We start from the raw sequence: 71,761 nt of genomic DNA on the forward strand, positions 1-71,761 counted from the left end.
AGAACCCATGAGCAGTTTATCTGCCAGCTTAGAGAACCAGCTGGAAGCTTTCTTGGATGGCACTTTACCCTCAGCCAACGAAATTACTCCACTACAAAGCAGCAGTGATGACAGGGAGCCCTTCTCTCTGATCGAGGACCTCCAGAACGATCTGCTGAGTCACTCGAGCGTGCTGGACCACTCACACTCCCCCATGGAGACTTCCGAGGCCCAGTTTGCTGCCAGCACCCCATGTCTGTCACTTGACCTTTCGGACTCAAACTTGGACAACATGGAGTGGCTGGACATTACCATGCCTAACGCATCAGGACTCACTCCCCTCAGCACGCCCGCTCCCAGCATGTTCTCCGCTGACTTTCTAGATCCACAGGACCTGCCCTTGCCGTGGGACTAACATCACAGATTGTCCTTCGAGTCCATGACGTTTAAGAAGATGAAGATCATTCTCAAAGGTCAGGTTTTAGAGACAGATCCATAGTTGCATTGTTGCAATTACAATATGTTGTCACGGGAAGAAGGGATAGATGGTCACAGCCTGGAAACCGAGTGTGAAAACATTTCACTGCACTGAGCAGTGAATTTCTACAACTTAACATAGCACAGGGCCTTCTGAAAAATCACTGGTCAAAGAAGACTCACCTGTTTCTCCAGACTTTGGCAAGGAATGAATAAAGACAGAAGAGTGACGTGTGCAGGAGCGTGACACGAGGATGCTCTGGTCATCAACTGAACTACACTTACGCCTCTGCGGTCACCTTAAGACCCCACCTACAAGGCAGACAGCTCCACTCCCTACGAGAGGGCCCGTGGCGGGAGGTGAGCGGCCCCTGCATGCGGTCTGTCCTAGAACAGGCCGGAGCCGGGCCCCGGGCAGCAGAGGCCGTGGAGGGCGCCCGCCCGTTCCCAGACAGCTTGCAGCTGCAGACTTCTGCCTCCGTTCGGAAACCAACATCGTTTTCCTGTGTCGTAGTTTGTGATTTGGGGAATCTTACCGTAGCTTCCCACATTTAAATTGAAGTGGAAGATCTTTCACTGTCACCTGATGTCTCCAAAATACTGTCCTTTTAAACCATCCACTGTACAAAGTCCACGTATACTGATAACACTGAAAATTCTATTAGCGACCCTCGGGGTTGATTAGATGGATTTTAATGTGTATATTAGACATTTGTATGTACACTCTGACATTGTGGTATGTACAGCCTACATTGGGGTAAGGAATTGGGTATCCAGTGGTCCTACTTGTTTTAGTAACTCAACTATTTCTAGAGTACTTGAGCCATGTGTATTTCCATATTTAAAGAAATGCCGACTGATTTCAGGTAACCAGACCCATCTCAAAGAACCAAGGAAGGCTTTAGTGTAAAATACCCTTCTGAGCTGTTGAGTTGCAAAGAGAGGGCAGAGGAGAAGTGTGCCAGGAGCCCCGAATGTTCCTTGCAGGGGCTCCGGGTGAGAATCTCAGCGGGCTGGCTGCCGGGCCCCAGCTCTGGCCGCCTCTTCTCAGCCGTTTTCCCAGACGGTCATTTTTCAGGCTTGTAACTGGATGATATACCCGAGCTCTCACTAGATTAGCAAGCCGAAGATAGAAAAACTGGAGGTTTTACTAGTCGTTTTATATAGAAAAGAAGTTATCACACATTTGCTGAGTAGTTTAAGAATTTTTTAAAATGCCAACTATCACAGGACTTCCAAAATTATTTCAGGCTAGTCATTTAAGGATATGACAAAATGTAAATAACTGAAAGGAAAAAAAAAAAAAACCTAAATCTACCAAAAAAGTGTGAAGGTGTTTGTTAAATAATATTATCACGCTCTACACCTCACTTCGTGTAAACCCGAGGGTCAGGTTGCTTTCTCTGGGTCCTTAGATGGTGATATTCCCACAGTGACATGAAAGAGCCAACCTGACCCATTATTCGGAAAGAATTTGGGCATCACTGCTGGGTTTGCGCTTTGCCTAAGAGCTGATCTTACTTCATATCTTTATCTTGGTTTGTAGATTTTACTCCATGTAAGGAAAGTTTGTTTTTCCAGTATTCAGCCGCCCAGAACACTGGAGCCCTCTGTTAACTGGCATTTCCCAACTTGAAAGACTTTGAAAGGGCTCAGGGCAGAAGCGGTTATGCTCAGTGTGGTCTGAGGGAGTAGTTTAAACGTTTAGAAACTGGTTATCCCACGCCTGGAATCCAGTAACCTGGTTCAGCACAACGCCGCCATGTGAGCCAGGCCAAGAGAGTGTGTCACCCCAGCTGGGACGGGCGACCCCAGTCCGTCCCTTCCAGAAGGGCCTGTCTCCGGGGACAGGGCTGTCTACTTGGGCAGGTACTGTCTGAGGGTGGTCTTGGCCGTGGGTTTTTGTCTGGGGCTTACCTCCTCCACACGTGGACTCGTAGGAGGCAAGTGACCAGCTAGCGCTGTTGACTCTCATGGACTTTGTATTTCCACCAGCCTGAGTTACGCACCGAGATGCTTTCCTCGCCCTCGGCTCTCCCGTTGCTTTTTCAAAACAAGGTCTGAAACGTGCCACAGGAAGGGTGCTGTCCAAAAATACACACTTGAGTGCAGAGAATGCCAGCCCACTAGCCTGCTTGCTTTTGACTAGGAATTGCTGAAGTACCCACTTCACACATGGGTTCAAACCCTTACATACAGGGCTTCCTCGAAAGGGAGGGCAAGGAGCCTCCCGACCCGAACTCCACCAGCCCCCCACTCGCACCATTCCGCCGCGCCCTCCCGTCCTGGCTCGGGCGACAGCCTGCATGGCAGGGAGGCCGCCGTCCGGGGTCCCAGCTCCGTGTTCGAGGTTAGCGTGAGGACGCAGACGTGTGCAGCAGGTGACGTGACCAAAGACGACGCTGTCATCGAGGCCCCTCTGACCTGACTCGCTGTACGCAGGGTAAGCGGCGGGAAAGGCGTGCCCCACAGAGGACTATCTTTATCGTCACAGCCATAAAGCACAGGGCAAGCCGGCCGGGATGCGTGCGTGTAGCGTAGACGTGGGAGTGTGGTCCGCCGTCTTGCAGAACATCATATTGCCAAGGAAAGAACCAGCTCCTGGACGTGCGCCCTCCCGTCCAGTCTGACTTCCCTGAATATTCCCGAGACACCGCGCATCGAGCTTGCCTCTCTAGGGTATGCAAGTACCAGCTCGTGTGCCCCGGGGCAGGATGCACGGAAAGCCCAGAGCTTCTCCGGGCTTTGCGAGTCCAGGGGCCTGGGGTCACCTTGGAGATTTCAGCAGCGCACGTCCAGGGAGGCCCCTCCGGCGTGTTGCTGGGGGTTCGCGTGCTAGCGTTCTTCCTGAGTTGTGCAATCTACTGTACAGTACTGGCCACATATTTGTACATAGATATATTCTCAACTCGTGGGATTTCTTGCTCAGATACTCTGTGTTTTATAGGACTATTTTTGTAATGCTAGAGAGATCTTATTTAAGTTTCCTTTTTAAAAACTGCCCGGTTCTGTGATCCATGTAACTGACACTTTAGGAAGTGCGATTTCGGAAGGCAGTCTGGTGCAGCTCCCAGTGATGTGTTGGCAGCGTGTCACCCATTTGGTCACCACAGTGGACTCAGGCTTCCTCTGCCCTCCCCCCCCCCCAGATCATTCCAGGCCACCTCGCTTTCTTTGGCGCCCGTTCAGAATTCCCAGGCTGAAACCAGCCATGCAGCTGTCCCCACAAGTGATGGGACAGTCCCTCTCCCGTCCCCAGACAGGCTCCTGCCGGTGGTCACTTTAGAGAGGGACGGCCCGTTTCTCCGGATCCACACAGAACCCTCCCTGTTGGGTCACCCCTCTCCGCACACATGCATCCTCCTGACCCCTGGCAACAGAGCAGACTACCGAACTGTCCACTGCCCTGGAGGCCACGGAATTAGCCCAGGTGATCCAAGCGCGTTAACTGGAAGGGCAGCTCCGTCGAGGAGCACAGCTTCCGAGGGCAGGTCTGTGTGTTTGGAGAGCATCCTAACTGCGCTTCGGCTCACCTAAGTGGCTGTAGTCCCCACTGGAAAATAACAAGACGCGGCCATTCTTTGCCCTGTCTCCAACCCTGCCGATGCGCGGGTCTGTCCGGGCCACCTTTTCCATTTGTGAAGTGACTGCCTGCAGGACCACAAGGAGGCCCCCGTGTGCTCCCCGTTCACCCCTCCTCGCACTATCCGAGGAGTACGTGCGTCCCCGCAGAGGCTTTCTAAGCCGCGATCTCGGATTCAAGGCCCGGGCGCCACCCAGCTGCCCGTGTTTACAAAAGAGCGCTTCCCCCTCTGCACTAACACATAGCTCTGTGAATTGTGACCAGGAACTGTCACCGTTCGGTGACAGCAGGATGGCAATCTCAGACCAGAGGTGCCGTCTGGAATCTAAACAGGTCATTGGCGATAATCAGTACAGCTAGTCATGTTCAACAGAGCTTTGTGCCAACTACTAAGAGAAAGCTTTAACCAAGTTCATAGAATCACCGAGACTCATAACAATTACCTCTCGACATTCTGCTGTAAGGAAACTTGCTGACTGGGGACGAGGAGGGAGCATTTAGGAGAGGGTTTAGTATCTACCAAAAGTACTTAACCTCAAGTAACCAAGAGTAATGCAAACTTGCTTTAAAGGAACCAAAGGCATTGCCAAGTATTTGCCAAAAGGAGGCACTTTTTATTTAAAATTTGAGACTAACGAGATCTCAACAGTCAGTCCCAAAAAGGTATTATCCATTTAAGGTTATAATTTTCACAAAGATGTAGATACTTCTCTGTTGTTTTCATGTAAAATAGTATAGATTTGTTTTGTTGGTTTAAGAATAATACATATTTAGTAGTAATACAGAGTTTCTTCCTAAGTGCAGATTAGTTTCCTTTTCTCTTGCTTGCAATAGAAACACAGAGTGATAGGTGTTTCTCTTCTTATTTTCATGGTCACATTATGTCTTAGCATCTCACTTTATGAAAACAAGGAGAAAGATACCAACCTACAGAGCCCCGCTTACTAAAGCACTAGCTTAATAAACAAAAAAATTATGGCAATCGGGGGGTCCATTCATGTATTGCCTTTATGTTGTTTTTTAAAAGAAAACCATGATGCCTTTGTATTTGCTGTTTGCACCCCTGAAATCAATTCCGTATCATGTCTGAATGCCATACATTTTGCACATGTACTGTACATAGTAACGCATACTGTATTTTTATATGTGTGCACAGTTACCATCAGATCTTTTGTACATAGTGGCAGTATTGTAGCCGGTCGGGAAACGTTTGATATCTCAGCAATTTTGCATTTTTGTGTCTCAAATAAAAAACATTTTGATGTACTACCGGTCCTTGCTATGCGGAGGGCGGACCACACCCTATGGGTCGGGCGAGCCCCAGCAGAGCTGGGCACGGGCACGGGCTTCGCAGGGGCCCCCACCTTCAGAACACCCCTCACAGCACCTGGCCACAGACAAAACCGAGGCGAACTCTGCAGCTCACACGTCGAGGGGACCTCCCTCCCCCAAGCCCAGGAACGCGGGGTACAAAATAGAAGCCGGGACTGGCTGAGCTTGAACGTGACAACATTGACACCAAAGTCATGTTCCTTCTCCTACAAGCGTAAGGAAGCACTGCAGGGAAGGAAGGCCTGATAAAGCATGGAGAGCACGTCCACGCACGGGGGAAACGCGCACACTTTGGTAGCAGTAAAGCCACCAACAAAATTCCCCAAAGACCCAGAGAGTCCTTCAACGTAACCAAGTTTCAGAAAGCTACAGGAGGTGTTTTTATCGACCATACAAAACTGGTCTTTAGAATTGGGTATTCTTTTCCTAAAATGGCATTTAATTTTCAATTTAGAAGCCCACGGCTAAGATAAAGTTTTGAGGAAAACAGCATGATACTTGCCTCCTTGCTCTGGTGAAATAAAATGGCCATGAGTACACCGGACGGGCAACCGGGCCTTGCACCTCGCTGACCGTGTCACCCGCAGAGAGGGAGAAAACAGAGATCACGGGTTACCTAACTACTACAACATGGTCGTTAGCTGCGACATGAGGGACCAAGACAGCAGCCTCAACAGATCAGTAGGTCCATGATGTTCCCAAGGGCCTAAAACATTTGGCACCTCACACGTTACCAGCCAGTGTCCCCGCCCGGGGGAGAGAAAATGCTGTCAGAGGGAGCAAGGAAGGTGCCCGGCCTTGGAGGAGAGGCCGCGGGACAGAGCAGGGGGCTCTAGGGAAGGTGGGCGGTAGACATGGCGTGCGCGTGGAAAGTACGTTCCAGGCAGAGAGAACAGCCTGGGCAAAGAGGCCAGAGATAACGAGCGATTGGGGCTCAGGCCCTGCCGTACGCCCGGCCACAGGCTAGATGCTGGGGTTGGGCTGTGGGACCCCCTCCACGCAGAAAGTCGGAGAAACCAGGTCTGCACAGGTAGGGGCGAGCCGGGCATTCAAGGATACCAGGCCCGGAGGGACCTCAGCTTCTCTCGATCATTCTGTTAACGTTTGGGTAACACAGAGCCTTGGAGAGCTTTCCCGATACTGGACACAGTCATCATTCAGCATCTTCATAACCCCTGACAGCACATTCGCTCTAGAATCAAGGTGAATATCACATCACCTGTAAATGCAGACACACCCACACGCTCAGCGACGGAGGGAAATGAACGGGAGCCAATCCGCACTGCAGTCAAACACCAGCACGGAGCCAAGACCGTCTTCAAGACGGATCGGAACCACATGTCCCCAGCCATTTAATGCGGCCCCACAATCCTCTCGAAGGTTTCTCATCCCCTCGTGACCCTTCCCTCCCCGCTCCTATCACAAATAGCTTAGCTTCTGATAAGTCTAATAGCTATTCATTTGAACCTGCTTTAACTTTCCGAAAGAACTTTCATCTTGATATATCCTGCCTGTCTTCTCTGTTAATGTTTATGGCAAGTTACTAAAATTAAACCCATAGTGTGTCATTAGACAAAAAACAAAGATGCTCAACGTTCGGAAGGCCCTCTTGTTGGACAGGACTGTGTCACAGATCATCCCGGGGTGGGGGGGCAGTTACCCCAGCGGACTCACCCCTAGGCCCACGTACAGGAGACTCAAAAGCATCTAAAACCCACAGGATACAAATGCTGGTGTGGTCCTGTCCAACGTTGACAGGGAACTGATGCTGGGGGGGGGGGCCTGTATTCAGGTTCATAGTTAAGAATGTCAAGTGCTAGGGGCACCTGGGTGGCTCAGTCAGTTAAGCGACTGCCTTCGGCTCAGGTCATGATCCTGGAGTCCCGGGATCAAGTCCCGCATCGGGCTCCCTGCTCGGCGGGGAGTCTGCTTCTCCCTCTGACCCTCCCCACTCTCATGTGCTCTCTCTCATTCTCTCTCTCGCAAATAAATAAAATCTTTAAAAAAAAAAAAAAAGTGTCAAGTGCTTCCCATCAGAGACTCCAGTGTCGGCCTTGGAGAGCTTTCGCCGGGCCTCATCTCCCACAGCTGGATGGCCCTCAAGTCCACACTCAGCAGAGTGGCAAACGAAGCTGGGCACCCATGAAGTTCCCACGACCAAGGGTACAGGTACACTGGTTTTGTTACGGCACTTCTTTAAGCACTAGAAAAGGTCTGCAAAGCCGTTCAGACAAGTAGCTTTATGTTCCCTACTTAAATTATGTCATGTCAAACAACATGGAAGGTTGACCAGGACATCACATTCACTAGAGATACAGAAGCCACAGCGGGGACCAAAAAAAAAAGGTGCTACAACAAAAGCTACTTACCCCTCTCCCCACACCCTCAGGACACAGCGCCGGCGAATGGGAAGGCAGCCGGGGACGGAGACATAGTCAGTGCTGCTAGACCCCAGACCCTGCGCCAAACACTTCACACAACCTCAGTGAACCACAAGTCTATGAGCTAAGAACTGCTATTACCCCCATTCTATAGATGTGGCAACTGAGGACAGAGAAGGAAATGATTTGCCTGAAATTACAAAGGAAGCAGAGCCTGGATGTGAGACCACGCTTCCGATACCCCAGAACCCAGACCCTTTCTGCAGACTCAGTGCGTACAACACTTCCTCTCCGTTCCGATAGGTTACAAATTCAACCGGTCACGGCTGACTTCATTTACATTAGTCATGAGGTTCACCCCCAAGTGGGTGTCTCTCAAGTCTCAATCTCACACATTTTTACCAAGTAGCTACTCCTAGGAATGGTGTGTGGCATTCAGGGGAGGGCTTTGACTGGGTTAGGCAGCCACAACCAGGATTACAAGACCAGGATGTCATAAATGAGCCCCCCCTGGCCAGGCCACACACATGAGTGACTCACAACCAAACTCTGCCTATCAAGGCTGGGACTTCTGTAGCCCCTTGAGCACATCCAGAAGCCTAAGAGACAGAACAGGGACGCCTGGGTGGCTCAGCCAGTTAAGCATCTGCCTTCGGCTCGGGTCATGATCCCAGGGTCCTGGGATCGAGTCCCGCATCGGGCTCCTTGCTCAGCGGGGAGCCTGCTTCTCCTTCTCCCTCTGCCCCTCCCCCTGCTTGTGCTCTCTATCTCTCTGTCAAATAAATAAATAAAATCTTTTAAAAAAAGGAGTTACAGAACAATTTTACAACACCTAATAAAGTTGAAGATACAAACTCTGTGACTCTGCTTTTTTGGTATCCATCCCCGAGAAGCGCCCTTGCCCCCAGACCGTCACGTGCCAGAGTGAACATTAACGCATCCAGAGCAAACAAGAGAAACAACCGTACGCCTTTCAATCTGACAACTTTTAAACACAGCCATTTTCATAAATGCACTAAATCAAAAAATCAAATGTGTCAACATAAAAGAATCTCCAAACAAAAGGCTTCGGGAAAGAAAGTGCAGGAAGAAGCAGAGGTAACCCAAGTCACATTTGTTTAAAAATAAAAAAGAGGGGCACCTGGGTGACTCAGTCGTTAAGCATCTGCCTTCAGCTCTGGTCATGATCCCGGGGGTCCTGGGATCAGGCCCCGCATCAGGCTCCCTGCTCTGTAGGAAGCCTGCTTCTCCCTCTCCCACTCCCCCTGCTTGTGTTCCCTCTCTCACTGCGTCTCTCTCTGTCAAATAAATATCTAAAATAAAATAAAATAAAAATAGAAAAGAGTTATAAGGGAATAGTATAAACAACTGTATGCCAAAAATTCACTTAGATGAAACAGACAAATCCCTAGAAAGACACAACTACTGAAAACTGACTCAAGAAGAAATCATAAATACGAATAGACCTACAACAAGTAAAGAAAATGAATTAATTTTTAGAAACTGCCAACAAGATGGCTTCACTGGTGAATTCTACCAAAAATTCAAAGAAGAATTAATACCAATTTTTCACAAACTCTTTGAAAAATGAGAGCACTTCCCAACTCATTCTATTAGGTATGACCCTGACACCAACACCAGATAAAGACATGACAAGAAAACAAAATAGACCAGTACTGGTTAGGAATATACATACAAACATCATAAACAAAAGACTAGCAAACCAAATACAGCAACAAATAAAAAGTATTATACTTTAAAATATTTTCACATTCTCAAGGGCTTTGAATGACACATTGGACCAGATGGACTTAACAGATATATTCAGAACATTCCACCCTAAAGCAACAGAATACACATTCTTCTCGAGTGCACATGGAACATTCTCCAGAATAGATCACATCCTGGGTTACACATCAGGTCTCAACCGGTACCAAAAGATTGGGATCATTTCCTGCATATTTTCGGACCACAATGCTTTGAAACTGGAACTCAATCACAAGAGGAAAGTGGGAAAGAACTCAAATACATGGAGGCTAAAGAGCATCCTCCTAAAGAATGAATGGGTCAACCAGGAAATTAGAGAAGAATTTAAAAAATTCATGGGAACAAATGAAAATGAAAACACAACTGTTCAAAACCTTTGGGATGCAGCAAAGGCGGTCCTATGAAGGAAGTATATAGCAATACGAGCCTTTCTCAAGAAACAAGAAGAGTCTCAAATACACAACCTAACCTTACACCTACAGGAGGTGGAGAAAGAACAGCAAATAAAGCCTAAATCCAGCAGGGGAAGAGAAAGAATAAAGATCAGAGCAGAAATCAATGCAAAAGAAACCAAAAGCACAGCAGAACAGATCAACGAAACTAGGAGCTGGTTCTTTGAAAGAATTAATAAGATTGATAAACCCCTGGCCAGACTTTTCAAAAAGAAAAGAGAAATGACCCAAATCAACAAAATCATGAATGAAAGAGGACAGATCACAACCAACACCAAAGAAATACCAACAATTATAAGAACATATTATGAGCAACTCTATGCCAACAAATTAGATAACCTGGAAGAAATGGAAGCATTCCTAGAGATGTATCAACTACCAAAACTGAAACAGGAAGAAGTAAAAAACCTGAACAGACCCATAACCAGCAAGGAAATTGAAGCAGTAATAAAAAAATCTCCCAAAAAACAAGAGCCCAGGGCCAGATGGCTTCCCAGGGGAATTCTACCAAACATTTAAGGATGAATTAATACCTATTCTTCTGAAGCTGTTTCAAAAACTAGAAACGGAAGCAAAACTTGCAAACTTTTTCTATGAGACCAGCATTACCTTGATCCCGAAACCAGACAAAGACCCCACCAAAAAGAATTACAGACCAGTATCCCTGATGGACATGGATGCCAAAATTCTCACCAAAATATTAGCCAATAGGATCCAACAGTACATTAAAAGGATCATTTACCATGACCAAGTGGGACTTATTCCTGGGCTGCAAGAGTGGTTATATCCACAAATCAATCAATGTGATACACTATGTAAATAAAAGAAAGGACAAGAACCATATGATCCTCTCAATAGATGCAAAAATAGCATTTGACAAAGTTTTTGAGTAAAACTCTTCACGGTGTAGGGATATACAGAACATACCTCAATATCATAAAAGCCATATACAAAAAGCCCACAGAGAGTATCATTCTCAATGGGGAAAAACTGAGAGCTTCTCCCTAAGGTCAGGAACACGGCAGGGATGTCCATTATCACCACTGCTATTCAACATAGTATTAGAAGTCCTAGCCACAGCAATCAGACAGCAAAAAGAAATAAAAGGCATCCAAATCAGCAAAGAAGAAGTCAGTCTCACTCTTGGCCGATGACATGATACTCTATGTGGAAAACCCAAAAGACCCCACCCCAAAATTGCTAGAATTCATACAGGCATTCAGCAACGTGGCAGGATATAAAATCAGTGCACAGAAATCAGGTGCATTTCTATACACTAACAATGAAACAGAAGAAAGAGAAATGGCGGAGTTAATCCCATTTACAACTACACCCAAAAACCATAAGATACCTAGGAATAAATCTAACCAAAGAGGCAAAGGATCTGTACTCAGAAAACTAGAGAACACTCATGAAAGAAATTGAGGAAGACACAAAGAAATGGAAAAACATTCTATGCTCATGGGCTGGAAGAACAAATACTGTTAAAATGTCTATGCTACCTAAAGCTATCTATACATTCAATACAATCCCTATCAAAACACCATCCACTTTTTTCAAAGAAATGGAACAAATAACCCTAAAATTTGTATGGCTCCAAATAGCCAGAGGAATGTTGAAAAAGAAAAGCAAAGCTGGCGGCATCACAATTCCGGACTTCCAGCTCTATGACAAAGCTGTCATCATCAAGACAGTATGGTACTGGCACAAAAACAGACACATAGATCAATGGAACAGAATAGAGAGCCCAGAAATGGACCCTCAACTCTATGGTCAACTAATCTTCGACAAGCAAGAAAGAATGTCCAGTGGAAAAAAGACAGTCTCTTCAACAAATGGTGTTGGGAAAATTGGACAGCCACATGCAGAAGAATGAAACTGGACCATTTCCTTACACCACACACAAAAATAGACTCAAATGGTTGAAAGACCTCAATGTGAGACAGGAATCCATCAAAATCCTAAAAGAGAACACAGGTGGCAACCTCTTCGACCTCAGCCACAGGAACTTCTTCCTAGAAACATCGCCAAAGGCAAGGGAAGCAAGGGCAAAAATGAACTACTGGGACTTCATCAAGATAAAAAGCTTTTGCACAACAAAAGAAACAGTCAACAAAACCAAAAGACAACCGACAGAATGGGAGAAGATATTTGCAAATGACATATCAGATAAAGGGCTAGTATCCCAAATCTATAAAGAACTTCTTAAACTCAACACCCAAAGAACAAATGATCCAATCAAGAAATGGGCAAAAGACATGAACAGACATTTTTCCAAAGAAGACATCCAAATGGCCAACAGACACATGAAAAAGTGCTCAACGTCGTTCGGCATCAGGGAAATCCAAATCAAAACCTCAATGAGATATCACTTCACACCAGTCAGAATGGCTAAAATTAACAAGTCAGGAAATGACAGATGTTGGTGAGGATGCAGAGAAAGGGGAACCCTCCTACACTGTTGGTGGGAATGCAAGCTGGTGCAGCCACTCTGGAAAACAGTATGGAGGTTCCTCAAAAAGTTGAAAATAGAGCTACCATACAATCCAGCAATTGCACTACTGGGTTTTTACCCCAAAGATACAAATGTAGGGATCCGAAGGGGTACGTGCACCCCGATGTTTATAGCAGCAATGTCCACAATAGCCAAACTGTTGAAAGAGCCAAGATGTCCATCAAAAGATGAATGGATAAAGAAGATGTGGTGTGTATATATATATATACATACACACATACATACACACATACATACATACACACACACACACACACAATGGAATATTATGCAGCCATCAAAAGGAATGAGATCTTGCCATTTGCAACGACTGGCAAATTCCATTTGGATGGAACTGGAGGGTATTATGCTGAGTGAAATAAGTCAATCAGAGAAAGACATGTATCATATGACCTCACTGATATGAGGAATTCTTAATCTCAGGAAACAAACTGAGGGTTGCTGGAGTGGGGGGTGGGGTGGGAGGGATGGGGTGACTGGGTGATAGACACTGGGGAGGGTATGTGCTCTGGTGAGCGCTGTGAATTGTGCAAGACAGTTGAATCACAGACCTGTACCTCTGAAACAAATAATACATTATATGTTAAGGAAAAAAAAAAAAAGAAGAAAATAGCAGGAGGGGAAGAATGAAGGGAGGGAATCAGAGGGGGAGACAAATCATGAGAGACGATGGACTCTGAAAAACAAACTGAGGGTTCTAGAGGGGAGGGGGGTGGGAGGATGGGTTAGCCTGGTGATGGGTATTAAAGAGGGCACGTTCTGCATGGAGCACTGGGTGTTATGCACAAACAATGAATCATGGAACACTACATCAAAAACTAGTGATGTAATGTATGGTGATTAGCATAACAATAAAAATTTTTAAAAAGAAGGGTCTCAAATCAATGGCTTCAGTGTCCATCTTAAAAAAAAGCTAGAAAAATAGGGGCGCCTGGGTGGCTCAGTCGTTAAGTGTCTGCCTTCGGCTCAGGTCATGATCCCGGGGTCCTGGGATCGAGCCCTTCATCGGGCTCCCTACTTGGCGGGAAGCCTGCTTCTCCCTCTCCCACTCCCCCTGCTTGTGTTCCCTCTCTCGCTGTCTCTCTCTGTCAAATAAATAAATAAAATCTTTAAAAAAAAAAAAAAGCTAGAAAAATAAAAGCAAATTAAACCTAAATTATGGGGCACCTGGATGGCTCAGTCGCTTAAGCATCTGCCTTCAGCTCAGGTCATGATCCTGGGGTCCTGGGATCGAGTCCCACATTGGGCTCCCTGCTCAGCAGGGAGTCTGCTTCTCCCTCTCCCTCTGCCCCTCCCCCCACTTGTGCACATGCACGCTTTCTCTCAAATAAATAAAATCTTTTAAAAAAAACTGAATTAAGTAGAAGAAAGTAAATAATAAAGGTCAGAACAGAAATAAATGAAATAGAAACACAGGACAGCAATAGGGAAAAAAAGAAAATCAATGGAAGTAAAGCTGGTCCTTGTGGAAGATCAATAAAATTGATAAACTTCTACCAGACAAATTAAGAAAAATGAAAAGAAGGACACAAATTACCAATATCAGGAAGGGGGGTGGTAACATCACAACAGACTCTGTAAATATGAAGTGGGTAATAAGGCACTGTTATGAAAAACTTCACATCAGTAATTCAACAACTTAGATGCAACAATTTCCTTAAAAGATGCTAACTACAAAAGCTCACTTAAGAAGAAATAGATAACCTGATTAGCCCTGTATCTATGAAAGAAATCAAATTAATAGGGAAAAACCTTTTCACAAGGAAAACCACAGACCCAGATGGCTTTCCTGGCTACCCATCATTTAAGGAAGAAATAATACTAGTTCCATGCAAACTTTTCTAGAAAATTGAAAAGGAGGGAATACTTCCTTTACTATAAGAATACTCCCACATTCTTTGTGTCAGTATTACCCTGATACCAAAGCTAGAAAAAGGCATGACTACAAAAGTCAGTTACTGACCAGTATCCTTTGTGAATGTGCAAAATTTGTAAACAAATTTTCAGAAAATTGGATGCAACAATATATAAAAAGCATAATACATTATGAGATAAGTGGAGTTTATCCGAGGAATGTGGGGGATGGTTTAACATTTGAAAAAAAAAAACAATGGGGGCGCCTGGGTGGCTCAGTTGGTTAAGCGACTGCCTTCGGCTCGGGTCATGATCCTGGAGTCCCTGGATCGAGTCCCGCATCGGGCTCCCTGCTCGGCGGGGAGTCTGCTTCTCCCTCTGACCCTCCCCCCTCTCATGTGCTCTCTCTCATTCTCAAATAAATAAATAAAATCTTTAAAAAAAAAAAAAAGAAAAGAAAAGAAAAAAAAAAAACAATGTAATTCAGCATATTAAAAAAAAAAAATTGAAACCATGATCATCTCAATAGACAGAAGAAAACATGTAATGAAATCTGGCGTTCATTCCTGATTTTTTTTTTTTAAATCCCTCAACAAAGTAGCAATAGAGGAAACTTCCTTCACCTGATAAAGGGCATCTATGAGAAACCCACAGCAGCTAACATCACACCTAATATCGAAAGACTGAATGCTTTTTCGTTAAGATCAGAAGTTAGCCAAGAAGGCCATCTCTCACCATTTCTATTCAACATTACACTGGAAGTTTCAGCCAACAAGTCAAGAAAAATAAATAAAAGGCATTCAGGTTAAGAAGGAAGAATTCAGTGTTCACAGATGACATGACTGCCTATGTAGAAATCTGGAGGAATGTACCAAAATGCTACTCATAAGCATGTTTAACAAGATGGCAGAATACCAGGTTAATACAAAAAACTTAAGTGTTTTTCTAGCTACCAGTAATGAACCATCAGGAAATTGTGAAAATAATATCATTTACAATAGCATCAAAAATATGAACTATTTAGGGATAAATCTGACCAGAGATGTCAGAGTTGTGGACACCGACAACTACAAAACACTGCTCAGAGAAATTAAAGAAGACTGACATAAATCAAGAGATGTATCATGTTCATGGATGGGGAGACTCAATACTGTCGACAATTTAGTTGTCTCCAAACTGACCTACAGGTTTAATGCAATCCCAGCAGGTGCTTTGTAGAAATTGTTACTGGGCTCTAAAATCCACAAGAAAATGCAAAGGAACTAGAATCATCAAAAGGAAGAACAAAGTTGGAATACTAACGCTACCCTGATTTCGCTTATTATAAAGCTATGGTAATTAAGGCAGCGTGGAATTGGTGTAAAAACAGACAAATAGATCAAGGGAACAAAACAGAGCCCAGAAGTGAGCCCATACACATATGAACAGCTTATTTTCAACACAGGTACAAAGGAAATCAGTGGAGAAAAGATGGTCTTTTCAACAAAAAACACTGGAACAATTTGATCTCTATATACAAAAAAGTGAACTTCAGTTCATATCTCCTATCATATACGAAATAAACTCTAAATGGATCATCTAAATGTCAATTTTCAATTAAGAACTTTCTAGAAGAGGGATGCCTGGGTGGCTCAGTCAGTTAAGCGTGTGCCTTCGGCTCAGGTCATGATCCCAGGGTCCTGGGATCGAGCCCCGCATCAGGCTCCCTGCTCGGCGGGGAGCCTGCTTCTCCCTCTGCCTGCCCCTCCCCCGGCTTGTGCGCACTCTCTCTCTCTCTCTCTGACAAATAAAGAAATAAAACCTAAAAAAAAAATCTTTCTAGAGGAAAATATAGGGAAAAACCTCTGTGACTTTGAGTTAAGCAAAGATTATATATATGTGTGTATACATATGTGTATCTATATATATGTACATATACACACATATATGTATACATGTATATTTCTTATATATATCAAGGAAAGAATGATGTGCAAAGGAACAGATAAATTGGATTTTATCAAAAGTTAAAACTTCTGCTCTTAAAAGGACACTGTTACAAGAATGAAAAGAACCACAGACTGGGAGAGAATATTTGAAAATCAAATATCTGATGAAGTATTTGTATCCAGAATATATCAAGAACTTGCCAAACTCAATAATAAGAAAACAACCCAATTAAAAAATGCATCAGGGATCTGAACAGACACTTCTCCAAAGAAGACAGATGAATAGTAAATAAACACATGAAGGAATGCTCAACATCATCAGTCACTAGAGAAATGTAAATTAAAACCACAGTGAGATTTCACCACATGCCTGTGACGATGGCTAAATTAAGAAGACTGGTGGGAATGTGGAGACACTGGAACTTTCCTACACAGCTGGTGGGAATGTGCAAGGCACAACCACTCTGGGAAGCAGTTTGCCAGTTTCTTAAAAAGATAAACCTATGATCCAGGCGTTTTGAAAGCCTTTCAATATCCTGTCAAAGGTCTGTACACGAATCTTCATCGTAGCTTTATCTGTAACTGGAAACAGCTTAAAAGATCCCTACCACTCAGCAATCACAAGGAGTGAATTCTTGGTATGAAATAATGTATGACATGGATGAATCTTGAATTAAGTCTGCTGAGTGAAAGAAGCCAGAAAAAAACAAAATAAAAAAGAATACCTTCTGTTTGATTCCAATTATATAACATTCTAGGCTCTGCAAACTCACACAGAGAGACAGAAAGCAGAACAGGAGTTGCTGGAGGGTGCAAGAGAAAGATTATAAAAGGACAGGAAGAAACAACCCAAAACCCAACAGGCCAACTCAAAAGGAAGAAGCCATCCTGGGTTTCTACAGGTGTTTTTACCTGAATGGGTCTCAGGGCTTTTCTTTGAGATAAGCTGAGGTCTGGATGTAGTGTTTGTACTTTCTCTACATATTTGCCCGTGTGGTATTCTTCGAGAGAGTGGAGGATTACACAGCACTCACCGATATGCCAAGGACAACCGGCAAAGCACAGAGGTAAACACCTGAGCGACCGTTCTCACCGCTGGCGCAGGTAGATGGTGCCCAAAGGGCAGCTACAGACCCCAAGCATTCATTGCAAGAAAACACAGGTACGGCTTTTTAAGAATGGGGACACAAAACCACCAGAAAGAACAACAACACAAAATGGTTCCCGTAAAATCTTATTCACGTTTCCCGAAGAGAAATGTGCACCTGTCCCTAATGGAATGAGGAAAAAGGAAAAAAGTCCTGTTCCGTGTTCGACCTTTGCACACCTGAGTTTTACACATATATTCACGTTTTTCCAGCACGAAAGTAAAGGCACCAGGGGAAAATGCAAAAGGTATGTTCTGCTCTGTACGCAAATTTATCTTCACGTTTGTTCTCGTTTCCTTCCACCCGTTTATCTTTCCCAGTTGCCAAGAACAGCTCTGGGAGTAATCACCTCCCACGCCAAAAGCTGGGGACATGATAATTGGCGTCTGATGACAGGGGATTACATTTTTAAATAGTCACTTTCAACTTCATAACATATATGTCATTTTTAACTGTCTAGATATACTGCTTCAACTCCTACATTTAAGGGGAGAGGGGTGTATATGGAAGACGGCCCAATGAGAAATATACATTCACCAAAACTTTGCATTGGTTTAAAAAAAAAAATTGCAACCCAGAAGATCAGGTGGCATTTATGTAACAGCGATCTTACAATACAAGAGCTAGGAAAAGGTCTCTATCTATGTATCAAAATGACTTCCCGGTTAACTTGAGTAAAGATTTGAGTTCTTGAAATATCATATAATATTAATAAACCTAAGGGAAAATAAATTCTTCTTTGCTGTACTGAGAAACACACACCATGTATCATTCATAGGAGATACTGGTACTACTTTATAGAAAGGGGCAATTTGCAAAGGAACCCATCTGGGACATTCACCTCGCGTCTCTTACGAGCTCCTAATACTGAAAAGAACCGAAGATGCCTGTTCATTTTGACACCAACACACCCGTAACGTGCATCTCAATCAGTTGGGAAAGCCTCACCAGCTCCACACAAACGTAAAAATGAGCGACCCCAGCAGAGCCAGTATCGTGGCTCCTTGCAGCCCGGTGGCACGGCCGGCCGGCGCACTCACCAGCAGGGGGATGTTTGCTTAAGGCTGTTAATAAGGGACAGAAAGGTTACCTTAGGAAAGCAAGGACCCTGACATTTCTGCTAAGGGACCCTCCACATGTATACACAGGGAGGCACAAGCAAAGATACAAGGGCAGCTCTGTTTGTAATGAAGAAACATTTGAAACAACCTAGGCGGCCAGCAATAGGGGAATTAATAAAACTACTAAATCCCCCAGCCAGCTCGAGCAGTTAAAAGGAATGAGCTAGAGCCACAGGCAACATACAGCGGGATATCTGAGGCTTTGTAGAGTTTTTAAAAAGACACGTTCCATAATGTTTACAAAAGGATACCCTTTGAGGGAAGAAAAATCCCACCACAAACACCGTATTTCCTATGTATAAAGAGGTAATCAGCACAAAAGCAAAAAGGAAATGAGATGGAAAGATCTGAAATAAACTCCTAAGAGGAGGAGGGGGAGGGAGGGAAGTACCAGCTGGGAGTGTAGGGTCCTCTGCTCTATAGAGAACAAAAAATAAGAGAAATAGCGATTTTATTCTCTGTTACTGTCTACACCTTTTTTTTTTTTTTTACATATACAGGCAGTCAACGCTGCCTGCTAATGTTTGTACCTCAGATAATCTAGTTGACCTTTTTAGAGCTTATCTGAAAAAGCAAAAGGGAAAAGTAAAAGAATGAAACTTTTTATTATTCATAGCTGCCAACTCGATCTTATTCTAGCTCTGGAATGAGCCTACTGAAACACGTTTTTCCAAGGTTAGAGGTTCTAAGATTGATTTGATGAGGTGATACCAGGGCATTCTGTACAACTGGAATTTTTCTGCAGAAAAATTTACTTTATGTCTTTGTAACAATTCGTATCTGGTTGGCATTATTTGGGAAAGTGTGTTAAACAAATGATCCCCTCTTTCTGAACTAGGAGACCATTGCTCCTTCTTAATCTTGTTACGGAGATTACACTGGCATCCTGCTTCAGCCCCCACCTGGCTGTGTTCTGCAGGGACCCCCACAATTCCTACACATGGGTGGGGTGCCAAAAGGAGACGAACACCATTACCTCAAGTACCCCAGCTACTCCTTCACTGAAAATCACAGGAAACTCATAAAATGAAATGCAAATGAAATGAATTTAGAATCCAGGACCCACAGGCAACAGCCACAGATAATTGGGAAATGAAATATTCTACTTCCTCCAAATTCACCTACAGTTTCAATGCGCTCCCAGTCAAAATCCTGGCAGGCATTTGTAGAAACTGACGAGCAGGCTCTAAAAATTATAGGAGAACGCAAAGGACTAGAATACACAAAACAATTTTGTAAAAGAACGAAGTCGGAGGATTTACAATACTTGATTTCAGTACTCACCATAAAAATACAGTCATCAAGCCTGTGTGGTAACTGGCATAAAGATAAGCACACAGATGAATGAAACATAACACAAACTCCAGAAACAGACCACAAATACACAGAACTCTGAATTTTAACACAGTTATCACCACAATTCCATGGGGAGAGGATAATCATTTCAACAAATGGTGCCAGAACAACTTGACATCCATATGGGAAAAACAGGACCATCGAGCCCTGCCTCACACCATACACCAAAATTGACTCAAAACGGATCACAGGCCTCAATGTAAAAAGTAAAACAATAACAATGCTGGAAAAAACTTTTGTGACCTAGGTTGACAAAGGTTCTTAGATAGGACACAACAAGCAAGAAGCATAAATGAAAAAAAAAAAAAGGGATAAACTGGACTTCACCGAAATTAAAAGCTCCTGCACTCTGAAAGACGCCTTAAAAGGGCCCACGGACCAGGTGAAAACACTCACAAGCTATGTGCGTGTCTGACAAAAGACTTGTATCCAGATTATACAACCAACTCTGATGATTCAATAATAGAAAGACAAACAAGCTGTAAAAACGGGCCAAAGATTGGCACAACCACTTCACAAGAGAGGCGACAAGGGGCTAACAGGCACAGGAAAAGGTGCTTACTGTCGTTAGTCATCAAGGAAATGCAAATTAAAACGAGATACAACCACATACCCACCGAAAGAGCTAAAATTAAAACACCAGGATGTGGAAAATGTGAAGTAACTGGAACTCAGATATTTCTGGCGGGGATATACAGTGGCCCCAGGCCCCTTACACCTGCTCAGTTCACAGCCTGGCCCCCACACAGCATCTGAGGTGCTGAGCCTGCTCTGAAACCTCCACAGAAAGGAAGGAAGGAAGGCTGTGTTCTCTGGCTCTAACCCGGGGCTCTAACCCCCTCATGACGAACAGTGCGGTCACTAAGATGCCGGAAGTGGCCAACGGAGCTTTGATTTAGGTTATTAGTAAAAACCTGCTGTGACGAACTCAGGTGACCTAAATATCTAAGCTTAAGGGGCTTCCCCCATCCCACCACATCTTCCTCATGCAAATGGATTTCTCCAAGATACCTGAAAGCAGAGGTTCTCAAACTGAGGGCCAGCAGCATCAGCATGACATGGGAGTTTGTCAGAAAGGCGGCCCCTCGGGCCCCATGTGAGACCCCGCGAGCGGGTCTGCGTCTTCCCGAGATGGGCCGGCCCGAGTGACAGGTGCTGCCAGGGCCACAGCTAAGGCCCTCCCAGACTGTAAAGTGCCATTCAAATGGGTGCAGTGAGGGGTGCCTGGGGGGCTCAGTCGGTTGGGCGTCTGCCTTCGGCTCAGGTCATGATCCCGGGGTCCTGGGATCGAGCCCCGCATCGGGCTCCCTGCTCCGCGGGAAGCCTGCTTCTCCCTCTCCGGCTCCCGCTGCCCCCTGCTTATGCTCTCTGTCAAATAAATAAAGAAATCTAAAAAAAAAACCAAAACAAAAAACAAATGGGCGCAGCGGGCATGAGCAAAGGACAGCTGAGCTGGCTATCGCAGGAGTCCTGCCGGGAAGGGAAGACGGTTCTGGAGACAACTTCATTTTCTCAAACAACCTTAACCTGGGGGACAGGCACCGAGAAACAAAAAAAAGTACAAAAAGAAAAAAAGATGTAAAACTATATATTTTTTCTAAGATGCAAAAAAGCGATGGCATTTCAACACAAAAGAAACGTAGATGCTCCTGAATTATTCAGACCCAGGCGACTTGATTATACAGACAGAACGAAAAGATCCAACGCCTTTCATCATATCGCCCGGCTTTGTCACCAGATCGGCAGGCCCTGGTTTCTCACCCTGGCATTTGGGGAGGCCTGGGATCAGGTCAAATTTCTCTGTGTGCAATCAGGAGCTACCTGGCCCAGGGCCTCTGCTAGGGTGCAGGAAACGTTTGCTGGATTTAAGTTCTTTCTGTAAGGGTGAATAAGGAACACCCTTATCGCCAAGGAATTTCAAGCTTCTGCTTGATCCAAGGGAGGGTAAGGGGAAGATTCAGTGCCAGGGCAGGCCTGGAACGGTGGTTGGAGGGCACTGGCCAAGGAGGTTTCACAGAACCACAAAGAGGACCACGATGAAAGGAATCCCGAATGTTAATTCCTTCTACAATATTTTTTTGAGAACCTACCTTGTGCAGGCACCACTCTGAGACGCTGGGGACAAGACAGACAGATCCTCCATCCACATGTCCGAGATCCGTGGGCTCTCAGGGCTTCTTCTGCCTATGAGATAAATAGGGTCAGACCACCCAGCACCTGTGTTCTCTAGTTTAGGGCTCACAGCAGGTGGGAGGGCCAGCCTCTCTCAAGGCCCCTCAGACCCTGGACCCCTGGGGCATCCCACCTCCCCAACACGGGACAGAAGCTCCTCTATGATTCTGCTCCCTCCCTTCCCTCAGAAGACAAAGCTGAAAAAAAGCACCTGTTAGAATCTGATTCCCAATCCACCTGCCAGTTAGTTCTGGGCTCAGCTCCCATGTGAATTTCTCTCATTTGCTAATTTCTTTTCATTTTTGATAAGCCTCTGCCACTTCCGCACAATCCCTCCAATAGCTCAGTGAACACCCAAAAAAGGAGGGGGACGATGGAACCAATTTTATCATCAGCTAGTTGGAAACATTGCTCAGTAATGCATGTTTTAATTCCGAAAAGGTTCTTCAGTTTTTTTTTTTTTTTCTAATTAGGGAGCTACGGGGAGGCTTGCGGGAAGATCTCACCCACTGTGGGTGCAATGTCTCAGGGTTCATGTCCCAGTGTCTGTGGAGAGATGTTGATGCCTTTTCCACTCACTTTCCCAGACCTTGACATTTAAAGCAATTTGGCGAACACAACTCCCTGGTAATTTTAAGTTTCCTATTTACCTATACGTTTGCATGGTGGGCTGTGAACATTCCTATCTACATCTCCATATATCCTACAAACATCTCTGGTAGCAGATGGGAGAGATGCATATAGCAGAATGTTCTGCGCAGCAAAAGAGCCGCAGACAAGGCAAAAAGCCTACCTCCCAGAGTTGACTAAATCAATTGAGATACGGCCACTGAATGGGAAACCATGTAGCTATTAAAGAGAATAAGGTAACCCATCGTTGCATATGGGATGGTCATATTATCGTATATGCTCTAGTATAATTTACAATACTGTGTTATTATGTATCATATTAATGAAACACAAATTACTAGTATTTATTAAACAATATGTATCATTTATGATTATTTTGTATTACGCACTGCAAACCACTGTATTAACACATCATACATTAACTCATGAAAAATCAAAGTGCAGAGAACTGCAGAGTCAGTCCATTTGTATAAAAATAAAAATTGGAGACTATAAATACGTTCAAGCATATGAGTGTGTCTATCAACCGTCGGCAGCAGCGAGGCTCAGCAATTCCCCGCGCATCAGCATCACCTGGAGCGCTCCGCCGGCGGGTCTAATTTGGCAGGTGTGGGTGAGCCGGCGAGGCTGCAGGGCTGCAAGCTCCCAGGTGATGCTGCTGGTCCGGGACGAGGCACGCACCTGGGCTCAACCGCGGGAATGTGGGGGACAGGGAGCTTTGGGCTTTTTACTTCTTTAACACTTACGCATTCATCCCACAACCCTCGCCGAGCGTGGGCTCCGCACAGGGCAGCCGTGGACCGCCCGGGGGTCGGGCTGGCAACCAGAACGGCCACCTTTCCTCCGCTTCCGGCGTGCTTCGCCGCAGAGGGGAAACTGAGGCTCCGACGCGCGCCGTCGGCGGTCTCGGACTTAGTCCGGCGGAGCTGGGATTCGAACCCCGGCTCTGCGTCGCAGACAAGCGTTCCGCCGGCTCCCGAGTTCCGGACACGCCTCCTCTGCCGTGGCAGTGGGGACTCCCGGACCACAGCCCCAGCGCACGCGGGAACCCCTCAAGGCAGGCCTGTCGGTCGGCGGGAGTCCGCGGGGGAGCGTCCGGCGCGCGCCCGCTGGAGCCCCGCCCCGCCCCGCCCCGCCCCGCCCCGCCCCGCCGGCCGCAGGGACGGGGCGGGGCCGCGCGACGGCCGGGCGGGCGCGCTCGCGCTCGAGCTCGTGCCCGCGGGGCGAGCTCACGGGAGCGACGCCAGGATAGAGGCTCGCGGAGCCGCCATTCCAACGCAGGCGCGGTGGCCAAGTGGTAAGGCGTCGGTCTCGTAAACCGAAGATCACGGGTTCGAACCCCGTCCGTGCCTGGCGTCGGGCTTCCTTGGCGGGGAGACTTTTTAGGCTTGGGATCACTTTTCCAGAGTGACCCTCCGCAGAGCCCGCCTCCTGTATTCCGCAGCTAGAGCCTCGCCCCTGGGAGCCATGGGTGCAGAGCCGGCCAACTGTTTTCACCCTGTTTGAGTTCAAGTTCTCTTCCCCTCCTCGCCGAGGGTGAGCGTCTGGGTGGTCTGGCCTCCGCGCTTCCGCAAGCTCGGCCCTGCAGACAGCGCCCCCTGCCGCCCCCCGCGGGAAGTGACGGGTCCCCCGGACACCCGCGGCCCCGGGCAAAAAAAAAAAAAAAAACAACCACCCTACAGCTGCTGGCACTTGACTGGAGAGCCGCTAAGCTTTTTCCCTCAACATTAAAGTCCAATTTTACCCTCTCGAATGAGAGGACTGCCGTGGCCTGATGCCGGGCCCACACCCAGAGTCAGCTGCTGGCTGGCTTGCTGTTTTAAGAAAGAAATCCGTTGCAGGCACTGCGTTCGAGAGAAATCCTGCCCAGACGTGCAGCCGTTCTGACGTGAACACCTAAACCGGTGTGAGCCTCCGTTTGCCCTTCTGTGAAATGGGTCTCTGGCCAGCCGCAGGCGATTGTGAAGTCGCTGCCGGACACGCTGGACGCTGGCCGGAGAGGCGGCCTCAGTAAACGGAGCTAGGGCCGCAGGGAACCTGTTTTCTTCGCACCACGAAAGGATGCACCACGGGGCTGCTCGAGTGCAGTATGCGGTGACCTCGACCCCAGGGAGGCGGCCTATTGTGTCATCTGAAAACCGGCTTGACCTAGCGCGTGGAAACCTGTGTCAGCCTGACATTCCTAATAGAGTCATGGAGCTCCTGGTGTATGCGTGGTGGAGCTGAACTCAGGGGGTACCTCGGTGAACCAGACAGATCGGGGCGAGCTCTCTCTGATGGAGAGAGTGGGGCTGGGGATGCGATGGGGGGGCGGGGAGCCTGGCGGGAGCGGCCGGCGGCTAGACTCCCGGACTTGCCAGGCTTCCTCAGCATCCCCAGGCTTGTGGAAACGCCGATCGCTGGGCCCCACCTCCAGCGCTTCTGCCTTCAGTAAATCCGAGATGGAGCCTGACCGTTTGCATTTCTAACTACCTCCCACCTGATGCGGATGCTGCCGGACCACACGGAGAACCGCTCTTCGAAAGACAGCCCCATTCTAAAGCCACACCCTAAGCCCCGGGGCCACGTGTGTGTGCATGTATACAAATGTGGAAGCTCACACACATGAAAGTAGTGAACAACAGGGCTTCTCACACTTCAACCTGGGGCGCGCAGGAAAGGGCAGGTTCTGATTCTTTAGTGGAACCGGAGACTCTGCATTTCTGCGTCTTGCTGATGCTGGGATGACTGGTCCCCGCCTTCCCTGACTGGACAGACGGTAGAAGGATCCACACCAAATTAACAGTCGTTGCCTGTCTGGGGGGGATGTCCAGTCGGAGAGCTGTTGAAAGGCTTCCTTCATTTCTATCCTGTAAAGGTTCACATTGTTTTGGATTTTCTGGGAGATGACTGTATTACATGTGTAATTTTTTTTTCTTTCCAGAATCACTCCAGAGCCCACAAACCCAAAGATAACCTATTAGAACACAGGCACATTAGAATGATCCAGAATTAAGACAGATAATGATTGAGTGTCCTCTTCTCTCCACTGGGACACCCATTCATTTTAAAGAAGTGTCACCAAAGAACACTTAGGCTCTTCCCTTTTAAAAATATCCCAAAATATTCCTCCCCCTTAAACAAACAGAAAACCACACTGCCCCCCACGGGTAGGCCAGTATCTGTGGGGGGAGGTAACTTGTCCAGGGAGATTTTCCTGTCCTTCCCTCCAAAGAGTGAATCAGCGCTCCTAGGTGACATCATCCTAGGAAAGCACCCCCAACAATTTCCCAGCCCCACCCTACACAGGGCACCCCCCTTCCACTCCACATGATGAATGGACTTTAGAAAAAGGCAATTTACATAAGGTACTGTGAGTACCATTCTCCACCTCCCCCCCCAAAAAATTGCACAAAATATCTAAGGGTATATATTTATACGTGGAGAAGCTCATGCTATTTAGTTTTTTGTTCTTAAGCTTGGAAGATTACACATAAATCTCAAAATCATCACCTCTGGTTGAAATCTGGGGATGCCACAGAGCTGTAAAAACCAGTTTGGCACAGGCTGTCGAATCAGACACCAGTGACCAAAATCCTGAATTTGGGTCCTCTTTACACTTAAATGCGTGACACTGATTATGTGTCTGAATAAGCAAGCCATTTTATGTTGATTTAAACCACTTGTGTTCATGAATATAGAAAGCCATGTTTGGATTTCTATAACTTTTCTATGAATTTCTGAAAGTCGGCTTGAACTCCGCTGTGTTTGCTCTGTGAAGAATCGTTCTCTGGTCAGCTTTGGGTATGTAAAGGGAAAGATAAGAAGCCCCTGACGCTGGGGGTGGGAGGAGAGGTAACTGAGCCTAGATCCTCTGAGACCCTGCTGTGTGAACTTGACCACTGGGGAGAAGGTGGGTTTGCACTGAGAGCTCTGTAAGGACAGATCAGATCATGAGAGTCAGTGGTAGAAAAAAGGTTAAATAAGAATTCTGAAGCCAAAGAGGGAGCCCAGGATCCTAGCGTTAGCAAGGAAGGGCTGGTTTGTCAACAAAGGCTGCGCGGGAGCAAACTTCAACAGAGACACCAGGTGGCAGCATAGAGCAAGGGCAGGGTTAGCCTGGCTTCTCTCTGCCCTGCATCTACCAGAAACCCGTGGGAGCCGTAGACCCTCCACTTAACTTCTCTGGGCCTCAGTTTCTCCCGTTCTGAAATTGGAATGACACACACTCACTTGCTTCTCATCTGGTGGAGTCCTCCCGATGACAACATTGTAAACATCCATCAGCCAGGATGTCAAGGGTGGTCCATCCACGTCATGGCATCACGGGCAGCCATTAAAAGCAATGACTGACTCATGGATCTGGAGATTAATTTAGTAACAAAAGCCCTGCTTTTGGGGTTTTGTTTCACAGCTTTATCAGGGTATAACTGATAAACAGAAGCACCCACACATATTGAACGTATACAACTGGATGAGTTTGGACATATGGACACGCCCTGGAAACCATCACCACATTCAAGGTAGTAGACAGACCGTCACCTCCAACCTTCCTGGGTCCCTTTGCTTTTTGTGTGTATGTGATAAGAACACTTAACGTGAGATCTGCCCTCTCAACAAATTGGTTAACGATAGTCACTCTCTTGTAGAGATCTCTAGAATTTCTCCATCTTGTATAACTGTAACTTTAGTGGATGTCTTTGTAAAAAATAAATAGGCATATTTATCCACACATGTATGGATTTTTCTGTTGGTTTCTCAGAATGTGAAGAACATCCACCCCCCACGCGGAAGGCTCCCTGTCATGCTCTTGACCATGAAGACCTCCAGGTGGGGTGAGTGGTGGCGGAGCCAATCACCGATTGCTTTTCTATTATGGTGGCATCAGAGAGAGAAGCTGTGTTACTTTCAGATTCACTATTTTTGCAGCATAAACTTACAATCTTAACAACAGAAAAAAAGAGAAAATGTAAAGAGTACCAGATGTCAGGGCTCTGGAGGGCACAGGTGTTCACACTGAGCTCACACCGCATGGGTGAGATGCCAAGTCTGCAGGGAGAAAGCCCACTCTTGTCATCCGAACTGACCCCCTCGAAGGAGAGGCCTCGGGTCGACCGCCCTGGCGCATCTCCCATCTGGAGTGACATCATGTGCCTTGAAAACCTACATTAAAGAATAAAAACTGGCCCTCTTAATAAGAGAGTGAGTGATTCGTAATCATGCATGAGTTGAGAACCACATTTCAAAACCAGAAGCGTATTTCAGGCATGAGTAGCACTTAAAAGAAAATATTGTGGCAGGCCCCTGGAAGCACCAGACGTTGTTTGTGTCACATCTACTTGAGTTTTGCTTTAGCAAATCACCAGGCTGGCGCACGAGGAACACTCCCCGAGACCGTGTTCCCGTCTGCCCCCTGCTCCCCCCGTCCTGCCCTTCTCACTCAGGTGGGCAGAGCTGATTTTTCAGTCCCTGTGGGCACAGAAGAACCCCCAAACTTGACGCCTCGCTGGATGTAAGATCTGCAACAATTCTGGAAACACACCCAGATAAGAAGCCCCATCTCTTCCTTGGAGAAGTGTTGGCGGGCAGACTCTATGATGTCCTGTTATACTTGCCTTCTGGTCTTCGCACCCCATGTCATCCCTTCTTCTGAAGTGGGGTGACCTGCTTCCAGCCAATGGAATCCGGCAAAGGGGATGTGATGCCACTTCTCTTATTATGTTACATAAGATGGCCACACCCATGAGGATAGCAGACTCTCTCCCGCTGGTTGGATGAAATGAGCGGCCATGTTGGGGAGGCCCCCATGGCGAGGAATGGAAGGCATCCTCCAGCCAACAACCAGCAAGAAATTAGAGCCCTTGGTCCAATGGGCCACAAGGAACTGAATTCTGTCAGCAGCCATGGGATCTTGAAAGTGAGTCCTTCCAGCTGCCATGAGCTAAACATTTATATCACACATACACACACCCAAGTTCATATGTCAAAGCCATAATCCCCAGTGTGATGGTATTAGGGGGTTAGGCCTTTGGGGGCTAATCAGGAGGAGATGAGGTCATGAGAGTGAGGCGCTCAGGGTGGAATTCATGCCTTATAAAAAGAGGATGAGACACGAGAGCTCTCTCTCTCTCTCTTTCTCCACCATGTAAGGACAAGAAGGCAATCCTAGCGACAAACCCAGGATCCAGGTTTGAGTTGGTTTTCTCCCACTGCTGGACCAAGTTACCACAACCTTAGCAACTTAAGACCACACCGTCTTCTCTGTCCATGTCTGTAGGTCAGAAGCCCACATGGGTTCTAGGTCTCAGACAAGTCTAAGGTCAAGGTGGTGACCAGCTGGGCTATGATCAGAGGCTCTGGATGAATCTGCTTCCATGCTTCCTCAGGTGGTTGGCCAGATCCAGTTCCCTACACTTGTAGGACTGAGTTCTGTTTCACGGCGGCTTGAGGCCTCTCTTCAGGCCTTGCACACAGTGTCCTGACATCTGCACCAAGTCCTCTGCACATTTCAAGTCTTGCTTCACCTTCTACATCTTTCCATCTTTCACATGCAAGCCAAAAAAAAAAAAAAAAGTTCTCTGCTTCATGCAAGCCAAAGAAAATACTCTGCTTGCAACGGCTCCTGGATTTGGATTGGGCCCACCTGGATAATCCAGACTCACCCTCCTTTTTAAAAGTCTATAACTTTAATTACATCTGCAAAGTCCCTTTTGCCACAAAACACAACATATTCATAGGTTCTAGGGATGAAGGTGTGGACAAATTTGGGAGACCGTGATTCTGCTTACCCCAACCCTTGACTCACCTCTCCTTCCTCACCTGCTCATCCAGCTGGTCAAAGCCTAAACCTCTCTCCAGTCACCTCCTGTGTGTTGCTTTAGACCTTCACGGTTCCATCTCCTCTTTGCTGACTGGTGCTTGGACTGGTGCAGTAGACTCCTACCTGGTATCCTTTGCTTTCTGTATTGCCTCTCTTCCACCCTCCTTCCACTGTCATTTGACCTCTCTCCAACACAGCAGTGAATGTGTCACTCTCGTCATTCTGTCCTTCACAAGATGTCCACCAGCATGGCATTCCAGGCCCCCAGTGTCCCTCCTACTGTGCTCCCTCTTGCTCTTCAGTGTTTTACACCAGTCTTTAGTATGCCTTCAATTCAGCTTGTGCCTTCGTCCTCTGAGCCTGCATATATGCTGTTCCCTCTACCTATAATGAATGGCCTTTCTCCATTTCTGGCTTCCTGGAAAACTCCTACTCATACCACAACACTTTGCCTAACTATTACTAACTTAACTATTATTTTGAATCATCCCTCAATGCATTAGTTGGAGTTGCTCATTCCTCGCCGTACCACCAGCACCTTGGCTTTATTGCTTTTCTAGCACTTACCACACGATATTACAATTACTGGCTTACATGCCCATGCATTTCCCAAGAGACGAGAGGCTGAAAGCTCAAATGCCCAGAGGAGCCAGACAGATTGTGCAAATGTGTGAAAACTTTCGGGCATAAGACAACAAGGACTCGAGGGGCCTGAGAGAAACTTGAGAGTCCACGCCAGGCTCAAAGCCACCACGTTTCTCAAAACCCCATGTAAATGAGACCTAGGAATCCTCCTCTGGCGGGCAAGCCTTGCGGAAATTCATGTACACAAGGCTGTTCAGAGCAGCTTTGCTGGGAAGAGCTAAATGTCCGTCCAGGAAAACAGAAATGCAAACTGTGGAATGCTCACAGAATAGAATTAAGTTCAGCAGTTCAAAGAAATAAACTATAACTCCATCCAACTACATGGAGAAAGCTCACAAAATGTGGAGCAAAAAAAGGCAGGCAGAGAAAGATGATGCCATTTATACAGAGTAAACATGGGGCAAACAAAGCCCTATTTGTTTCTGGTCACATAGGTGGCGAAAGCATAAAGACTTGCCTGTGTGATGATGTCTACATCCAGGACAACGTTGTCTGTGGGGATCCTAGAGATGGCCAAGAGGGTATTACCTGAATTTGTATTTGATTTTATTTATGTACTACTTAAACTGGGTGGTAGCATAGGGGTGTTTGTTAATTTATTCTCTGTTGTTTGGAGTTGGCCTGAAAGACCTCACAATTAAAGGCAAAAAAAAAAAAAAAAAGTGGCTCTCGTGTGGTCTAACCCACATCAAGCCACCTAGCACAGAGCCTGGTACATACACGGTGAGGAAGATACTACATCCATTTTACAGATTGAGAGAAAGAGAGAGAAGGTACGTTCCCCAGGTTCTGGAGGACAGACTGGCCTTGGGTTCGGGGCTAGAAATGGGTGCGCAGAGGTAGAAATGGCCCATCCCTGGGCCTTTCCCAGAACCAGCCCTCCCCGGCTCACATTTATGCGGACATTTGCACAAGGCTACGGCAGTCCGGTATCAGAATGGAATTGAACAGCCCTTTCAACGTCCCCCGTGGCCCTCTAGAAGCTACCAGAGCAGGCATTAGTGGGGAGAGGCTCCAATAATGCAACTCAATGGCTCTAAGAATTCTCCCACTGTCTCCACAGCCGGCCCATCTGGTAGGCCTCTGGCCTCTCCCCAGACTCTCTCTGCCCCCCCCCCCCCACCGCCCCCAGCTGGGATGACTCCTCTCTGACCAACTCGCCACTTGTCACCTACGTGATCTATTCTCTTTCTCAGACTCTCTGTCCCTTCCTAATGTATCTCCACGATGTCTAGGTTCCTTTTGACTGGTCCCCTCACCCATTACCCTGAGGGCACATCAAGACCTTGCCCACAAGGCTAACACAGTCTTTGGGGACCGGCTGTGGGTATTCAAAAGATTCTACTTTCTTTCCTTCCCCAGTGACAGCCACTCCGACAGACCTGAGCCAGCAACTCTCCTCTCTTCCCACATTTCTTGTCCAGGATAGGTAGGGTGACCCACTGTCTGGTTTGCCTGGGACTGTCTCAGTCTTTTTTTTTTTTTTTTTAAGATTTTATTTATTTATTTGACAGAGAGAGACACAGTGAGAGAGGGAACACAAGCAGGGGGAGTAGGAGAGGGAGAAGCAGGCTTTCCGCGGAGTGGGGAGCCCAATGCGGGGCTCGATCCCAGGATCCTGGGATCGCGACCTGAGCCGAAGGCAGATGCTTAACGACTGGGCCACCCAGGCGCCCTGGGACTGTCCCAGTCTTATCACTGAAAGTCCAATGACCCAGAAAACCCCTCTGTCCTGGCAAACCAGGATGATGGGTCATTCTACCTATCCTTTCTTCGAAAAGAAGCTACACATCTCAGGGACTCTCTTAAGAGACTTGGAGACAGGCTACCACAGGAATGACCACCAGCCTCTGACCAGCATGAAGTCCCAAACCCCAAGGACATCTTGCAGTCAGTGTCACACAGGGATTGCTGCATCCTCAAGATGCAGGTGGAGACCCAGGCCCTGGTTGGGACCATGTGGCCTCAGGCAGCACTGAAAGTTGCACATTGCATTCTCCAGGGGTAGACATTGGGAAATTTCTATAATCCAGGCCATGAAGGTTGGGGCTGGCCACTCTGCATGGCAAGAAGAAAGAATTTTAAGTCAAGGGGTCAAAACTCAAATACCTACATGACCAGGCAGATGACCTAAGTGAATCCAGCCAGGCAGGAACTATGCCCTTAGTACTTTGGATACTTTTTTCTACAAGGAACAGGAGCTGCCCTGTCTCAAACTGCCTTTAAAAATAAGGAAATTTATTAGGCATTTACCAGGATGTCTAGAGGGATGGTGGGTTTCTCAAGTGAATGTTCGATCAGCTCCATCAGGCCACGAGAGACACAGGTTCCTTCCACCTCTCTTCTCTGCCATCAGCATGTTGGCTTCACCCCCTCTGGCCCAAAATGGTTGCTGCGGTTCCAGGGATCATATCCAAATTCCCCATCTCTCATTGGTTGGGATGGTGTCACATGGTTATTCTCCAACCAATGACTGGTGGTTTCCCCTGAGCCAAAGAGCTGAGCTGGAGAGGGGTGTGGAAGGACAATAAGAGAATTTCCATCACCAACTTGAGGAAGGATCTGGGACAGCCACTTGAAACAGAGACACTGTTTCATACATCCATAAGCCTCCTCTTCCTCCTGGTCTCTGAGCCAGGCACCACATTTCACAGCCCCTTTGGGTACTTGTTGGGCCTCGTGATGGGCGTTCACCCATGTGAGACACTTCCTAGCTGATGCAGTTAAAAGCTGGTTTGCTTTCCCTGTAAACCACCCCCGCCCCCAGCTCATGGAGAAAGAATGAAGCCCTAGAAGATGTCAGAGTACCAGTTGTGATCACGGGGTCATGGGATCAGGACCCCCATTGGGCTCCGTGCTCAGTGCAGAGCCTGCTTGGGACTCTTTCTCCCTCTTTCTCTGCCCCTCCACCACCAACCCCCACCCCAGCACTCTCTCTCTCAAATGTATAAATAAAATCTTTAAAATATATTTATTAAAACTTTTTTTTTAAAGACGCCAGAGCCACAAAATAAAAGGCACCTGGGTTTCTAAATAACTTGTGGGTCCCCCTGCTCCCCACTTCTTGCGCTGTGATCCAAACAAGAAATCAAACTGTACTGTGGTGAGCCATTGAAAGTGTGGGATTGTTTGTTACAGCAGCTAGCCTTCCCTGACTCATATGTTATTATATGCTGTTCTGCTCCAACCAACTGTTGCCCTGTGGGAATGCGGGCCCAGCGCTGCCAAATCTTTTGATCATCTGATTTTTTGTTTTTTTAAGAGAAGCCAGAAATCTGGATTTTTTTAAATACGAAATTTCCTGATTTAAAAATGTTGGCAACCAAATCAATTTTATTATTATTATTTTAAATGGTCTGCGGGCCAAATGAAACACATCTGTGGGCTCCACTTGGCCTGGGGCCTGCCAGTTGCAACCTCTGGTCAAAACACTTCAAAGCCAACAGTATTGATTTTTAAGTTGGTACTGGTCTGAGCGGCAGCGCTAGGTCCACGGTCATGTGGGTTCCAGAGAGGAGGTCTATGCAGAAGGAGACGCCGTTCGAGTCCTTCATGTCTACCTGGGCTGCGTGTGGAACATTCTTCCAGTTTCCTGACACAGCTTGGCCACCCTGCTGAAATTCCAAGACGTTGACCTAGCAATTCTAGGCGACCCGGTCACGCTGAACCAGGCTGACCTACCCACCCAGTCCCTGGTGCCACTTCCGCTTTGGTGTCCACGACTTAGAGAGAAGGGAGAACCCCTCGCACCTTTGAATCCATCCCCAGCGTCCAGGGGCATGGGTTCCCCACTCCCATTTAACAGGGATGGACCATTGCTATAATTTATTGAGTACTTAGTGTGTGCTCTGTGCAAATCATGCAGTTTCATCCCCTACACATTGTTGCCAGTGGGGACGCTGAAACTGGGGACAGCCAAGGACTTGTCCAAGGTCACAGCCTGATTGATCTCTTTCCATTGCAAAGCCTTTCTTTCTTTTTTTTTTTTTTTTAAGATTTTATTTATTTATTTGACAGAGAGAGATAGCAACAGCAGGAACACAAGCAGGGGGAGTGGGAGAGGGAGAAGCAGGCTTCCCGCCAAGCAGGGAGCCCGATGCGGGGCTCGATCCCGGGACCCTGGGATCATGACCCTAGCCGAAGGCAGACGCCCAACGACTGAGCCACCCAGGTGCCCCTGCAAAGCCTTTCTTAATGGGCCTTTGTAACCGGCCTCTGTCATGATGCCCCTAGCAGGCGAGGGTCTGGTGCCCAGCAGACCAGGAAGCCCAGACCCTCCGTCTCACCAAATGGCAGTTTATCTTTCTGTCTAGCCGGGGCCTGGAGTTCTCGGCCTCCTGGGAGCCTCCACATCTTCACAGATGGGACACCACTGCAGTCCCAGCACCCACCCCCACCCAGGCTTCTCTTCCAGTACTTTTCCTTCTTTCTTTTATTCATTTTCTAACAAAACTTGATTTCGCCCTGCCATGTGCCAGACAGGGCAGGGTGCCAGGAGTCCAGGCTTTTCCCGGAGGCTCCTTCTGCCCAGGGTGGCCCCTTTGCACTTCTCGCCCGGGCCCTGGCATCTTTTCCTGGCCAGAAACCTGGGTGCGGGTGGCGCCCCTTCCTGGGAGAAGGCCAGAGTGGGCCTCTGGGGCTTCTAGCCCAAGAGTGGGGTGTTTTCCGGAGTCTAGTGTAGCTGGATGTCAGGCTGGCCACTAGCTCGAGTCACGGGACGCTGAGCCAGAATGGACAAGAGCAGGCCTCAGAGGGATCGGGGGGACATCTTTTAGGGGGCTTTTAAAATCCAAGGTAAAGGCAGAGCCCTGGTTGCCTTGGCGGGACGGGGTGGGTCTTGCCCATAGGCCCCAATTTTTTCCTCTGACATCCTCTCCTCTAAGTAATAACACCAGGCACGAGCAACCCTCTCGTGAACTCCCTCAGAGGCCCTTCTTTGCGAAACGTTGTTAAAATTCTAGGAGAAATCCAATTCTCCACTTGGAACCACCCATGAATTTGGCAAACCAGTGCCCTCCCCCTTAGAAAGGAGCACAAAAAACCCAGAAGAAATCCAAAACCTAATTCTGAAGCTGTGGGAAGATGAGAGCAAAGAGGGTCAAGAAGCACAGGGACATCAAAAACTAATGATGCAATGTATGGTGATTAACATGACATCGAAACAACAACAACAAAAAGCAGCACAGGGACACCTACTCAACAGAAACATCTTGGTCAGAACAATACGGCAACAGCGTCTCCGGTGGGGTGGGCCATTTCGGGTGCTTGCCTGCATTGACTTCAGAAACTGAGTTGGCGCTCAATGTTAGGCGCAGACAGTGGAGAGCTGAAGTGCTCGCTATGCAGAGTGATTTGGAAATACTTATATAAATGTCACATAATGAATTTCCAGCGGAGGCTATATTAAGGAAAATTCTGAAACTATGTCAATGAAGCCAATTTTTGCAGCATTTCTGAACATTTTTTTCACTTGTTAGGAAGTTTTTGTTATGTCTTTTCCGTTAATGGGACTTAACACTGCAACTTTTAAACACAAAATAAAGAAAAAGAAAATCTTTATAGGAAGCAATGGGGGAAAAAAAAATGCCAAGTACCCCCTCCCTACCAGGGTATTTGTCTCATTTAAGCCCCGTGAAAGTCCTATAAGGCAGGTATTATAACTCCCACTTTACAGATGAGGAAGCTGAGGCCCAGGCTGGCTCAGCAGTGTCCAGGGTCTCCCAGCTTGTAAGAAGCAGCAGGGGGAGCCCAGCCTCTCGTGCGCCCTACCCCACAAGAGGGGCGCAGGGGCAATGCGCTCTTAATGGAGACCACACACCAGCGGGACCAGCAGGGAGGATGCAGGTGGACACCGCGGCCCAGCTTTGGTCTCTCATGGTGCCCTGACCCAGGCACCTTGAGGTCAGCGACCTGTCCTATTTGCCACTGTGGCCCCAGCATCAGCTCTGGGCCTGGCACACACAGGGCAAGCAAGCTTTGGATCCAAGAACAACTGACCCCAAAGCCTCACTCTTCTCCTCTGGAAAATGGGCAGAGCTCAGTAAGCTAGTATACTTCCCGTGCTTGGCGCATAGTAGGTCTTCAGGAATAAATGGGGACTGATGATTATCAGTGATCAGCCCTTTGCTTTAAGAGGCGTCTGACCTATCCCCCTTTTGCTACATTCCCCTCCCAATGCTATGGGAGAAACTATCCCCTAGGGGTCCCTCCGCCTGGAGTGAACCCAGAGACCTCCCCACCACAGCCTTCCTTGGCTCCCTAAGCACTGCCCTCCAGGCTTCTGGAATTAGAGCCCCACCAGAGAGAAGGGACATGAGACACAAAGCAGTGGGTCAAAGACCAGTGCAGTGACTGCAAACCAGGACCCCCCTTCTTCCTTCCCCCCGAAAGTGGAGGCAGGAAGTAGGGGTGCACCTGGGACAGAAGGAGAAGAGGGGCGTGTCTGGCTCACTCCCTCTGGCTGCGGTCCTGGGCCCCCCTAGATGGCATCAGGAGGGCCCACTGGTTGGCGATGTGTTTTCTGAGTGTGACACGCGTTGGCCAACAGAGGACAGCAAATACATTTTTTATGATCCTGGGAGGCTCAGTCCTGTCACATTGACTCGAAAAGAGGCTGGGTAGTAGAGGGGGACAAGTCATGTCTCAGTTATCTGGATCCTCTGGATCCCCTACAAGAGGGGACACTTGTACCATGATCTGGGGGTCCCTGGGCAAGGGGTGCAGGTGGAGCAGATTTCAGGAGGGGCTCAGCTGTAGGGGAGGGGCCCCCTCACTGTCAGAACCTTATGTAGCTTATGAAGGGGGTGTCACCCCAGGGGCCAGATCTTTGCCAAGTGGAGAAGGTACCCTCAGTGCCCCACCACCAATTTCCTGCAGATCTCTTGGAGCCTGCCACTTAGAACGCAGCACCAAAGTGACTTTGCAACGTGTGGGGGGGCGGGGAGGACAAGCACAACTTTATGTTTTGGCCTGAAAGTGGGTTGGTATTTGGGGAGTTCTTGGGAACAGAGCATGTCCGTCCAGCTTCCAAAACTGGGAGTTCCAAGGGACTCCAGTCATCCCAGAGCAGGTTAGGGGCCACCAAGGAGTGGTGACCAGGCGTGGCGGTCAGTCTGGGTGCTGCTCCGACTTCCACTATTTGTTCATCGGGGGGGGGGGGGGGGGGGCGGACGATGAAAATGGGAGGAACAGCTAAAAGTGCCTGCTGGCACTGTCACTGAGGTTCCCAAAAGAGGCTAGCAGATCTGGGGGCGAGTCTGAATCTTAAGTAGATGTGTCCCCATTCGGGCACCCTGCACCCCAGCCGAGGGATCCCTGGAGCGCATGTGGAGGACTCCTGCCCGCCCCCAGGAGGGAGGCCCAGCCCAGGCTCCCTCCTCCGGCCCACGGGGTGTCGGAAATGGGGAATTTCTTCCTTCCCCCCCGTCCTCCCCCCAGTTTGGAGAACCCCAGGCTCTGCCCCCACAGGTCGAGGCTGACGTCGCCGCCGCATTTCTAGGAATGCCCCTATCCGCTGACTATATTTGGCGAGGGTTTCTAGGAAGGCACCCCCTCCACCCCGGCCCCCGCCCCAGCCCCCACCCGGGCAGGCGGGCGCGCGCCGCTTCCAGGCTCTCGCCCTCTCTCCCGGGCCGGGGAGGAGCCGCCCCGCCTGGGCCGCCGCCGCCTCCCCAGCGCCGCCAACCCCGGGCCGGCCCAGCCCCCGCCCCGGGCCGGCCATAGGGCGTGGGGGGGGGGAGGAGCGGGGGAGGGGGGGGCCAGGGGGGCGGGGGCGCGGCTTTGTGGCGGCAGCGGACCGTGGAGGCCGGGTGCAGCCCCGTCGGCTCCGTGCTCTCGGCAGAAAAGGATTTTCTACGCCCCCCGCCCATCACTTGGATCTTGTCTGGGGAGGGGTGGGATCTTTTTCTGGAAGTCCCCCCCCCGCGGTGAAGGATTTGAGGCTGGGCTCCAATCGAGGCGGAGGCTGCAGGGCCCGCGGGCGCCCCCCGCCCCGCGCACGCCTCCCGGGAGCCCAGGAAGGCGCAGCCCCGGGGGGCCCCCCTGCGCCCCCGGAGGAGGCAGCGGCGGTGAGTCTCCCCCTCTTGCCTGCATGGCACCCTCGCCCGCGCCGGGGCAGGGGCCGCGGCAGGTGGGTGCTCAGGCCCCCGGGCCCGGGGGGTGCGGGGCGGCCGCCTGGGGGGCGGGTGGGGACGGGAGCGGGGAGGTGGTGGCGGGGGCAGCGCCCTGCTCTCCGGGGACCCGGCGCTAGACGCCTGTCTGGGTTGCGATCCGCCGCCGCTGCCGCCCCCCGAGGCGGCGGGGCTGGGCTACCTCCCCAGCCCCCTCCCCGGCTCCCGAGAGGGGCGTGTTAGGCGAGGAGGTGGGATCGGGGCGAGGCAGCCCCCCACCTCCCAGATGCTGGGGCTTGGAAATTAACGCGCGGTTGGAAAGGCAGCCACCCCGCCCCCACCCCGGAAAGCCCGTGCGGGAAACTGACTCGCTGCGTGACCCCGATATCAATGCCGCGCGGAGAGCAGGCCGCCCGCTCGCAGGTCCGCGCCCGCCGCGCCCCGCCACTCCACGTGCGCCCCGGGCCGCGCTCGCTCGGCCCGGGCCCTGGGGACCGCCGGCAAAGCAGGGGGGGACAGTCCCCAGAGAGTTACCACCTTCCCCGAAGTAAAGTTGGCGCCCCCCCACCCCCCCCGGAGGAGCAGGCGGCCATAGCACTTTGGCTTAGCTTTTGATGGGCAGGAGCGGGGGAAGAAAAAAAAAACCACACACACAACTAGGTTCCGGGGTGCAGAGTGAGGTGCGAGGGCCCGAGACCACACCGTGTTGCTCTGGCAAAAGTTAGGGGGGAAAAGGCATTCTGATTTGGGGATGGGGGTGGGAGTGGCCTTTCTGCTCTCCCCTGCTTCCAATCCCCACCGTGGGGAGCGTTGGAATGTGCCGCTCAGATCCTCTGAGGACACATCCATATTTATAATTTATTTTTAGGAGAAGTTGTGAAAAAGAGAGGGGGTTTAAAATGGGGAGAAAGGGTGGGGGGTGGCCTTTTCGGAACCCAGAGGCTAATTGAGCTGTTAAGGTGGAAATAATTTCCCCCAATAGGGGCAAGCAGCAAATTTGACTTTAATGAGGGACAATTAAGGGCATAAATAACTAAACTTTAGCTAGATGAGGGGGGGTGGGGTGGGGATTGTATGCCGCACCAAGGACACTCCTTTTGCGCTTTGCTAAGGGACATTTTGGGGGCCCAGCGTCTTCCCTGGGAAGCTTTCGGGCCCAACTGTAGGGCTGGGGTCAGGAGAGGGAAAAGATCCCGGCTTTGGGGTGGTCAGACACCCGCCCCCATCCCTCCCACCACCATCCTGGCTTGTCGGTGAGATCGACTGTCATCCCTGTAGGAAAACCCAGGATTCTTTTAATTATCCAGGATTCTCCAAAATCCTGCCGCTGAGGCAGCCTGCCCAGTGCTTTGAGCTGTGGAGGGGAACACACCTCTTTGGAAAGGTTTTGGAGGCTGTGGTCCCAGAATCGGGGTTTTGAGGGCGAGATGAGTTTATGTTTTATCCAACTGGCCCACAAAGTCCCGCTTTTGGGGTCATTCTAAACATCGAGGGATTCAGGCCCAGCAGTCCGTGGAGAGAGAGCCAAGAGCTGACACCTCCAAGTTGCACGTCTAAAAGCTGATTGGAGAAAGGGGGGGAGGTTTGCTACTTTTGGTAAAAGTGAAAGGCTGTTGGGGGGAGGTGGATAGTCTTGTGTGTGCGCGCGCACACACGCTCAGTTTGTTGTTGAACCTGCTAAGTTTTTAAGGGCCTCTTCCCTTGGGAGGCCAGAAAGAGATAAGGGAATTGTACAATTTTTTTTTTTTTTTGGTCCAGTGGTTTAATGAGATGTCGTAGAGGACAGGATTTGAAGGGAATGAGCGGCATCCCAGTTTGACACCCTCCAAATCAAACACCGCTGACGCTGTGAATGGTCATGACGTTAGATTTTTCTTCACATTTGTCAAAGGAGCACCCCTCTGCTGGCTTCCGCGGGGAGTCACGGTATTTCTTTGGTGCCTTGCCACGAGCCATATTTATAAGAGACTCAGGAGAGTGTGTTCACCGGGGCTCTCTAAGACAAGGGTGGTAGGGGCACAAATACCTTCCCAGAACAGTCACCTTATTAAGTTGCATTAATTTCAACACATACACACACACACACACACACACACGCATACCTCTGCCCTCCGGTTGTGACCTATGCAGACGCCCACATACCTTAAGTTGATTTACTTGCAAACCTGGATTTCAATCAGGTGTCCACAGCACCGAATGGGAAAGTGAGCTGTACCTAAAGAACTTTGGAACACAGGGTTCTGGATGGCACATTCTGTGTTTAACAGACATGAGACATGGACACACAGATGACATTTGCGCGCCGGGGCCTTGGCAAAAACAGTTTTTTACTTCCCGAGTTCTTTCTCTTTGTTACGGGACACGATGAAACAGCACAATTTTCAAGAGTCCACAGCCCCAGCGTGGCTCATGGATGGGAAACTGTCACGTTGTGACACAAATTGTGTTTGTGCTTTGCTGGATCGTCGCCCCGCCCCCGGCAGCCCCAGAGAGCTGTCAGATCCTATTTGCTTTGCTAAATAAGGATATCTCGCCAAATTAGCCTTTAATGATACTTGTACGAATCGGGTGCGTTGCGTGAATTAACGAGGCCGGAACGCGGAATGGTGGCCAAGACACTGAGCTCGCATCCAGGCGGTGAAGCCGTATGTTAACATGACTGGATTGTGAAGTGGGGAGAATCAGACAGAGTTTCGTGCCGAGTGTGAAGCGGGTCTGCTTTCCTGCGAGCATGTGCAATGGCGCGGCCCTGGCTGACACGCGGCCCCCGAACCGGCGCGTGGAACTCTGAATACATTTAGCGCAACTTGGCCCCCTTCGGAGTCTGGAAACAGGCAGGGTGGTATGGTGAAGGGCTTGTAAATCAGGACTCTGCCCTGAGAAGTCTTCAGTACTTGGGCAGAGAATCACAGCTCCTGTGCATGTTCCTACCACCACCCTCTCCCCGTCCTCCCCACAGCAATAAGAAAACACACACGCACATGCACACACACATGCGTGCGCGCGCACACACAAATTAACAAGGAACTGTAGAATATGCTGAATGCATTTTGGCTTTTCTCCTTTGGCCTGTGTGAAATTTCTCGAAGCGGTTGCTATCCACACCCCCCCACACACACCCCACCTCCAAGACGTGTGGATTCAGAAGAAAAAAAAAAATAGAAACTTGGAATTTAGTTCTTAGCAATATCTAAGATACAGCGAATCTCATCGGGACACAAATGTTTCAAAGGGGGGAAAAATATGATCTAGCCAGGGGTGAAATATTTAGAGGGGGTAGTGCAATGAGAGGAATACTTCCTTAAGAATAAAACACGCGTTTATGACTCAAACCAATGATAGGTGGGAAAGTCCCTACAAGGGAACACTCCCTCTTTTTCTTGCTCCCCAGCACCGCCCCCCTCAACACACACACACACACACACACACACACACCCTCCACCTTAAATATTAAGAACAGAAAGATGGTTCTTGCCAGGTAAAGGTACAGCTTTCTAGCAGCAGATCAGCTCACCCTCTTTTAATTGGGATCGTGGAGTAAATACCGCTCTTTCGGGCGGTGAGGATAAAAATTAGCCTGATCATGGTTAAGGGAAACTCGGTCCTTAGACTCACTTGCCAGAAAATACGTGCACGCACCAACAAAATAAAACATTGTTCTGGAATTTTCTCTCTTGCCCAGCATCCCAAACTTGGGAACATGTAAAGTCCCTTTTTTTTTTTTTTTCCCTGCTTATGTCCGGAACGAGGGAAACAAAACCACCACACGACCATGAGGTAAACCACCATCGGCTTTGCAGGCCCGGTAGCCAGGCAGGCTTTTCAAGCAAAAGGGTGGATGAGGTAGAGAGTTTGGAAGGAGTGAGCTTTGGGGTCCCGCCATCACCCTGAGCCCCCAGCCCTCCTCTGGTCTCCCTTTAGAGTGGCCAGTGATCTGATGCCCGCCCGGAATCTTGGGTTCTCGGGGGCATGTCCGTATTTACAGAGCCTTCAAGTTTCAGATTGTACATCATCTTCAAGCACCTGCATTTAAGGAACCACAGGGCAAACTTGTTTCTCGGGTGTCCCTGAATGGCCGCACCGCTCCACGAAAGGGGGACACACATGTAGGAAGTGGAAACTGCTGCTGGTGTCACAAGAAAGCCATGTTTAAAATGCACCCGGAAGATGGGGGGCAAATGGAGCCTTTTGTCCAGGATTTGCTTGGCCCCTGCAGGGAAGGGAGGTGGTGGCCACCTTGAGCCTGAAGTTAGCTGTGCGGCATGGTGTGAAAGTTTGCTCAGAGGCGTGCAGAAAACTAGGCTCTCTCGTTGGAATCGTGCGTGAGCTCAGTGCCCGGGCCTGTTGGCATCTCCGCCCGAGGCAGCCTGGACCACTGCCTGCCCAGGCCTGAACGCGGCCTGAGAGGCGCCGCCGGTGCCCAAACGAGCCCCCGGACAGGTGCCGGGGGTCTCTGCTCCCAGGACCCCGCCGGCAGCATTTATTGGCTAGAAGCGGGGTTGGGCTCCTGAGAGCGGCCTCCCCAGGGACTCTGCAGGGCTCAGTGTCCCATTTACCACGTGGGCTCTGGTGAGGGCAGAGCCCCACTTGGCTAAGCACAGCCTCCCAGATGCTCAGAGGGAAACAGATGAGGCCGTCCGAGGGGCTTGGGGCAAATCCGCCTGTGCGTGAGTCTAGAAGGTTCAGGGGCAGAGCTGTGCTTTTGCAGGCCAGCCGGAAGTCCTCTCCGGGATCCTCGCATTTGGGGTGGGCCCAGGGGGCGTGGCGCTGGGCCAGCAGCGTCTCAGCGACCGAGCAAGCTGCTGCCTTCCCCAGGCCTCTTCCATCGGGCAGCGAGGAAGACCCAGGCCAGCAGGGCAAGGGTTGCAGCCCCGAAGTGGGGAGAAGGCGTTGGAGGCCCATCAGGGGGCCTGCTGGGCAGACGAGGGGACCCTGAGCCGGCCTGGCGGGGAGGGGGGCGGCCGAGAGAGAAGTGGGTGGGCATCCCGGAGTTGAGCTTGCAGGGAAGAAGCCCGCTCAGGCATGCTGCACCCAGCCCTGAGTCAGCCCGTCCCACGGGACTCCCGTTTGGCCCCAGCAACTGGACTCCAGGCCACCCAAAGGCCTCGTGCGTGGGTTCCTGCTTGTGTCTTAGAATGGCATTAAAAGGTCCAGACCGGGCGCTCGCAGGCCGGGCCTTATTTAGCCTCAGCTTCACCCAGAGAATATTTTAGGTGCCGCTTGAAAGAAGAGATCGGGGCCGGGTTACCAGCTGTCACATGGAGAGCGTAGACTCGCTCCCTTGCAGGCCTGGCCCCGACCGCCCGGTGCTCACCGGCACAGATGCCCCGCGTCCCTGCCAGGGCTCCGGGGCCACGCGACAGGGGCCAAGGAGCCGGTTCTGGGCCGGGAAGGCTTTGCGTCCCGTTTTCGGTCCAACGGCGATAAGGCAGAGGCGGCCTCCATTCACAGAGCTCACAGAGGCTGTTCTCAGCCCCTCTCTCTTCTCTCGATGGCCCAGTGTGATATGCCAGCCTGCTGGGTGAGCAGCCTCCTCCTCGGGTGTCAGCAGCCGTGGGGGAGGTTAACCCTTTCAGGGCCCAGGGGTGCTGGCCGGCCTGGGGCACCTGCACCTGCAGAGAGCTTGCAGGCCACCGGCCCCAGGGGAGACAGTGTGCTGGACTTCTTAGTCCTCGATATCTAGTGGCCAGACCTGAGAGATGGCTTCCTGGACCTGAGCGGGGATTCCCCCTCCCCCACCCACTTCTGCCCCATCAGCCACCACCACCACCACGCTCCCCTACCCAAGCCATGGAAACAGGTGCTCCCCTTTCCAGATACTTCCCCCTGGGTTTCCACGTTGACTGCCTTTCTCCCGCATTCCACACCAGGAGGTATTGATGGATGCATGGCTCCCTTAGATGGGTAAGGAGATTTCAGGAAGCATCCATCGGGGTCTTGGGGAAGCGTCACAGGCGAATCCTGGAAGTGACCTGGTCCTTCCCACCTGCTCTGGGGTTCCCGATCTTGGTGTGTTCTGGGCCACAGAGAAGGCGCGTCCATCTCGAAGTGGCTGCACAGCGACATGTTTAGCCAATTATCGGCCAATGATCATCAGGCTTTTGGGGAGCCTAGGTGGAGCCGCCGCAGACCATGAAAGCTTTGGCTTGTTTCAAGGTTGCTCTCACTTCATACATTTTTTCCTTTTTAGTTCTGGCTCCCGGTGCTCCGAGCACCACCACTTCCTGCCCAGCTGGTTCGTTACCGCAGGGAAAATGAGGGACTTTTGGGGGCAGATGTGTTTCCATTCTACTATCATAATGCCCCTAAAAATCCTTATTGCTCTTGCAGTATTCCTCGGGGGCCCTGGGCTAGCTGGGAAGGTGGCAGCTCTGAGGTCTTCCAGCAACTAAAAGAAGAGAAAGATGTTCCCCCCAAATTCTCCCAGCACACACCTCACAGCTGGTTACGGCCACACGAGAAAGAAAAAGGCGCCATCCACAGACAGTGTTGCTAATTGTGCTTTTTTGCCCTCCAGGGGCGGGGGGCGGGGAGGGAAGGGGGAAGAGGGGGAAGGGGGACGCGTGGGGGCAAGGTGGGAAAGGTGGAAAACGAGCAAGTGTTACCTGTTTGACCAGGCGGGTGAGGCGACTCTCACCCTTCAGCCTGGTCCTTCCAGCGGGGCCTCCTGGGATCTTCACCTTGGCAGGGGGCCCTGGCCAGTCCTGGCTTTCTCCCCCCTCCCCCGATCCCTGAGCCAGGTCACTTTCCCACTCTCTGCCTCGGTTTCCCTATCTGCCAAGGGAGGGGCCACACTCCAGACTCTGGCCTGGAAGGGATCATAGTTGCCACCCACGGCTATAATGAGCTCAAGCGCTATATGAGCCCCGAAGGCTTTGTGGCGGGCTTTGAAAATGGGGAAGTTAAAGCATTCATTGGGGAAGGGATTGGTACTAATATTTCCTAACACACGCCTTATATGCTGAGGCGACTCAAACAAGGAGGGGAGACCATAGCCCCACAGTGAGCATGGGTTTCTGGAATCAGCTGGGACTCCTGCTGTGTCGCCCCAGGCAAGTGGCTCAACCTCTCTGGGCCGCCATTTCCTCCCACGTGAAACCCACAGCTTAGAATAGCCACCTCCCAAGTCTGATGCGCAGATCTACCCAGCGATTGTAAGTGGTACCTGGTTCCAGGTATACATTATTCTCCTAGGTATTTCTTTGTACGGCTAATTTCTGTTTGCAGCAAGCAACTGGTTTTCAATTGGGGGTAGGAATAGAAGGCCCCCTTTTTATACCAACTTATTTAAGTGAAAGAGGGTACGTTGCTTAGAAGAAACATATTAAGCAAGGAACGGTAGAGGTAGCCTGAGGATGGGGCAGAAATCGAGACAGTCAAGTTTCCTAGACCCACTGAATTAAGCATTCGTGTATGTCTTAGCGATTTTCAGCACCCACATCCTCGGGTCGCCAATTCAAATCTGTGGCGGGCTCCACCCATGACAGCCAGGATGTCACACGTCCTCGCTTCTCAGGGGTGCCCCCACCCCTTCCCCGCCCACCCACACCAGTGACATCTCCGCCCCTACACCCCTCACCCCCATAGCTCAGATTTGTCTCCGGCCTTAGGGTGGCGATGACCCAGCGCCCTTCCCCCTCCCCAGGGCACCTCTCTGGGCCTCAGTTTCTCAGTGAGGTGGGAGAAGAGAACCCTCTGTCCCAGATCAAGGAAGTCACAGGGCTCCATCAGGCAGCTGCCGTGGTTCACAAACAGCACCAGTGGCCCTGGGACCGGCAGCGCCCTCAGCCTGCAGGGACGCTCCTTCGACAGGCCACCCTGTGCCAGGCCCGGGCACCAGCCCCTGCCTGCCCTCCCCCGGGACGGTGGCTTTACAGGGAAACAGTGAGCGTGCGGTCCCAGCCAGCAGGGGCGGACTCTGGTTTCAGTTTCTGCTGTGTCATGGGGTGGGGGGTGGCATCAGGAGCAGCCCAGCCGCCCTAGCACAACCCCCGCCCCTGGCCCGCGGCCCGCCAGGATGGGGGCTGGGCCTTCAGGCACCCCTTCCATGCCTCCCTCCCACACGGTGGGGAGAACCCCAGGTGGGAAAAGCCAGGAGGGAGAGAGAGGATTTCTTTAGCTGTGGGATCTCCCCAGAACAAGTTCTTAAGCCACACAGTCTTAAAGTTCTGAGAATTGCAGCTGTTGATTCTGGATCCGAATGCCCTGGCTGGACACCTGCTTCCTGATTCCCTTTGCTAAGCACATGTCTCGTCAAGGACCTACTTTGTGCTAAGCACCGCACCAGGAGCCAGGGACGCAGCCGGGAGCAAGACAGCCCCTGTCTGCACAGGGCTCCCCCTTGAGTCAGGGGAGACAGACGAAAGGGAAAGCAAACAAAGAATCCCACATTATGGAGGCAATTTCACACGCTAGACTTGGTGTTAGCACCTCAGGGAAGGGGCATGCCTTCCTGCCTGTGTGTGTCAGTCACGTGTCAACTCCGGGGACACACAGGTAGGTTAAGAACGCAGACCAGGGCCTGGATAGCCCAGGTTTGAATCCGGATGCTTCCACTGACTGTTGTGTGACCTCAGGCAAGCTCCCTCTCCTCTCTGGGCCTCTGTTGCCCCATCCAGATGTGCTAGAATAATAGTACCTACATGACAGGGCTGCAGTGAGGAGGACTTCAACGCACGTCCCTAAAGAACTAAGGATGGTGCTTGGCATTGACCACGAGCTGCCTAAGGCATAACCATTACCTAAGAGTAACAAATGGCCACTATTCTCATAGGCACCTCATCTCCCTTTACAGCCGCAACCAACCCTTAGGTGGGCCTTAACAGGTCCTTGTTCAGATGAGAAAACCGGGGCGCAGGGAGACGCCCAGCTGGAAGAGTCTGACCCCAGGTTGTGGGCCCGGCCCTAGTTTTAATGCCCTGCTGTTGTCATCCTGACATTTTTAATAATTTTGGCACACGGGGCCCCGGGTTCTCATTTTGCAAACTGGGGAGCCAGCCCTGCCCAGATCTGATTAACCCCCAAAGCAGTCACTCTGAACTCCTACCATCCACAGAGCCTACAGCCAGGTCCAGAGTAATTGTCCAATTCACCAGTGCAGGGTTCGGTGTGGGATGGAAATCCTGGGGACAAAAGGAAGGTCGATTACAGGGCTGAACTGCTCGGATGCTTATTGGTTTGTTTGTCGCCCCTTTGAGAAGTCAAGGGGGACACAGCCAAGGGCAGGCACTGTCATTCATTCACGGCTGTACCCCCAGGACCCAGCATGTATGAGCTGCTCAGTTAATGTCCGTGAAGCTAAGCGAATGAATGGGGAGGCCGCTGTAGATCCAGATCCAAACCGATATAAAGGACACCTCCCAGGAAAGCAGGTCGTCAGGGGGGGTGCAATGTCAGCCCTGGCCACCCCAGCAGGCTTCTAGGTAGCCCCTGAAAGGTGTGGGGATGTGCACCTCGTTCCTCCCTGCCCCGACCACCCCTGCCAACACTCTGCAGCAGAACGCTGTTGAACAGCTGCCGGTGGGGAGCTCAGGGACAACACGGGTATTTACAGACACGTGGGCCCGGATTCCTGAGCACCTGTTACTGGAGAAGATGCAGAGTTCAGTCGAAAACATAACTCCGGTTTTAGTTCTGGGCAGGTTCAAATCCCAGCCAGGGGTCAGGGAGGCAGTTTCCTGGGCCATTAAATGAGAGGGTTTGGATTTGTGGATCAGAGGTCCTTCTTCCTCTGAAATTAGAGGCCTTTTATACTCTCATAGCTCCAAATTATAAATATTACTAAGAAGCAGAGAATCATCTGAAAAGCCTTTAGGATATTTAGGACAATAAGAAACATTTGTATGTTTCGCCAACTGTTTTTACGAAACAGGCACGCTCTCTGCTGCTTCAGATAACCCCATAAAGTCAGAGTCGTCGGCCTCTTTTTCTAAATAACACAACCACCAGCATATATTGAGCGCTTTATACATACTAGGCACTTGACACGCATGAAGTCATTGCCCAGGGAGGCACTATCACTGCCTTCAGCTCGCTGATGAGGAAACACTTGAGAAACTGACCTGCCCAAGGTCACACAGCCAGCATGTGATGAGCTGGGGTTCAAGCCTGGATCTTCCATCTCAGGGACCAGCAGACTTGCCCCGTAAAAGGCCAGATACTAAATATTCTCGGCTCTGCAGGCCCTATGGTCTGTGTCACAGCTCCTCCACTCGGCCATTATAACAAAAACGCAGACACAGACAACACAGAAATGAACCGACGTGGCTGTGTGTTCCAATAAAACTTTATTTACAAAAACAAGACATGGGCCGAATTTGGCCCACCCCTGTTCCAGACTCAAAAACCTGCCTTCCGGTTTGGCCCGGGCAACATTCTTTCCCATCCTCTCTCCCCATCTGTGAAGTGAGTAAGTTATGTTTAGGTCAGAGATGCCTGGCTCTGGAGAGATTGAATCGGCCTCTCTTTTTTTGAGGGAATTTACAACTATTAGGAATTATTAGTGACTGCCATAATAGGACACCGTGGGGATTTGAAAGCTGTAATTTTAATAGCTGTGACTGAGTAACTTTTTAAAGACGAAAGGGTTATAGTTTAGAAAGATACCTCACTGGGGCACCTTGGCTGTGGAAGGAACTTCTCAGAGAAGGCAGTTTTCTGAAGTCTGTGAGAATGGAAAGAGAATGAAAAACAGCTTAAGGCACAAGAAGGTAACTGAAAGGCAGGATAGCAGTGTGTGTGTGTGTGTGTGTGTGTGTGTGTGTGTGTGTGTGTGAGAAAGAGAGAGGGTATAGGAGAAAGGGGATTTCCCAAAAGGCAAGAAGCTGAAGACTAAGGATTCCTGGTGGGAGAAGTGGGGGGGGCATCACTTATTTTTTAAACACCTTTATTGAGATATAACCCACTTACCATCCAATTTACCCATTTAAAGTGGACAGTTCAATGGCTTTGAGTATATTCATAGGGTTGGGTCTTCATTATCATAGTCAATTTTAGAACCTTTTTATCACCTCAAAAAGAAACATCAGTGTCCTAATCCTCCTCCCCCCCACCCTAAGCAATCACTTATCTACTTTCTTCTCTATAGATTTGCCCGTTCTAGACATTTCACATGAAGCAGTGTATGATCCTTTGTGAATGGCTTCTTTCCCTGAGCATTGTGTTCTCAAGGTCTTTCCACGCTGTAGCATACCACAGGACTTCATTCCTTCATTCCTTTTTGTGGCTGAATAGTATTCATTTTTTTATTTATCCATTTGTCAGGTGATGGACATTTGGATTGTTAACACTTCCTGGCTATTAGGAATAATGCAGCTTTCAACACTTGTGTAGGCGTACGTATTCATTTCTCTTGGGCGTATACCCTAGAAGTGTGATTTCTGGGTCATATGGAAGCTCCATGTTTAACATTTTGAGGAGCTGCCAGAAGCACGTCTTATATTGCCTTTTTCTACTTTGTATTTTCTACTTTCCCGCCATATTGAATGTAAGTAAAATACTGTAATGAGCACTGGAACCCATCATCAACAATTACCAGCCTTTGCCAGTCCTGAGTCATTTGCCTTCCCTCCATCCCCTTTGTCACTCTTCGAAGAGTTCGAAGCCAATTCAAGCACTGACTTTATGTTGTTAACTTGGCTGAGGGCTCAACACTTGTCTTCCGTCCCAAACCTTCAGAGTGTCCTCCGCCCACATCTTTGTGTGGGTAGAATTTGGGGAGATCAGAGGAATTGGGGCAGAGGACCGAGTGGGTCAACGTGGGGTGGAAAGAAACAGCTCCTGAACAAAGCAGGACTGGCTACGTAATTTGCACAATGAAAATATGGAGCCCTTTGTTCAAAAATTATTCAGAAGTTCAAGGTGACAACAGCAGAGCATTAAACCAAACATAGGCCCTGTGCAACTGTACGTGTCACATGCCCATGAGGCCAGCAAAAGGGTGCCCGAGCAGAACTAATTCATTAGACACAGGAATTTAGAGCTTTGGTGCCTAGGACAGACATAAGCACCCCTCACCCCCAATCCCTGGAACGTTTCCAAGAGAAGTTGGGTCTCCCATGTGGGAGACAGTGGCATGAGGGACAGAGTTCAAGCCCGTTCCATCTGAATCTCCAAAAATAAGATGACCCCAGCTGACATGTGGGTTATAAGTACTTAAAAAAATTAGCCATTTGCCTTAAGCCTTCCTCCCTAAGAGCCTGCAGTTGTTTTATTTAGGCACACCATTTTGTCCTGGACTCTGAGTGTCCTCTGATCTCACAGCAGATGACAGGGCTGCAGTCTTCAGAACAGAGGCCCCCTGGTTAGCAAACCATCCAGAGCAGTGGCAGGACTAGGGATGCCCTTTTGAGGCAGGTGGTCATGGCAGACACTGGCAGCCCATCATGGCACCCGATCCCTCTCAGCTCCATCATCCTTCTCAAGGATGGTCTCCACCAACCAAAGGAACCTTATTTCTTGTGCTAATCCAGTCTCACCGCAAGAATGTATACTCTTTACTCAGGACACCAAGAGATTCAGAGCCCCCAGTGTGTGTTTGGATGATGCCCAGTGATGCACTTACATTAACAGTGTTGTCATGGAGGGGTATACAACACGACTGGGAAGGGGGTCGGGGAGGAGAGAGGGACTCCTTGAGGAAAGAACAGGTAAGGACCTTGTACCTCCTCCTGTTCTCTGCTGCAAGTTCAATGAGTGAACGCACGTTCATTCACTCCTCAGTTCCTTTTTTTTTTTTTTTTTTAAGATTTTACTTATTTATTTGAGAGAGAGAATGAGAGAGAGAGAGAGCATGAGAGGGAGGAGGGTCAGAGGGAGAAGCAGACCCCCCGCTGAGCAGGGACCTCCCCCCCACCCAATGTGGGACTCGATCCTGGGACTCCAGGATCATGACCTGAGCCAAAGGCAGTGCTTAACCGACTGAGCCACCCAGGCGCCCTCACTCCTCAGTTCCTCACCTACACCATAGAAGGGGCTGTGTACTGAGCAGGGGCAATGCAGCCCTCAAAAGGACAGGCGCAGTTCCTACCCTTAGCAGAAGTGGCAATCATCAACCAAAGATGATGAAAAAAAAATTTTTTTTTAATTTGATTAAAATAAATAATGACAGTAGCAAAAAAAAAAAAAAAAAAAAAAAGAACTACAACAGGTCTGAGTAAATCCTGCGGGCAGCTCGGGGGGTTGGGAGACCGTATAGTGGATCTTAAAGCGTCTGACTCAAGATTGAGGCAATTCTCAGCCAAGTAAATGTAGAAGCACAGCCAGCAGATGTCTCTGGAGGAGTGAGATGGCTCTGGGTTTTTTATTATCTATGGGGTTTTTGTTTTAGGGGTTTGGGGGGTTTGTTTTGCAAACACCTCCTCCCCCACTTCCGCTCAAACACCTGACACTGGTGAGAATACGACCAAAGATGGCCACCCACGACCCCCATCCCTCCGCTACAGTAATTGGGCCAAACACGGACATGTGACCAAACATGACCAATCGCAGCAGCCCACTTCGGTGCCAGATAGCAGTAATTGGTCCAGGTGTGGTCACATGACCCAAGCACAGCCAATCGAGGCTTGTCCTACCTGGAGCGGGCGGGAAGGTTGCTTTAGCTCCACTCTCTAGCGTCCAGAGGTGCCCGTGGCCCCAGACATTGAGGTCAACAAGCAGAGAGAGGGAGCGATGAGAGATGGGATGGGGGTGGGGAGGAAGGAGAGAGGCCGGCGCTAAGTTCTGTCCCCACAGCATTACACGTGCTGGATCCAGGAGCAGCTCAGCCTTTTCCCTCATCACAGCTACCAGAGTGATGAATCCCCCGTATTGCCTCAGTCGGATCAACTCTGGTTTTTGTGCAGCCCAGAGCACCCCAATTCAGGATGTGGGGACTGTGTCCTCTCTGTGGACTGTGTGAAGCTAAAAGGGGTAGGTTATCCTCAGAACTCATCGTCCCCGAGGTGTGCCTGCCGTACGTGAGGATACAAGAATCCCCAGACACGCGTCCCTGTGCTACCCCATCGCCCATTCATTTCCCACTGAATCAGAGCTACGCCCTTGCTCTTGAACGTGTACATCAGGCCCTTTTCCTGCTTGCCTGTCTCCCCAGCCTCGCCCCCAGCGTACCCCCACCTCTCCTCCCCACGCTGCTCTCCACCATGGGCCACGCATGCAGCTTATCCTGGCCAAAGCTCCCAGGCCTACCGTGTTATATTTGTGGTGATCTGTTCACACCTGTTGCCCCCCATGAGTGAGGATCTTGGGCATGGGGACCCTGGACATCTTTGCGTCCCCAGCTGCTGGCCCACAGTAGGCAGACAACAAACGTGGGAGGAAGGGAGGCGGGGAAGGAAAAAGGGGGAGAAGGGTAGCTCATTCCTACCGATTCTGGTCCAACCAATGGGTGCCCGGTAGGGTCAAGTTCTGTGCTCGCTTCCTCTGCTCAATACTCTCCCTTCAGGTGGACACGAAGCCCCTGCCCGCATCTACTCCAGTGTCCCCTCCCCATTCTCCCAGGGTCCTGTCTTCCTTCCATGTTTTCTTGTTCTCTTCAGCCCCTGCCACCATCATGGGTCCTTCTCTCTAGTTAACGATCTCTCTCCCGCTTATGTGTCAGCCCCAGGTGGTCAGGCATCTCTGGTTCTCTGCTGTCTCCTCAGGACCTGGACCCGTGCCTGCCACCAACTAGATGCTGAAGAAATATCTGTCTGTGGAATGCATGAATGCATTCTTTGTGTTCCCCCAAACACACAGGACTACCAAACTTATTCGTAAAGTACCTATGTGCTTCATGCATTTTATAGGGGTTACAAAAGCCAGGTGATGTGTTAGTTTCCTAGGGCTGCCGTAACAAATTGATACAAACTAAGAGGCTTAAAATGACAGAAAGGTAGGATTTCACAGTCCTGGAGGCTAGAAGTCCGTAACCTGGCAGAGCCACACTCCCCCCAGGTGCTTCAGGGGAAGATCTGTACCTTGCCTCTCCCATCGTCCTCGACTTGTGCCCACATCACTCCAATCTCTGCCTGTGTCTTCATGCGTTCTTATTCTTGCTGTGTCTGCCTCTGTTTCTCTCTTCTAAGGATGCATGCAGTGCCCCTCTGGATCATCCAGGATAAACTCATCTCAAGATCCTTGACTTAAGCCCATCTTTTGCTAGATAAGGTCATATTCACAGGTTCCAGAGACTGGGAAGTGGGCGTATCTGGTGTCTCTCTGAGACCACCGTGCATCCCACTCCAGGTTATTTGCATAAAGAAACCAGAAAAGCTGGGCTGTCTGGGTGGCTCAGTCAGTTAAGCATCCGACTCTTGATTTCAGCTCAGGTCATGATCTCAGGGTCATGGGATCAAACCCTGCGTCGGGCTCTGAGCTGAGCATGGAGTCTATTTAAGATTCTCTCTCAGGGGTTGAGACACAGGCATCGTATAGTCTTGGCTTATTTTGAAATTCAGACACTGAAATTGTTTAATTCTCTGTTTTCCAGCCTTGCCTACACTGACACTTTTGCACTAACACTGGGGGCAGGGGTGGGGCCTGGGGATGGGGGACGTTGATTGTTAAGCCAAGCCATTTATTTTTGCATTTGATGCACTTCTAAATTCCAATCTATCTGACAACCCATACTGTTATTAGTGTCTTGACTGTTTTTCCTCAAGTCTATAAAGTCTCTTCATCTATAAGAGTCTTGCTTCTCCACAAACCAGAAGGTTTTCTCCAGATATGAAAGCAGTTGCAGCTCTCTGCTCACCATCACTTCCTATAAATCAGTTCAACAAAGTTTCATCTGCCCACTGTTGTTTGACGATTGCCATAGACTTTCATTTCAGCAGGTTTTTTGCTATTGTTACCATAGGATTAATGGTATTGTACATTCTATATTTTAATTGGAAGAAGTCATAATGCTGTTTACAATAGCAAAAGATTGGAAACAATTCAAAAAAAAAAAAAAAAGATTCTCTCTCAGGGAACCTAGGTGGTTCAGTCGGTTAAGTGTCTGACTTTGGCTCAGGTCAGGATCCCAGGATCCTGGGATCGAGTCCTGCATGGGGCTCCCTGCTCAGCAGGGAGTCAGCTTCTCCCTCCGCCTTTCCCCCTCCCTCCCTGGCTTGTGCTTTCTCTCGCTCACTCACTCTCTCTCTCTCAAATAAAATCTTTAAAAAAATTAAAAAAAAAAAAAAAGATTCTCTCTCTCCCTCTGCCCCTCCCCCACTCCCTCTCTCGAAAGAAAGAAAGAAACCAGAAAAGCATGGATTCCCACCACCACTCCACTAGCCTGACAGATACGTAATGAAAAGAGTATTATCATTTTATATTGCTCCAGAGTGTGGAAATCATATCAAAAACACGATTTTAGGTTATTTAATTGCCCTAGATTTTGAAAATAATACCATGCTGGTGGTAAGAAAAAGAGTACAGAAGAGGATAATGTGGGAAATGAAGGAACACCCCCTTGGTGATTTATCTTTAATTTTGCTTTCTAAACAGTAACCGCTGGATGCAGTTTGCATAATCTCCATACATTTTCAAAGCCTGTTCAAGTGCATTCACTTTTTTTGCTCATAACATTAAGCAAGCTGGGGGCGTTCCAATATATCCTGAAGACGTGACAGCCCGCAGACCCACCTCATTCTTTCTAATGCCTTCTAGCATTGCACCATACTTAACCTGTCCCCTACCAGCCAGCATTTCAGTTAACGCCAGGATTTTGCCATTATAACATATACTCTCTTTGGCATGTGTCCAAGTATACTCACAGGATACGTTCCTAGAAGCAGAATGTCTCAGGCCAGAGGATACGTGCATTTTTTATTTCTACAGCTACTGCCCAATGCCCATCAAGAGCGCATGGGTGGGGGAGCCCGTTTCCACGGCCTCGCCCACCCCAGCAAGGACGCAGTGTGTCAGGGGAAAAATGTCCCAAATGAGGTAAGCGGACTTGCCATGTGGACCTGGGTGGGGGTGGACGTGGCCCCTTTCTGAGGTGATAAGCTGCTCAGAGTTCTCATCAGCTTGGGTTTTATAAACAAAGGCAGAGTTTGGGGAGGTGAGCCAGAGCCATGCAGTGAGAAGCGTTGCGCAAGTCAGTATTTATTTCTTTAGCGCAGTTAGAACTTAAATATGGTCAAAACATATTCTCCTTTTAATTTACACAAACAAATATGTTCCCCGGCTGACACCTCCGGTGCCAAGTTTCTAGGGGAAATGAAATTCTACTGTGAGATTATAAACCACTAGGGAGAAGAGGAGAATGGAAAAGCCACTGCAAGTTTGCTTTTCACGTCCAGAACCGGCTGCTGAGAGGTGTCTCTTTCTGTGTTAGTTGCAGATAAACCTGCCAGTAATTTTAGTGAACGAGGCGTGGAGCACATAGAGGCCAGAAGATGGAAAACACTGCGGGTTTGATAAAAGGAGTTCTGCTCGGCTCGGAATCCTCCCTCCTGCTAGTCCCGCTGAGATCTATCTGGAGAGGGTCTGACGGATTGAGGAAAAAGAAATGAGACCAACGTTGAGTCTCCTTTCAAGGGCTGTGCTAATATAAAACCAAACAACTTGAAATTGTTCCAAGAGGGGATTAAAGCAACATGTTATTTGGAGTGATTGCTTAATTTATTGAGCTGCGGCTAGATCTGTAACAAAATACAGCCCTCGCAACTGATAACCTCCTGCTGCAATTGAACTTCTACAATTAAGGAACATTTTCCAAGAGTTTCTCTGGAACGGCTTCGAATTTTTAGTCTCCGTGGTGGGGTGCTTCTGAGCACTCCATTTCTGGGCAAGTTTTTGTGTTGTTGTTTTTGTTTTTTCAAGAGTGATGGGCTGATGTTAATAAGGAAAGGAAGCAGCCTTTCATTGAATGCCTTGTCTTCACCATGTGCTTAATATACATTATCTCTAATCCTGACAACAGCCCAGTGAAGTAACTCTTATTAGTCCCTATTTTACGGATATGAAGCTTGTAGCTGTTAAGTCATTTTCCAGAGTGGCGCTGCCCAAGACTGTAGCTCCTAGTCATATGTGGCTATTTTTGTGTAAATTAGCTAAGAGTTAAAAAATCTGAACATTCACTGCCTGGGTTGCACCAGCAACTAGTTCACTGGGGCCAGTGGCTGTCACACTGCACAGCAGAGATACAGACCATTTTGATTACTGCAGAAAGTTCGAGGGATTGGTGCTCTTTCAGTGATTTCAGAGGCAGGAACTGGGAGCGTCAGGATTCAAACCCAAGCTTCTTTGAAGGAAGCACTATTATCACCCCTGGCTTCTTTCTTCTCTTCCTTCGGCTGAGAAGCAGACACTAGAGCAGTGATTCTAAACCCTAGGTACACATTAAAATAACCCAGACTGCTTTAAAAAACAATACTGATGTGAGGGTCCCGGCCCCAGGGATTCTGACTTAATTGTGATCGGGAGGGTTTTTTGTAAGTCCTCATGTGATTCAAGTGTGCAGGCAGGATTGGGAGCAGCTAGACGAGAGGATCCACATCCGGGATGGGGGAAGGAGCTGGTTCATCTGCCGTGAGAACGTGGCCCCCTTGTGGACCCAGAAGTGGGCTTCCCCCCGGGGACCAGCTCTAAATGTCCTCCTCAGAGAGCTCAGGTTCATGTCTGAGGGGACAGACTGAAGTGCTTTCTCACATGCTTCCTGCTTGAGGGGACACACAACAAAGAGCTCTGCTTTTAGAAGCAGGCTTTGTCACACTGTCCTGGAAGAAAGGAGTTGCGGACGCAAAATCAGAGAGACAGAGTGAAAACCCCATAGCCCCAGATTTGAATTGAAAGTACCGGGTGAAATCCTGCTGTATTTTGCCTGACAAAATGAAGGGTGTGTTTCTGACCACGTCTCCTGAAAAGGTGAGAAAGAATGACCAGTTCAGCAGCTATCTAAGCACTCCCAGCACCCACATTATGGTCTCTAAACACCACTTTTAATCAGAAACCAGGGCTCTGTGGAGATATGGCTGATTCCAGATGTGAGGCAGGAAATGTACAGGTGAGCCTGGAATATCTGGTCACCCAGGTCACATGGGGCTGTCAAAGACTTCTGGGATCATGGCAAAAAGGACACAGGGGACAGTGTGAAGAGGATCCCACTGGCCAAAGATGGGACAATTTGAGTATCAATAAGAATAATAACTGTCATGGATTAAAACATGTCATATACATCCAAATCTATGAGGTCACCAAGATATTTAGAAAAATAGAATAGGGACACCTGGATGGCTCAGTCGGTTAAGCATCTGCCTTCAGCTCGGGTCATGATCTCAGGGTCCTGTAATTGAGTGCTGCATCCGGCTCCCTGCTCAGCAGGGAGTCTGCTACTCCCTCTCCCTCTGCCCCTCCCCCCACGCCTGTGTGCTCTCTGTCTCTCTCTCAAATGAATAAATTTTTTAAAAAGAAAGAAAAATAGAAAAACATAAACTCATTTGTCATCTCTGGAGGATGCTGAGGAACGAACTCATTGTTTTGACAATGTCCAATAAAGGGAAAAAAACCAAGCATTTATCCTTTCTGGTATGAACTATACCTTGCAGCAACCAAATAGTTGATAAGGGCAAGTTTCCCTTTATGGAAGTATTCCAGCTAACAAACAAAGAAGGATAGAATTAGTATGCCACCATTTTGCAACCTCCAGTGGATCTGGATAGTCATCATCAATGGCTGCTAACATCACAAAGAGGGACAGCCAGACATTATGTACCTTCAAATGGAATACTAAGCAGCCACCATAAAGTTATACAAACACACACACACACACACACACCAAACATGAATCTAAGTGAGCTTCTAGATCTAGCTACTGATTTATAAGAAATAGAGCTGGGAGAGGAACGCATGTAACAGCAATATGGGAATGCAATAAGCAAAACTCAGTCTGTAGGATAGGTCACAGAGCAACCAACCCAGTTTTTTCAACAAATAAATAGCAAGAGACAAAAAAGGGAGGAAGTGGGTACCTACAGATTAACAGAGACATAAGGGACATAGCCACAGTCACAATGTATGAACCTTATATGCGTCCCGATTTTAACCACTGTAAAGCAAACATTTATGAGACAACCAGAGGAATTGGAACACTGGATATTTGCTAATATTAAAGCACTACTGTTAGTTCTAGGAGGGGTGATGGTGGTTTTAAAAAAAAATTTTTTTTTTGAGTCATATACTAAAATATTTGCAGAAGAAATGGTTGCTGTCTGCTGTCTGGAATGTGCTTCGAAGTATATGTGGGATGAGGGAGGAAGGGAAGGGGGGTAGAGATAGGACAAAATTAGCCAAGAGCTGGGGATTGTCGAAGGTGGGTGATGGGTAGCTGGGGTTCATTGTACCGTAGACTCTACTCTTGCACTTGCTTGAAGTTTTTCATGATAAAAAATAAGAATTCCAGGCTTTTCCTTCCCTGTTCTTAAGGGCATCAGCTTGGTCTTCTCGCCCACGGCTAGCACCTCCGGGGCGAGCCTGGGTGGCCAGCTTGAGGTACATCTCGGCATGCACACACGCACACGCACACGCACATGCACACGCACAGCCGTCTCCATGGCAACCAGCCACAGGAGCGAACAGCCTCCACGTGGCTCGGGTCCACATGAGGATCAGGCCAGCTGCTGGTGTCATGCCAGGCCACTGTAGCTGCTCCCCTCAGAGAATTCCTAGTCAGATCCTCACAGGGGACCCCCTCCCCACATCTGCCTGCTTGCACCCCCTTCCCCATCACTCGTGCCCCACCCAAGCACACCCTGAGGAAGTTGAGGTCAATTCGCAGACAGAACAGGACCCTGAATCAGATCCAGGTGTGAATTCTGATTTCACCACTTAATGGCAGGACCTTTAACTTCCCGGAGCCTCGATCCTCTCACCTGTACAATGGGCATAAGGTGACCTCGCCTAACTCAACAAATTTCTATTCTGGGGGGACAGTGGCAAAAAGGGCCTAGTCTCCACCTCATGGAACCAGACACTCGGAGGTAAAAGGCAATCTTAGCAGAGTATAAATGGTAAATATAAAGTGCATGTCACAAAACTTGAAATGTAAATGTGCTTAATCACATCCACATTGTTTTGAAAACTGGCAGTCACTACTTCCGAAAATCTTTTTTTTTTTTAAGATTTTATTTATTTGAGATAGAGAGAACGAGAGCCAGGAGACAGAGAGAGGGGGAGAAGCGACTCCCCACTGAGCAGGAAGCCCGACGTGGGGCTTGACCCCAGGACCCCGGGATTATGACCTGACTCGAAGGCAGATGCTTAACCGACTGAGCCACTTGGGTGCCCCTACTTATGGAAATCTTAACTCCCAGTCTTACTTTTAGTTAACCAGAGTATCCAGCTATGCCAAACACAGAATAATTTCCCTTACCTTGATGCTCACATTTCCATGAGGTAAGTACTATTATTCTCATTTTATGGAAGAAGAAACTAGAAACAGAGAGGCAAGGTACCTTGCCCGAGGCCGCACGATGGGTAGATGGCCCTATCCTCAATGCTCAGCCCTCTGCATTGAATAAGCTTTGAAATGCAGCAGCTGAGCCCAGAAATCAGGGCTGCCAGGAGACCAAGAGGCTCTCCAGGTCAAACTCCATTTTTTCAAATGAGGAAACAGTGGCCCAGAGAGGCCACGTAAATTCTTCCAGGCCACACAGCAAATCAGCTGCAAAGCCTGTGTCCAGGCTGCTTGGGGAGAAGATGCAGAGAAGTGTCTCATCGTGAGGGAAGCTGGCTCTTTGGCCCCACTTAATCCTGTCCCAGAGTCGGGTGACCAACCATCCTGGGGTTTCCGGGGAATGGGGACTTTAGAGGGCCGAAACCAGGCAGGTCCTGGACCAACTACGATGAGTTGGTCATGAGGTGGCAGAGCAAGGCTTCTCAATGGATGTTTTCCAGGACACGAGGCCCTGGGCTGGAGCTGGCTGAGGAGAACCATCAACGAGGCCCCTTACAAGCACTGGGGCTTCATGCTAAGGTCCCCTGGATGTACCACCCACGTGCCATCTCAAAGGCCTCCCAAGGGCTCCATCACCCCGCATCCTTCCTTGCCCACTCTGATCTGTCCTCCCCCCTACAGCCAGAGTGTTCTGAGTTGTAAATCTAATTATCCCACGTCCCAGTTTAGAAACCAAAATGGGTTCTCATTTTTCCAATTGCTTTAGGACAAACTCTAAACTCTGCCGGCCCAGAGGCCCCCTTGCTCAGTTTGCCTGGCCCAGCTGCCTCCCTCTGGAACCCACCCGACAACTATGATATTCTAGGAAGGACTAGCCAGAGCCCTTCTAACTGCACCCTCCCCGGCCCACACACCCTTTCCCTAGCACCCAGCCTTTCTTGCTCAGAGTCAGCCCCAATTGTAATCACATGGCTATTTGTCTGATGAACTGATTAGTCCTATTTGGTCTCCCCCACCCCCAGCTAGACTGTCCGCCCACAGGAGCAGAACTGTTACGTGATGTTCGCTTCTGTTTTATAGCCCCTGTCTCAGTGCTGACACACGAACGGCACCTAATAAGCAGTCATGGAATGGCCCAGCCAACGCCACCATCACCTCCGACTGGGCCTCCACCTGAACCCACAGAAACCATTTATAGCCACCCTGACCTCCAGTTCCCATTTCAGACAGGCTGGCATCCGTGGTGTCACGTGACAGAAGATCCCAGAAAAAGATTGGCCAAGAGGCTCCTGGAAGGAGCTATGGCTGCCAGGATCAAGGGCTTGGGGTTTTGGGGGGGTTTTTTTGTTTTTTGTTTTTCCTTTAATTATCGTACCTGTTCTGCCCATTCTTTCTTGGCTCTGTTCCCATCTCTACCTAAGCACCAGCTCAGGGGGAAAAAAAAAAACAACCCTGAAACATCAGCCCCGGCGTTTCAGACAAGATAGCTGGCTGGTTCCCTCTGGGCTGGTAATTAATGCTGAAAATGTTCATGACTTGCCTTGGCCACAAGGTAATAATAAAACTGTGCTGCCTGATTATTTGCCTACTAATTCCCTTCTCGTGTGTGTGTGTGTGTGTGTGTGTGTATGTTTCCTTCCCCTTTCCTTAAATTAATTCCAGAGTTCCTCCAGATTTCTCGTTGCTAAGCTCTGAAGTTCCAGGCCCCGCAGCGCCCGCGCTGATTGGCCAGGGACGCCCCCGGCAGCTCCAATCAGAGGCGGGCTGCTGAAAGCAGCATCCACATCACCGCTCGCCCCGGGGTTTTGGAATATTCTCGCTGACGTTATGAACCGCAAAGGTTTTTGTCTAACTCTGCAAAACCTGTTCTCTTGATCTTGTCTGCCTCTCCCTCCGGAGCTCAGGCTTTCGGGGGAGGAGGGAGTAGGTGGGTGCCAGAGGTCCTGGAATTTCCCCAGAAGGATAGGGAGTCCCCTGGTTGCCAGGTCGGGGTCAGCGACAGGGCCCATTCGTGGTGGGCCACAGATGACAGCGTGATGCCCCACCACAGGCTGGGGGATGCCTCAAGCCCCCCTGGGCTGACCTCTTGGTGAAACACTGAAGAAGGTTGAATGTGGAGGCCACATTTGTAAAGGACTTTAAAACACGTGCATGGTTAAGGACACCCAGGAGGGCCATTCTGGTCCAAATCCTAATGCCAGCCGCCACCATGAACGGAGTCCCTTCTGTGTGCCAGAAACTTTAAGACCACTTTATTGAGGGATGATTGACATACAAAAAGCGGTATATATTTAACCTATACACTGCTGAGTTTGAAGGTAAGTATGCACCCATCACCACAATCTATGCCATAAACAGATCCATCCCCTCCACAAGTGTTCTCCTGCGTCCTTCGTTTCATTTTTCCGGTGATAAGAACCTTTAACATAAGATCTACTCTCTGAGTACATTTGTAAGTATACAATATTGTCTACTACACACACTGCACAGTGCATTAGATCTCCAGCACTTACTCATCTTGCATAACTGAAACTTTGAGCCCCTTGACCAGTATCTCCCCGTTCCCCTGTCTTCCCAGCCCCTGGCAATCATCATTCTACTCTCTGGTTCTATGAGTGTGACTATTTTAGATTCCTCATCTAAGTGGAATCATGCAGTACTTGTCCTTCTGAGACTGGCTTATTTCATGCAGCATAATGTCCTCCGAGTTCACCCCTGTGTTCACATATGACAGGAGTCCCTTCATTTTTCTGAGGCTGAATAATATTCCACTGTATATATATATGCCACCTCTTCTTTATCCATTCATCCATTGATGGACATTTTGGTTGAATCTGGGTCTTGACTGTTGTGCCAGAAACTTTATATACACACCTCCTCCCAACCCCAAACTCCCCATGAACACACGGAAAATACCATGGACTGCCACTGGGTTTGCTTGGACTACTCCCACCTTTTACTAACGGGGGAGCCATACTAAAAGAGAAATCATGTGACCCAGGCCTGGCCACAGTGATTGGCTCTGGGATGGGCACATGACCAAGCTGGGCCAATCAGAATGTACCGTGGACTTCCTTGAACAGACTTTCTGCTGGAACTATAGGAAAAATCACCACTCGCCACTGGATTTGCTGAGCTGGTGACTGGCGGGAATGCACGTAGAAGGTGTATGAGCGTGATGTGAAACCCCTGTGACAAGGCTTGAGCCCTAAATGCAGCCGTCGGGGAAGTCAGATCTACTCCCGGGATTTTAGTTACAGGAACGGTAAATTCTTTACCTGTTGAAGCCAATTTGCCTTCTGTGTCTGTTGGTTCTGACAGAGTGTAATACAGACACACACTTTCTCCTCGTGGTCCCTGGGTCTGGGTTGGGCATATTCCCACACAGGCTCCTCCCAATCATCTGGTGAGGTATTCTGTTTTGCAGATGGGGAAACTAAGGCTCAGATTGGTGAGGGAATCTTGCACAGATAATACTGCCAATATGTACTCAAGGATTCAAATCTGGGCTAATTCCTGGATGTCTTGGTGATCCCTCTTCGAGAAGCTCTTGCAAATCCAATTTGCAAACAGGGTCCCCATCTCCAGGATAGCACCCCCTTCAGAATAGTGGTACTAAGCAGAAACCAAGTGTCATCCCTGATCCCTCCCTGCCACACCTGAGCCTCACTAAGTCCTGCCCATCGACCTCCTCTGCAGCCCTGGAAGCATTTACTTCTTTCCCTGTCCACCTCTCCACCTTGTTGAAGCTCTCATTTCTCAAAATCTTGGCCTCAAGAATTGCCTCCCACCTGGTTCTCCTGTGCCCATTCTTGCCCCTCTCCTCCAATATGGCTCCCCTTTGCATCCAGAGGAATTGTCTCAAAATGCCCATCTGATCATATCACCTTGCTGGGGGACACTGGGTCTGATGACCTGATGGCATACATTTGCCTCTGGGGATGTTTTGAGAATTATGCAACCCCTCGGTCCCACTTGACTTTCGGGCACAGAGTCTTCAACCCAAGAGGTGGGCAAGACACGGCTCCCTGCGTCTCGGCCATTCCATCATCCATCCCACCAGTAGTTGCTAGCACTTCCCAAACACTGTTTGCTGTTCTGAGGCCCCAGAGATGACTCATTGGCCACCTGAGTGAACCGCACAGAGAACTCGCCACGGGCCAGGCCTGCAGTCCGTGCTTCACGCCCACTAACTTGCTCACTCCTCCAGCAACCCTGTAAAGCAGTGGCTATTCTTAACCCCATTTTACAGTTGGGAAGAAAGAGGTCCCTATTCTCATGAAGCATATATGCTAGTGAGAGAGCCTGACAAAATCAAGTTATACACACACACACACACACACACACACGACATAATTTAGAGAGTGATGGGCCCAAGGGTGATTCTTGGACTCTGAGCCTTCCCGATTCTTCATCTCACCTTGTAGCCTGTAACATGGACAGGGCCCAGGGCAAGAATAGAAATGAAGGCCCAGGTACTGTATGTCGACAGATTGGAAAGTTATAAATCAAGCTAAGAAACCATATAAATAGGGGCGGCTGGGTGGTTCAGTGGTTAAACGTCTGCTTCGGCTCAGGTCATGATCCCAGGGTCCTGGGATCAAGCCCCGCATTGGGCTCCCTGCTCAGCGGGAAGCCTGCTTCTCCCTCTCCCACTCCCCCTGCTTGTGTTCCCTCTCTCGCTGTGTCTCTGCCAAATAAATAAATAAAATCTTTAAAAAAACCAAACATATAATATGTTCTATCCTCCCTCTTTGACAGATACACCCTCGCTATGACTTGGAAGATCACAACTAAATTCAGAATTCTCCCAGATTCCTTGGAGTGTGACAGGCCATCCCACTGCTCTGCCCACCCTTCTTCTGCATTCTGCACCTTGAGGGCCTTGTGCACCTGCATAGACAGCCCAGCCCGAAAGTGCACATTCTGTCCTGACCCCCACACATGGCTGCCCTCGAGCCCCCTGGAGGTGAGGGGCACACATACTGGGAAGGCCAGTCTACCCTCAGCAGGGCACATGAAGGGAAGACACCTGAGCAGGCTTTGGAAATGGCTCAGTGCCGCTGGGGCAGGAATTCTGGAGTTCTGGATCCCCAGAACATGGCCCAGAAGTGGGGACTGTGTGGGTACCAGGTGGGCACAAGCCCCTGGTTCCATGGCCCCTTGCCCCATGGGGAAGGGCCTGGCTAGAGAAGAACCAGTGGGAGCCCCCTCCAAATCCTGGGGCCAGCCTCGCCTGAGTCTAAGGCAATGCTGCTCATGGTCTTCTGGTTTATATATAAGGTCCTTGACATTTGCACCTTGACTATCCCATCCCTCCCTGTGTGCCTCTGCCTTACTTCCCATACCGGGTTGAATGGTGACCCCCCACCCCCCCAACAACATTCATGTCCACCCAGAACCTCAGTATGTGACCTTATTTGAAAAGAGAGTCTTTGCAGATGTACTCAAGGTAAGATGAGGTCATACTAGGTTGGGCTGGGCCCTAAATCCAATGACTGGTGTCCTTGTAAGACGAGGAGAGGACACAGAGGCACACAGAGGCAGAGAGTGAAGGGACACAGCTACAAACTAAGGAGCGCTAAGGATTATGGGAAGCCACCAGAAGCCAGGAAGAGGCAAGGAAGGATTCTTCCCTAGGGCCTTGGAGGGAACATGGCCCTGCCGACACCTTGATTTAGGACTTCTGGCCTCCAGAATCGTGGGAGGGCGAATTTCTGTGGTTTCCTCCCACCACGTTTGGGGTACTTGGTTGTGTCAGTCCTAGGAAACTAACACCCTCCTCTCTCCCAGCCTCTTGCGTACCCAGCTTCAGGCTGGTACAGGAAAAATGTCACCGGCACGTGGCAACATTCCCCAACCCCTCCCAACTCACCTGGACAGCCTCAGAGCCAAAATGACACACCATCCTTTCCAAGAAGACCCCCTCCACCCTGTCCAGGCAGCCTGGGGGCAGCCGCCTTCTCCGGGGCGGGGGGTATGCTGGGTCCCTGAAGTAAGACCTAGAAGGTGCACTCTGCTCTAGGGAGTCCCTCACGGCTGCCCACGTGGGCCGCACCCCAGCCAGTACCCAGAGGAATGTATGTTAAAAAACTCCGTTGGGCTCCAACCACATGTGGTTTGCTGCTTAGCTTGCCAGCAGGGAGCTTGACTGTGTTTGTCACAACTTCCAGTGTTTGGTTCCATTTAACCCAGGCTGAGGCTGTGGAGGTGCGCACATGCAGGAGAGAGAGCTGTATATAATCTTTTGTGCACAAAGCCTGCGGCAGAATTGCCTGACCTCCCCCCTTCCCAAATACAGAAGACGAAAAAGTAAACTGAGCAAGAGGTCAGGTCTCTTTGGATATTGGAGTGTTTGAACTCCCCAGCAAAGAGCTGCTATCTATTCTAAACTCCATGAAATGAGATGACTTATCCCCAGATGGGTTGTTGGGACTATATGCCGTTTGAATGTCAAAAGCCATTTGTCCGTTCATCCATCCACTGACCCACCTATCCACCCATCCACCCACCTATCCACCCATCCACCCACCTATCTACCCATTCACCTACCTATCCATCCACCCATCATTTGCTAGGCTCCCACTCTAATTATCGTAATGATGTTACTAACAGCAATAATAATAATAATAGTTCCTCTTCACTGGGCACTGTCTAACAGATATGCTGTGTGCTAAGCACTTTGCATGTACCATCTGTTTAATCCCCACGAACAATTCTATACAATAGATGCCAAGAGACGCATTTCACAGTGGCGGGAAAGCAAGGCACAGAGAAGTTGGGTCTCTGGCCCAAGGCTTCACAGCCCACTGCATTAGATTAAATGTGGTCAGAAATTCCCTGCTGTTCCCCTGCCAAGAAATGGTATCTATCTCTATCTCCCTAAATCTAAGCTGGCCTCGTGAGTTGCTTTGGTTAATAGGATTTGCCAGCAGTAGGAATATATGAGCCCCAGGCCCAAGCCTCAAGACGCCTGGCAGCTTCCATCTTTGCTGACTAGGAACACTGACCTGAAGCCTCCACATAAGGAAACTGGTCCTACCTCCTGGAACACGAAAGGCCTCATGAAGGAGAATGGAAGCCACCAAAGCTACCAGCCAACACCAGCTGTCGCACACGGAATGGCACCATCTGCACCATCTGACGCTCTGGCCGAGTGAGCCCAAGCATAACCAGCACAGGACCTGCCCAGCTAACCCACAGCATCATAAAAAATAATCAATTGCTGTTTTAAGTGGCTATGTTTTGGGTTGTCACTCAGTAAGTCTCACTGAGACACGTTGTATAAGAAGCCAAGATAGGATTCTACCCCATTTCTAGCACCTGGGCCTTTCAGAGCAGGGACTGTGGCCCCTGAATGTGGGGAGCTCCGGGGAATGGGCTCTCCAGCGAAGACCCTGCTGGGTCATCTGTGTGAAGGGAGAGGTGTCCCAGATGGGTTCTCGGGACACTGACTGTGTGTTTCACTCACACAGCAACTGAGTGCTGCACACCTACCCATGACCATCACTGTTCTAGGTGTTGGGTATGTGATGGCAAGCAATACACAGGACTCCAATCTCAGGGAGCTTGAGATTTAGGGAAGAAGACAGACGAAAGCAATTATGGATTGTGAAGAATGGGGTATAAGAGACCAAGAGGGACTGAGGAGAGAAGGCCATGGGGTGGGCTAACTTTAGATGAGGGACTAGAAAAGATTCCTCCAAGAAGGCATGCTTTAGCTTGAGTCTACCAGAGTGACAGAGACGTGTAGTTACAAGAGAAATAATCCAGGTCAAAGGAAGCATCTGAGTAAAGGCCCTGAGTTAAAGCAGAGCCTGGGATTTTGAGTATGGAGGGAGCAAGGTGAGGAAGATTGATGCAGACATAGAAGGAAGATGGGCCAGACCAGATCATACGGCCTCGGACATTGGCTTAGTGCATTTGGGCTGCTATAACCCAGATACCACAGACTGGGAGGCTTATCAACAACTCAATCTCTCTCTCACAATTCTGGAGACTGGGCAGTCCAAGATCAAGATGCTGGCCATTTCGGGGTGTGGTGAGGGCCAGCTTCCTGGCTCATAGATAGCCAGCTGCTCACTGCATCCTCACCTGGTAAAGGGATGAGGGAACTCTCTGGGGTCTCCTTTATCAGGGCACTAATCCCATTCATGAGGATGCCACCCTTGTACCTAGTCACCTCCCAAAGACCCCACCTAACACCACCACCCTGGGGCTTAGGATTCAACACATGAGCTTTCAGGGGACACATTCAGCCTATAGCAGAGGTTATAGGAAAAAAATCGGAAATGGTCTCCAAGTGTGCTGGGAAAGCAATAGCAAGTTTTGAGCAGAAGAGGAACACGATTGTATTTAGATTTTAATAAATACCTCTGCTCTGTGGACAACAGATCAAAGAGAGCCCGTGGGAGGAGGTAATGTGAGACAAGAAAGGAAGCCAGTAGGGACATGTCACAAAGCGAGTTACCTCTGTGAGCAACCAGAGCTCAGTGCCACTGAGGAACCTGGGGAGACAGTGTTGAACACACACCTCAGAACGGGTCCACCAAGAGGTGAGGGAGCTGGGGTATTTATACCCCAGATCTCTCCAATCACTGGTTGAGGACAGTTGTCACCTCATTTCCCCATATGGTTTCTATCCGCAGTTATATATTTCCAACCATCCCTTTTTATTATTTTTTCAAGATTTATTTATTTTAGAGACAGAAAGAGAGCATGTGCATGCAAGTGGTGGGGGAGGGGCAGAGGGAGAGAGAGAATCTCAAGCAGACTCCCCACTGAGCATGGAGCCCAATGTGGGGCTCGATCTCACGACCCCGAGATCAAGACCTGAGCCGAAATCAAGAGTCAGACACTCAACCGAATGAGCCACCCAGGCGCCCCTCCAACCATTCTTTACATTAGCCAAGTTCTAATCTGCCCCATCCGGAGGTGAGCACATTGGCCCAGTTCCTACATGTGACCCAACTCTCTCAGTGCCATAAATGTCCCATACCATTTGCTGAGGCTCTGGAGAGAAATCGAACCGGACCACCATCACCAGAGCTGAGCCCACTTCGTTGCCCTGCCTGGAGCTGCCCACCCGTTGGCGTGGGACACCGGGATCCTATGGCTGGGTGGGGGCAGGGAGAGGGGGACGCCCTGCCTCCCAGACCCACACTGCCATCTGAGAGCTCCTCCCCGGAGCAAGAGGGAGTGAAGGAGTGGGTTGTGCATTGTGGCTTTTCTCCTCCTGGCCGCATGAATGCTGACTGATGCCAAGTTGAGCGGGGAGGACGCAGTCAAACACGAACGGCCCTTCCCTGCCCTCCAAGTGTGGAACTGCCTCGCCGCTCAGCAGAGTGCAGACGTATCTGCCCGCCCCTAGATAGCCCAGGGTTGACCTTTCATCCCAGACTTCCACTCCCGACCCCTTCTCCCTCCATGATAACAGGAAAAGGTGATGTACGGGGCGCCTGGGTGGCTCAGTCGGTTAAGCGACTGCCTTCAGCTCAGGTCATGATCCTGGAGTCCCGGGATCGAGTCCCGCATCGGGCTCCCTGCTCAGCGGGGGGTCTGCTTCTCCCTCTGACCCTCCCCCCTCTCATGTACTCTCTCTCGTTCTCGCTCTCTCAAATAAATCTTAAAAAAAAAAAAAAAAAAAGGTGATGTACGCCCTGTCTGGCCAGCTGTGCCTCCTTGGGCAAGTCACTCAGCCTCACCAACCCCCAGATTCCTCATCTACAACATCAGGTGACAAGAGAACTGCCCCACGGTGTCCTTACAAGTTTGACTACAACACCGGGCACAGAGGACACTGGCCCAAGGCAACCAACCACTGCCGTCAGCACAGAATCTAGCTCAGGACATTTCTTTTTTTTTTTTTTTAAAGATTTTATTTGACAGAAAGAGCAAAAGCAGAGGGAGAGAGAAGGAGAAGCAGGCTCCCCACTGAGCGAGGAGCCTGATGCGGGACTCGATCCCAGGACCCTGGGATCATGACCTGGGCCGAAGGCAGCTGCTCAACAGACCGAGCCACCCAGGCATCCCACTCAGGACATTTCTAAAAATACATTTTATTGGATTTCCCTTCCGAGCTACAGAAGCAACGGAGGCTCCTTAAAACAAGCCAAACGGCAGAGGTAAACAAAGGAAAAGCCCGATGTCCTTCCTGCCCTTCACTGAACCTCACGACCCCCCGGCCCTCTGCCCGCCACAGTCCCATGGGCCCTGGAGGGGATGACAGCTTGGCCATATTTTCCCCCTTCCAAACCTTTCTCCTTACAGGCCTCCCTGTATATATATGTGGTTTATTTGTTTCATTTTTACAGAAATGAGCTAATTCCATCCAGATTTTCCCAGGCCACAACCACAGAAATCGACTTTTTTTTTTTTTTTAGCAGGTTCCTATTATTTCCCATTGGCGATGAATCTCAATATATTTTGAGGTATTGGCCCCACCCCCCAACCGATGGATATTTAGGATGTTTCCAGCCCCTCAATTGACCAGCCACGCTACACTAACATCTTGGATCAACCGCCTTGGAGAGGCTCCCCAAGGTGTCACCAATTTGTGTCCTTGTCAGAGCTTGGTGCTGCCCTCTGAGCTCAGTCCCTGTTAGGGTGAGCTGCACCCTCCCTGGGAGGTTTATTTAGGGGGTGATGGGCAGGAGCAGCTGGGGCTGAGGGCTGCAGAGATCCTCCAGAGGGGAGACTGCTCTGGAAGTCTCCAGGTGCTTCCAAGGGGCTGGGAGGACTTGGAGGGGATCCCCTGGAGGGAGGCCCACACTCCAAGGATGCCCGTGGTGCTCTTGGTCTACCCAGGGTGAGGGGGACGGAAGCTTCACTGGAGTCCAAGGCTACCAATGACCCCCAGGCACCCTTTTAAGGGACAAATGGTTTGGGGAGGAGGTGGGGCAGGGTGAAGGGGACCCAGTCCTCCATCCTGGCTTGTGCAGTGCACCCATTTCAGAATGAATGACAGACTTCCCCAGCACCACGGGCATGCAGGGGGAGGGAGGCTCGCGTGTGGCATCCCTCAGGCCTGGAGGTGGGATTGGGGCCTGGCTAGAGGACCCGAGGCAGGTGGCTTGGCGGGGAGGGGGCTCCAATGTAATAGTCCTAGCAGACTGATCTCCAGAATGTGTTCCAAGTAAGCCCACCTCACCAAGTCACTACCTACACCCCTCACATGCCCTTCCTCCTGGCAGATGTCCCTGAGGCCACCTCCACTGGCCAGTCCTCAGAAATTCACACTCCGTGCGCCCAGAACTCCGCCCCGACCCCGCCTCTCGGAGCCCAGCTCCACCTGTGGAGGGCTGTGGCCTTGGCTCCCACCTTGATCTCTGCCCCCCTGCCTTTGCCTCTGCCCGCAGCTGCGTCCCAGACTCGCCGCCTTGCTGGCCCTTCTGTCCTGCAGGGCCCGGCTGGGATGGGACCTGCTCAGGGGGGCCTGGGGAGCCTGGCCCAGGCTGCTCCATCCCCCATCGCCTCACTGTAGCATTTTCATGGCATTCTGCTCTCTCTGATGTGGACCTTGCCGAGTGCCCCCCAGGAGTGCAGGGACCCACCCAGGCTTCTTGCTGCGCTGTCCCTGGACTCGGCAGGGTGCCTGGCATGCTGCTGTTGGCAGGTAGCGTCACCAAAAGAAAAGCCATCCCCCAGCCCATGAGAAGAGAGGGCCAGGGCCTTAGGGCATGACCTCCCGCTCAGTGGGCCGTGGTGTCACCGCCACAATGGCGCAATCCCTTTGCCGTACATCCTCAGAAGAGGGCGCTGGGATCTCCAGGTGGCCTCACTGCTCCGACTACCACCCATCCTCCCCCAAGAAAGCAGAGGAGGGGGGACCCTGGTGAAGAGGAGGTGAGGGCACAGGGTGGGGTGGGGAAGGAAAGAACCACGTGTGTCCTCTTACTGGGCGGCCAAGGACATTCAAGGCCAACAGGAACACGGGGCCAACTTGGCACGGTCAAAGACCACCTTCTATGGGCTCCAGTCACCTCGGGCCGTCTTCCCAGCGATGGCTGCCCAACCCCGGGCCAAAGGACTGTGGATGGAAGCAGAGGTCAGGGAGGAGAGAAGACGCTACATAGCTGGCCCCAAAGATGGAGGAGGGGGCCATGAGCCAAGGAGCGCAGCCGCCTCTAGATCCTGCAAGAGGCAAGCAAACGG

The 71,761-nt window shown here is 49.7% G+C and overlaps 1 protein-coding gene, 1 long non-coding RNA gene and 1 other non-coding gene across 16 annotated transcripts in view; all 3 read left to right on the forward strand.

Moving 5' to 3' along the window:
* MRTFB (myocardin related transcription factor B) overlaps window positions 1-5,305 on the forward strand; it is a 271,910-nt gene extending 266,605 nt beyond the window's left edge. For all 7 annotated transcript variants that reach the window (XM_035022304.1, XM_035022303.1, XM_035022302.1 and 4 more), the window contains one exon: window positions 1-5,305. This exon is cut by the window's left edge and continues 139 nt beyond it. In XM_035022304.1, the coding sequence (XP_034878195.1) occupies window positions 1-394 (394 nt within the window). In that variant the 3' untranslated portion in view covers window positions 395-5,305.
* Window positions 5,306-23,975: 18,670 nt separating this feature from the next.
* On the forward strand, window positions 23,976-24,047 carry TRNAT-CGU. The gene has a single exon. It is a non-coding gene; the product is annotated as a tRNA-Thr (tRNA).
* A 13,885-nt stretch (window positions 24,048-37,932) lies between these two features.
* LOC118021850 lies at window positions 37,933-55,823 on the forward strand. 8 transcript variants are annotated; one of them, XR_004682321.1, is made up of 4 exons: window positions 37,933-38,267; window positions 40,006-40,173; window positions 55,048-55,155; window positions 55,550-55,823. It is a non-coding gene; the product is annotated as an uncharacterized LOC118021850 (long non-coding RNA). The 8 variants fall into 8 exon arrangements; XR_004682320.1 differs by having other exon boundaries at window positions 37,933-38,205; XR_004682322.1 differs by lacking the exon at window positions 40,006-40,173.
* Window positions 55,824-71,761: the final 15,938 nt, after the last annotated feature.

Source organism: Mirounga leonina, unplaced genomic scaffold (assembly GCF_011800145.1).
Source record: "Mirounga leonina isolate KUSES-001 unplaced genomic scaffold, KU_Mleo_1.0 Mir_175, whole genome shotgun sequence".
In the NCBI taxonomy this organism is placed as follows: domain Eukaryota; kingdom Metazoa; phylum Chordata; class Mammalia; order Carnivora; family Phocidae; genus Mirounga; species Mirounga leonina.